The following is a 68,045-nucleotide window of genomic DNA, read 5'->3' on the forward strand; positions in this document are numbered from 1 at the left end:
AAGGGGGAAGGGATAAGCCGAGCCGAGCCGAGCACGAGCAAGCGACGGATTTGGAATCGGTTGCCGCTTCGTGTTTGCTTTGCTCTGCCTTGCCTTGCGGGAGATTACGATATGGGCGATTGGGTAAAGCCGTGAAGGAAGGAAGCTGCTTGCCCAGGCGAGGCGGGTGCCAGTCGTTGGCTTGGCTGGGGAGATAACCAAACCAAGGCAAGCCAGCGAAGCCAAGCGTTGTTGCCTCGCCCGCTACGATTGCTGTTCCGGTCGGGGGTACACTGCCGTGTGGCCCTCGCGTCGGCTTGCTGCCGTCTTTGAATTCGCGAACTAATTTTTAATTCGGATCGGATGTTTATACTAATTAGAAGAGTTTTTTTTTATTTTTCCATCTTTTCATTCTGAATTCAGTTAACGACGAGATTTAGGAAAGACTAAATGTGAATTAATTATAAACTAATTGCATAAGTCGTGGCTAATTCGCAAGATAAATTTATTAAACTTAATTAATTCATGATTAGCACATATTTATTGTAGCATCACATGGCCAAATCATGAACTAATTACGCTTAATAAATTCGTATAGCGGATTAATCTTCATTTATACAATTAATTTTATAATTAATTTATATTTAATACTCCTAATTAGTACAAACATTCGATGTGACAGGCACGATCTCCAAACGGGGCTACCATGGACTGTGGGGTGTCAGAGCTGCACCGGATCTGGCGCCGGATCTCGACGGCTCGACCGGACTTTTATGGCCTCCCCGTACATGCCCCGTTTGGAGCGCGGGGACGGGAGCACGGATGCGGAAAGTGTCGTGGCAGGGGGAGGTGTCTTGGTTTCCAAGGCACCGGTGGGGAGAAAATTTTGGTTCGTGGAGGGTAAGAAAAGTCCAAAGTAGGAGGAAGGCTTTGATAAGCACAGGCTGGCAGGGAGGTTGGGTACCCCATGGTGATTTATCCCTAGCATCCAGCAACAGGAATATTTCGATTGCATATGCGATGCGACCGGGCGACGGGGTGGAGGAATATGCTTGTGCGGAACACTCAAGGGCCCGTGTTTAGCGTGGGAATCGCACAGGGCAGTGCTGAAACAAGCGACCTCTGCTAAACAAAAAGTTTTCCGCCACCGTCCGTTAAGCATGTGTGGGCTTTTCGATCCATTGCGTTTGTTTTTCTTTTCTTCCATCTTCCATTGCTAGCTAAAAGGGCCAGGTCCAGCTTAGTCGATATATGGGCCGACTCCGTGCGGGCCCGAACAGACAGTAGCCAGAGGGTCATCTACCTCAGCAGTGGGCCAGTGGCGTTCACTAATAAAAGAAGCCTAATGCATGCGCAGACCTTTTTCCTTCGGCGGCCGGGCCCATCAGAGAGTTGGAGCCGGAAAAGGCCATTGGGCCGTTGGGCTGCGGGCTGCCTCTGCCCTGTCTTTGTTCAGAAAAACCTATGCAGTAGATTTTTTCTCTTTGGCCTTCCAAACATTGAGATTAGTAAAGCTTCCCTCGAGCGTTCGATTCGCTGGGCTTAGGCCTCCAGACTTTTTTTTCTAAGTTGGTCTCGAGTTTTCCGTTCCATTCCAATTCGACTCCCGGCTCTCTCCGCTCGGGTCGTCGAGGGTGGTTGCTACAGCGATATGTCCGGATTATTTTGCTCGGGTCAGTGGGGGAGGCGACTATGTGGTTCCGTTGCCGGTGATTTGTCCGGCAGGTTGTCGCCGTATTTCTTCACTTGGGTTGTCGAGGACTACGGGCGCCGTCGCGAAAGGGCGCATCCATTGCAGCTAGGTGCGGTACTTTCGCCGCTGGCGGATCTGCGTCATCCTCGACTCCGAGCACGGGGGCGAGCTCTATGACACCGGCGTCAGCGAGTGCCTCGACATGGCTACCACCATCATCGTCATCCACACCGACCTCAACTTGGTCGCCACTGTGGGCAAGGAGGCCGGCTTCCTCATCCACGCCAACAACATCCCCTACACCAATGTGCGTCGTGCTTCTCCTCCGCCCAAGGAGATGGTGCCAGAGGCCGATGAGGCGATGGAGCGAGCAGAGGGCCTACACGATGCAGTGGGGCAGAACGTGAGGGGATTAGTAGGCGCCAGTTAGGAGGCTGGGACAGAGCAACAGGACGAGCGGGAGCACCTGGGACTCCCATGCGCTCAACCTCGTCCGTGTGTTGTGCCTCCACTGCTATTCCATCTAGCTGAGCTCTCCCATCTCAACAACCATGCTGGAGGAGGGCATCCAAGAGCACGCAGGTAAGGTGCTTGAGGAAATGCTGACCGAGGAAGGCATGAAGGTTACTGCTACGTGATAAAAGATTTGGTAGCAAAACTCTATGGTTTTAACACTGATATGCTGGTTTGCTCCTTTGACTCACTCTGAGCACCAGGTTTGCACCCTGATCCTAACCTTAACCTTACTCGTTGTCGTCTCCAACGCATCCATCAACCAATGTAGAATCAGAATAGAATCGAGGGGATGAGCTTCTCCGACAACATCAATCAACCATTAGTGTTGATTTGTTAGTTAATTTTTAGTACCGTTGAATTGTTGACTATTTTGGTGGACTGGTAGGAAAATTTAGTGTATTTTGCTGAATTATTGGTCATATTTTGACATCTCGATGATGTACTGGCAAATATATTTAGTGTATCTCCCTCAATTACTAGTGGCAACAATTTTTAATTTTGAACAAATCACCAACATTTTCTTGATAGTGACCAACAATTTCTTGAAATACGTCAACATTTTTTTACACAATCACCAACTTTTTTACACAAACTACGTTTAGAATGATTAACATTTTCGCACGTACACTAATTCTTTTACTTAACTTATTTTAGGACATTGGCAAACATTCTATTGATGTTGACCAACTTTTTTGGCGAATTCATAAACGTTTTCCCTCAGAGTGATCAACATTTCATCACATACACCAACATTTGCATATGATTTATTTTTTTAACAAATCAACATTTTATCAATGCTTGCTAACATTTTTTTACACTCAACAAAATTTTTCTTTAGAGTGATCAACATTTTATCACATACACCAACATTTTTCTTTAACTTAGTTTTGAGACACTCACCAACATTTTATTGATGTTGATCAACTTTTTTGGTGAATACATAACCATTTTTCATCATAGTGATCAACATTTTATCACATACACCAACATTTATGTATAACTTATTTTTGGACAAATCAACATTTTATCAATGATTGCTAACATTTTTTTCTGCACTGATCAACATTTTCCTTCAAAGTCATCAATATTTTATCACATACACCAACATTTTTCTTTAACTTAGTTGTAAGACACTCACCATATTTTCTTGATCTTGACCAACATTGTTTTGAATAGACAAACATTTTTATTCAAAGTGATCAACATTTTATCACATACATTGGACATACAACAACTTTTTTATAACTTATTTTGTACACTCACCAGTAATTGTTGATGGTATCCAACATTTTTCTACACTCAATGTTTTATGCCAGGTTTGTTACAAATTTTCTCTCTATGTTTTATTTCAAGTTATCATTAGTTCTCCCTAGTTCAACATTTCTATCTAACCACTTCAACATTGTTGAGAATAATTTCTAGTTTCCAACATTTTACTTACCATTATATGACTAGTAAATGTTTTTATCATTTCTAACTGCATGTTCAGCTTTTATGATGAATTTTTCAACATTTCTAGTTTCCAACATTTTAGTTAGTTACCACAATGATATGAATGTGCAGCAATTTTACATCATTAGGTTCAACTATTTTGAATTAAACCTCATACTATTCAACAATTTTTCACCATTAGGTTCATAATTTTGGAATTTAACCTCTTACTATTCAATAATTATCTTGTCAAAGTCAATATGATATTCAACATTTCTAACTATTTCTTTTCCATGTCTCAACATTTCTAAAACTTACTATTATCCTATGTTTATTATTAACAGGTACTCGAGTACTTCACGAGGAGATGATTCATTTTACGGTGGTTGATGTTTCTTAGTTGAGGATCGAATAGTCCATGAGTTACTTAGTTCATTATTACTGCTTTTTCTAAAATTTGTGTAATAACAAATTCGTTCTCACTCGTGTTTTTGGTTGGACGTATCATGCCGATGGTACATAAAAATTATATATTAGTATACAGACCACTGTATATTAATATTATGTATCATGTTTTGTTACTTCAAACTTTAACTTGCAAGTCCCTGCTTGTTAGTATCCCATTTCAAACCACATGCCCAGCAAAAAATATTAAAGTTCTCACTTATCTACAGTGCGTGAAAAAAGTCAAAGGCGCGCAACAGTTAGCTGAGAATCAGAAGCGCGCACGAAAAAAAAGACAAAGGCGCCAGCAGTGAATTGGAGGTGCATGCCGAAAAAAGTCTAACTGGCGTGAAAAAAACAAAGGCGCGCTAAAAAGTCATAGGCGCGTGCGGGGAACTGGCTAGAACGGAATATAGGTCATACGCTTAAATATTTTTCGGTAGACATATAGGATGCCCCGTCTTTATTTGCGCAGTTCATTCAGCAGAACAGAACCAGAGCAAATTGTTCAAACTTCGAAAGTCTGCTAAAAAAATATTTGAGGGAAATAAAAGGAACATCAGCTGCCATATTTACCTGGTCAATGGTCATCGTGTGAACGAGCAATAAAACAAGTCTCCACACACCTCAGCAAACAGTGTGAAGAACAAAAACAGCTGACTTTTTTACATCCTAAGTACAATTAATTTCTTTTTCGGCGGCAAGAATAATGCATAGTTCCGCATCATGGCGACGTCAATTCTCTAACCACCCCAACCCCAACGAATAGGATACCGCAAGTGCATCCTGGTTGGTTGGCTCCCATGCTGCCGTCGCCACGTGACGATGCATCCACCACTTGCACGTCGTCGCAGGACCAGCTCACGGCCCACCAACCAACCAATCGCTAGCCTAGCCTCCTCTACCTTGGCTTCGCTTCGCTTCGCTTCTAGTCAACGTACGAGGTGCAGGTCTTCCTGATCTCTCCGTTATCGCCCGTGAGCACCTCGAGCCTGCCCATGTTGGTCATGGCGACCGCGTAGTCGTCGAAGAACTCGTCGGGCGACGCCGCGGCGGCCATCCGCTCCACGTACGTCCTGGTCCACCGGTCGTCCATGAGCGCCTTGTCGGAGAGGAACAGGCTCGTGTTGCTGAGCACGTCGCGGTAGTAGCCCAGGTCGAAGTCGTAGGGGGTGGTGGAGTCCATGTACACCGGGGTGGTGTCGTTCTCGCGCCCGGCCTCGCACGCCTCCCGCAGCCCCGCCGCGAACGTCTTGTTCAGCGACGGGTCCTGCACCCCTCTCCCGCTGTAGTTGTAGAGGCGGTCCGACGCGAACGACGAGCACTGCGCACTCCCGATCGTGTGGCTCCCTGCGGGTTGATGACGATCGGGAAGGATTATTGGGCAATCGGTTGTTGGTTGGAAGCTTTGCTTGCACTTCCAAATTCCAATGGAAGCTAGCTAGTTCATTGATTTTTTGTGGGTAGTATAATTTATGCTACCTGATAGGACGACGAGGTCCTTCCAGCCCAAGCCCTTGACGCTGAAGTATGTCTTGAGGTCGACGATGTTGGAGAAGGGCGGCGGGAGGTCGTTGTCGGCGTCGGACTTGGCCGACACCTTGCCGTCCCGGCGCCCGGTCTCCACGGCGTAGCGCGGCCCGTTGCTCTGCAGAAATGGGGAACAGCCGCCGCTTGTCAACGTGGATCAGAGGAAAGCGATGAACACCACGATGATCGAGCATTCGAGCTCGCTCACGAATGCATTTGACCAATGGATGGCGCTTACCAGGTACACGGCGTCCCGGGCCGCCAAGGCGATGATGTCCGCGCACGACACGGTGAGCGGGCACGCCTCCTCCACCTTGGCCTTGATCCGTTCGACCTCCTCGTAGCCGCGGAGGCCGTAGCTCGGGACGGCGTCCTGCTCCCCCTTCTTGCTCCGCGACTCGAGCATGATCGACGCGTCGCAACCCTGAAGGCAAAATCATCCAGGAAAGCCGCGTCACCAACCGCCACGGCGACGCACCAATCACTCGTGTTTCTCATTTCGTGCACGCGACGGGACACGCACACGCAGAACACGGACACGAGGAGCACGGAGCACGAGCGGATGAACCTTTTTTTTTTTTTTGAAACGTAACGAGCGGATGAACTGAAGCTAGAGAAATTGAAGAAGCGCAACGAACGCACCCTGACGAGGCAGTCGTGGAACATGAACCGCAGCAGCGCGGGGCCGAGGGTCCTGTCCTTGGCGACGATGGCGCGCATCTCGGCGAGGACCAGATCCTCCACCTCCGGGCACGACGCGTTGTAGAACCCGACGGCGAGCCCGGCGACCGGGAGCCCCGGCAGCGCGCTCACCGCGGCGGGGGCGGGGTCCGCGAGGCCCGCCCGGGAGCTCGCGGCGACGACCACCACCACCAGCAGCAGCGGCAGCCCCAATGCCATCGGCAACGGAAGCCGCCGAGCCACCGGGATTACTGAATTATCAAGTCGTCGCCGGCGCGGCGTTGCTTAGGACTCACGAAAGCAGCTCGGCAAGCGTTGAAACCATCTCGATCGCGCGATCGGTGGAGAAGGCGAAGACGAATTGGGCGCCGAGCTGGGTAGAACTGGACGACACAAGTAGTAGTAGTAATATAAAATTGCCGGGATCCGCCAGCTCCCGCAAATAAAACCCCGGGCGCGGGGCATAAAGAATTGATGACAAGTCTCCGCTGAAAGCGAGGCGGCGAGCCAGTAGTGGTAGGTGGGTCGGCCCTCGCTTTCGGGGATCTCAGAATACGCGAGTTGGTTAAAATTCGATCGAGCCGGAGCGATGGAAGTCATGGTGGAACGCGGAGAGGGAAGTGGAAAAGCGCGGCAGCCATTTCACACGGGATCGGCAGGAGGGGGGCAGGCGGCGGCGACGGGCCCGGCCTGGCCGTCGTGGCTTTCTGTGGCTGCCAACGGATTCCTTTAGCCGACTAGCAGAGCCTTGTCTGCGTTTACATTATAAATAGTTTGTCCTGGCTGTCTGTCCATCAGAGGCCGGAACACTCGATACGAAGGCTGGACTAGTGGAATGTACCTGATGATAAGCACCAAAGACTTGGGGCAGGGGCGGATCCAGAACGGGACTGCGTCCCGGGCTGAGCTGTTGAATCACATCTAAAATAGTCTAATTTTGTCTCCTAAGTTTCATTTTGTTAGGCTAAACAACACATAGGTTAAAGGGACTCCATGATCTCGCCCCGGGCTGCAGCCCGGGCAGCCCGGGCCCTGGATCCGCCCCTGACTTGGGGTACTTCTCGCTAAAAAATAGTATTTTCCTCTGACAATAAATCAGCCGTTTCGACTTTTCAGCCGGCTTATAAGCTGAAGCGAACAGGCCAAGTAACCGCGAGGGGAGGAGCAGCGCAGCCTTGAGCCCATCTTGGTTTGGCCGCGGAGCTGAGTGCTCTGCTGACCAAGAAATGGTTAACGCACGAGCCCTGCCTACACCGGAACAGAGGAGACCAAGAAACGTTTCTTGGTGAGCTAGCCTACCAGCCGGAGGATCTCTGGCTACGCATACCGTGCCTATTCAAGGTCAAAGTATTTGCGCTTGACAGGATGGAATTGTAAAACTGGACAGATCACAGATGTGCCAAGTGCAGACTCCTAAACTAAAGCATGTCGTCGACTAAATCATACTCTTACCGATTGTCATTGGAATCGTATATTCCGTGTCATGTGTCCAACCACCCCTGTTTGGCTTTAAAAAAAAATACCCACCCATGTTTGTCGCCGGCTGACCGCCTACCGTGCAAGCCGAGAAGGAACACGGGATGACGATGCTACTACTGCTAAGTGATAGGCCTGCGCGCCTGATGATGGGTCGAGCAAGGGACCCAGATGAGCTGCACCGCCTCAGTACAAAGTAGAAACGGAGTAAGGATGCATCTTCATTGTTCACCCAAGTTTATCACTTCTGCACACGATTTTAGTCCAGTTGACTATTTGTCGTTATCTTAGTAGTTGCTAATTGGCCAACAAAACTAACCTCACTATAACTCTCCGAACATATAAACTATCACGTTGGTTAGAGAAAAGTAAAAAGGCAAAATGGCCCTATACACATCAATAAATTAGCCACGAAAAATTAACCAAGTATATAAATATATTTATTTCTCCGTTACCTACCATGCCATTTTTCTATTATTATCCAACTCTAATATAATAGTTGCATGATTTGATATCTTATTAATTTCTTTCAAGGGATGGAAATAGTTGCATAAATACAGATATCGCATCACTTTTGGTCTCAAATATTTGGATCTGGATGTCCTTCCGTTTATTTACGGGCCGATAAATGTTACTCTCGACTGATTTACGGGCCCCTCCCTTCAAAACTGGAGCCATCATCCACTAGACCCTCGAAATCGGTTCCGCACATGATGGGCCTACTAGGCCGTCACCCAGCCCGTTTGGTTATCTCAACCATTGGGCTTCGAAGTAGAGGCACAAGACTTTCTTTGCGCGAAATTGGATCGACGACAGAGGCCGGACTTCTTTTATAGGTTCGAGAGGTTTCAGAATTCCATTTGCCTTTCCTTCTCTTTTACTCTTTTATTTTGCTACTAGCAAAGAAAAAAAATGCGATGTAGACGTAGTAGAGAGATTACTGAATAAAAAAAATACGTGGGAAAATTATTGCTCAATAAAAAAAATCCGAACCAGCAGTCTATAACTGCCAGAAAAAGCCCAATTTTGCGGAGAACACTCCAGATATCAACACTACCCGCCAGAAAAATACCGTTTATAATCACAACAATTCTGTTCAAACATTTTAGAGCTGGCAATTTTGATTGATGGATGGATAAAGAGTGCACGAACCCTTTCCTGACCGGCGCCTTTGCTTAAACCAAAAGCGACAGCTCACATGTTTATCCCTTTTCCCAGACGTGAGTTGTATTTTTCGGCGTCTTTTTTAATTTCTGCAACAGAGACCTGATTTTTCCTTCCCCGCCCGCCCGCCCGCCACGACGTGTCTCCCGCGCCGCGCCCCTTTCCGGTGAGCGGCCGCCCTCCGCTTTCCCTCCCTCCAGTAGTCCAGCCTCCACCCCCCCTGCGCGGTTGTTCGGTCGCCATTAACTCGCACGCTGCCAAAAGCCACGGAGCCTTCATCCCTCGGCTGCGGCCTGCGGCTCCTCCCCCCTTCTCTCCCGCGTCAGCGAGGCTCCGCCGCAGCCATCTATCTCGTCCCCGGCGTGCGGCGGTTACAGTGTCCCGTTCTCGCCCCTGCCCTCCGTGCTCGCGGAAGACCAAGCAGCACGGGTCAAGAGCCGCGACCGGTTCAAGTCAAGGCGGCGACTCGGACTCGACTCCTCCACGCGGTGCCTGCTGCCTTCCGGCGTCCGCCACCGGTGATGTTCCTCGCTGCGTTATCTGGTTGCTACTGAGACTCGCCGAGCAGAGGGGGAACTAGCATCCATGGACCTCGCCCGACGGGAGGCCGACCGGGGCGCCGCTCCGGAGTTCGTGGCGCTCGACATCCGCGGCGAGGCGGAGTCGCCGGGGTCGGAGCCGGACCTGGTACGCCTCGTTTGGATAGAATTTACTTCGCTTATTACAATCGCTTCGTGTTGTCGCCGTTTCTGATTTCGCTGTTGCGGATGATTCTGGTTTTGGGGAAGATGATGGAGCCCTCATTCGCCGCTAAGGGGTTCGAGCGGGAGCGGAGCGGAGACGCCAATTCTTCTTCCACCGGTCAGCGCGTTCATCCTCCCTGCTTGCTCTGCCATCTGCTCTGAATCCTGTGACCACTTCTAATCTCGAGCTCTTTAAAAAGGAAATTCCGCAAGTTGTTTGCCCGTTTAAGTTTGGTAGTATTAGATACTTTATGCATCAATAATACTGTTTGGGTATCTAAATTCGCGGATTGCATCACGCGATGTAGATTGTAGATGAGGAGTCCACGCACGGGTTTGGCAGGACCAGGACTTCTCATCAAATGCCGGCCGCCCGGCCCTAATTAGTGTGTCATGTCAGATGCCTTGCGTGGGATAGCTGCATTCTCATCAATCCTTGCTCCTTGGAAATGGACGTTAGTGTTACCCGCCGCCTACCCTGTTTGAATACTAGCGGTTAAACTTTAGCCCCTGTCACATCGGATGTTTGATACTACTTAAGAGTATTAAATATAAGCTAATTATAAAACTAATTGCACAGATGGAGGCTAATTTGCGAGACGAATCTATTAAGCCTAATTAGTCCATACAGTAACCATTTGCTAACGATGGATTAAATAGGCTTAATAGATTCGTCTCGCGAATTAGCCTAGGACTTTTGCAATTAATTTTATAATTAGCTCATATTTAATCTTTTTAATTAGCATCCGAACATTCGATGCGATAAGGACTAAACTTTAGCCTGATGATCCGCCCTCAATGGATCATGAAACGTGGCAGACCCGACGGGCCATGCTCCGTCCAATCGGTCATATCCTTTTGCTACAGTCTGCACGGAAATCTATTAGGGCACCAGCAATGTATAGGTGCACCCCTGGTTCTAAGGTGGGACCCAGTAATTATTTGATGTCACATGTTGTATTAGCTCCAATGTATAGAATCAGGTTGAATCTATGAATATGGGACCCGTAGCCCTCCATCTCCCTCTTCTCTCTCCTATTTTCCCTATATTATATTGCATGGGACCTGGTTCTATGTATGGAACCTGGTTCCATATAGAATCAGCTTCACAGTGTATAGGACCTAGTTCCATAAGAGAGAAAAAATATAGGACCAGCTAAGAACCACACATTGGAGAGGGCCTTACCACTATTATGAGTTGTGCCTCAAGATCCATTGCTCAAGATTGCGCCTCTTATGAGTTGTTTCCCCCCAAATAAAGTTCCGTGTGAGTTTTGGAGACAAGACATAACGTGTTTCCAGGTAGGTGTAGATAGTGAATTAAGTGTGGCTGGTCTTTGAAAACTTTGATCTCTGATATTTGGAAGAATGTTTGGACTTGATGTACAGAAGTGTGAATAAATAATTATAAAATAAAAAGAAATTCTTTCTCATTATTTTGTTTTATATTTGTTGCAAAAATGGTAATAGCTAGTGTGCATGGGAAATCAAGCCGTACAACAGGAAGGGAGGGCGCACTAAGGGGGTGTTTGGGAACACCCTGTTAAAGTTTAACACATGTCACATCGGATATTTGATGCTAATTAGGAATATTAAACATAGGCTAATTACAAAACTAATTGCACGGATGGAGTATAATTCGCGAGACGAATCTATTAAGCCTAATTAGTTCATGATTTGACAATGTGGTGCTACAGTAACCATTTGCTAATGATGGATTAATTAGGCTTAATAGATTCGTCTCGCGAATTAGCACAGGGTTCTGCAATTAGTTTTATAATTAGCTTATGTTTAGTCCTCCTAATTAGTATCCGAACATCCGATGTGACACTGTTAAAGTTTAGCACCTCGTATCCAAACACCCCCTAAGTTCATCAAAGCTTTTTCTATGCACAGGTGTGGCGGGTGTGCATGAGAAGCAGGCGGTGCCGGTGCACGTAGATGGCAGCCCGAGGGACCAGTACCTCCCCTCAACACCAAAGCGCCGCCGTGCGAGCCGGCGTGTTCCTGGATGGCGTGATCCCAGGAAAATCCTCTTCGCCTTCGCAGCATTGTAAGTAACCAGCAACCCCTCCTCCATTCCTCTGTCTCTGTGGTCCGGTTCCATACATGCCATACGTTTTCTTTCATCGCCAGGCTTAATTCTTCCAGTCATCTGCAAGCAACATGATTAAGGTACCAAAAGGGTCCCTTTCAGTGTCAATTAGGTGCATTGCATTCTGTTGCCTTGTGTGTGTCACGACCAGCAGTTAGGAACCTTGTTGCTGTCTTCTTTTCCTTTGATGAAAAGCTCTCAATAGATTGCTGTTTAATATAGCCCCATCAATTAGAATATGGTTGTTCCATCTGGCTATATGTGCAGGATGGATTTTGTCGGTGTAAACTGTACACATTTAAGGAATTTTGTCCAACTTTCATTCCTTAGATTTGTCAGTTTTCAATTTGTACCGGACGGCTGGTCGCAACCGAAAATTCTAGATGCAACTCTGATCTGGACACAATTATATAGGAGCTGTCTGCTAGTAAGTACAACATAATTCACATAAATTCAGTACAACGAACCGTTTTTTCCTTTTTGCAAAAACGCTAATGTAAGAATTAGTCCCCAACTGTACCATTGCATTGCCTGTTGTTTTATGAATGCTGTATGTCCAGTTTCTGTTAAGTTTCAGGTTAATGTACTGCGACTTTGTCAAGTGAATTCTAGTTGCAATTGTCCAGCCTCAAAAGTCATTGAATGAAACCAGAAATGCTTTGCTACAGTAGGCCCATCAGGCCTTATTCTGGTTAGATGAAGGTGTTTGGATCCCGGAGTTAAAATTTAGTCCATGTCACATCGAATATTCGGAGGCTAATTTGAAGGACTAAATATGAGTTAATTATAAAACTAATTACACAGATGGAGGCTAAACGGTGAGACGAATCTATTAAGTCTAATTAATCTATCATTAGCAAATGGTTACTGTATCAACACATTGTCAAATCATAGACTAATTAGGTTTAATAGATTCGTCTCACCGTTTAGTCTCCATCTGTGCAATGGATTTTGTAAATAGTATATGTTTAATACTCCTAATTAGTATCTAAACATTCGATGTGACAGGGATTAAAGTTTAACTCGGGATCCAAACACCCCCGAAGAACGGTGGGTCTGAAACTCTGAATCTGTCCTTTTCTTATTTTTTTTAGGCTTGCAGAGTTGTGCAGCCATAACTCTTTGTTGTGGTCGCCAACTTGGCATTCTCATTGGAGAGTGGCAGGGCGAACATTCAGTACACAGTGCCATAAATTGACTGCAACTAAAGGATTTCTGAAAGTCTGGAACAATGATTAATCAGGGTGTAATAAAGAAAACTCAAATGATGCTAACAACCAAATATTTGAAGATAATCAAGAGTTGTACAACCATATCTATAGGTATTGTTTATTTTTATGAGCTTATTGAGTTATCTCCACGCAGTTGCTGTTTGTGACTACTCTATGGAGCATACTGTACCATTTACTCGTTTGGGCATATTAGTTACGCCGTAGAGATATGTGAAACCTTGACTTATTGTTGATAGTGCCTAGTTTACAGAGGTACCAAACTGTTTCCTGCGTTGCCATATTTACTTTTAGTGGCATGTACTTTTAATTTACAGGTCCAGCGTGGGCACGTTGATACTGCTCTACTTTACGCTCTCCATGGGGAAGATGACAGGAGGTCAAGCTGACGACCAGTGAGGCAGCGATAAACTGATACCATTGCTTTTGCCTTGCTTGCCATCGCATTACTAATGTTTGTACAGAAGAAATTGAGAAATGGGTGGATGCTAATGTAGAAAGCCATACATCAGTGTGGATACCAGCATGATTTGAGACGTTTGTACATAGGGACAGGAAAGGTTTTACAGATAAAGTTTTTAAGGGAAGAGCCTTTTTTTTCTTTGAGCGTTGAACAGCTCTTACTTGAATGTTTGGATCCCCAGACTAAATTTTAGCCCCTGTTTGAACACTAATTAGGAGTATTAAACATAGACTAATTACAAAACTAATTTCACAACCCCTACGCTAAATCGCGAGACGAATCCATTAAGCCTAATTAGTCTATGATTTGATAATATGGTGCTACAGTAAACATTCGCTAATGATGGATTAATTAGGTTTAATAGATTCGTCTCGCGATTTAGCCTAGGGGTTCTGCAATTAGTTTTGTAATTAGCTCATGTTTAGTTCTCCTAATTAGCATCCGAATATCCGATGTGACACGGACTAAATTTTAGCTCCAGGATCCAAACACCCCCTAAATATGTCGTTTTGAGATGCCCAGCTGCCAGCTGAATGCCTGAATCAATGCCTGTTTGTTCTCGGTATACAGTATTGAAGTGCGGCAGGGGTGATTGTTTTTTTATGAAAGCAAGCTGCATTATGCATAAACATGGCCAATGAGTTTTCTTTTTCCCTTTTCTTTTGAGGGCATCTGTGTCAATTAGTTTTCTGCGCGGTACACATGGAACCAGCAATTTGGCTGTCTCTGGACTAGCTTTGGACCTGTGGCAACAAAAGATGAAGTGCGCTGTTTGATCTTCGAAGATGCTAGTAGCCGCACCCGTAGCATTTCCATCTGTCATATTCAAACTAGAACTAGGCAATTTGTGTAGGTGCATCAGTGCATGTACCTCGTGGGTATTTTTTTTCTAGAAGCGTCTGGAATCCGGATGCATGGCACGTCAGGTGGCAGAAAATTTCCAAGGCGAGGTGGCAACTGACAAGGGCCTTTCCTGGGCAAGATCATTTGATCTCGCAGAAACCTTTTGTGTCAAGAATATTTCTGATGTAACATTTGATCTTTAACCTAATCCTCTGTACTGTAGTGGGGAACATGTACGAGCTCTGAACCTTACCGGTTGCAGTTCAGTTTCAGTGCCTGGCTGGAGGGTGGAGGGCCGAGTTGTTTATGCGACGCGCGCTCAACGCGTCCTATTTTTATGGGCGACATCATGCATGCCAACCCTACGGAACAGAGTGCAGTACACCATCCGTTGACACCCTAATTTAATTTCCTGTTTCTAAATCATCTGTCAGGCGTGTGACCATCATCAGATCACCACCGGAAGCTGACGATGTGGCCTACTGGCCTCAGCCCCTGAGAAATCCGGTTGGTACCAGCGGTGCTGCGTGCGAGACTGCAAGAGCCCGTCGCGATCACACCGGCGACTAGGAGCCAAACCCCCGGTTGGTCCGCCCGTCGTGTTCTCATCTCCGTTTGGATGCAGGCGAGCGTAATTGTCACCGTTTTCCGCGTCGCCATTTCTGCAGCGAAACAACAACGACGTCTGGATATTGGTTTTGTCAGGTTCACATCGCACGCACTGTACGCCGCTCGATCAGCATTTTCGCTGGAAGGAAATAAACCATCAAAAAGAAAAAAATGAATTATGTTTTTTTATCTAAGCTATAGGTGAAGCTCCTACCTAATTTTTTATAATTTTTTTCCAGACCTGTTTTTAATTCGTTTCCATGCGAAGTCAAACCCGAATTTGCTAAGTGCTACTCAAGTGTTCTAAGCACTAGGTTAGAAACGCTTTCAACAAATGAATTATGTTGATAGCAACATCGTAACCCGTACTCGCGTATTTCAATAGTGTACCACGCCCAGCACGCGATCTCAGTCGGCATCAACCCGATTTAGCATGCCAGTTCTGCAGATCTTCTCTAACGACCTTTTTAAAGAGTAACGCGATCACATTTACAGTTTTCTTTTGTCGTCTCTTCTCATGCCTCCAAAGTTGACTCGATGGATTTGCTTTACACAAACTTATCCTCTCTCTTTTTTTTAAAAAAAATATAGATAATAGTAAGTTTATGCTCTATATCAAGGATACCCGGTAAGAGATCCAAAGCAACCAGACGTAAAAAGTCAAAGCCCAACCGCAAGAAGCGTACTGGAGGCGGTCCAGATGATGCCGCGGTCCACCTCCCGACCTCCCCTTGATCGGGGAACCAAGGGCCATAACCTCTCGATCCGGCTAGATCGGGGGTAGGGCTCGCAAGGGCCCACAGTGCCCTACCTTAGTACTGTATCGGTGGCATTAGATGTTGGGCGTGGCCTCCCTGATCGCCCCGCGCTAGGGGTGTGACCTGGTGGAGGGAGCCGACCTTTAATCAGGGGGTCCGAGGGTGAGGCTACACCCTTCAGACCGTCCAGGACGGCCTGTAAGACGAGGCCACACACGGTCGTACGCGCCCCGACGTCATCATCGCCTTCGCCGCCAGGGTGACCCATCAAGGTCAAGGCCATGCCACCGCACCAGGCCCGGTACGGTCCCGCAGGCAAGGCGGGACCCAGCGACAGACGTTACGGCGAGAAGCGGTCGTGAGCACATAAAAGAGGTCGGGGAAAGCCAGGGTGAGCGACATGCCCCGTCCAGGCCACTAACCAAGAACTGCCCACTCATCAACCATATGGACGTCAGCAACGGCTCCCGTCCCGTTCACTGCCACGGGGTTGGCGAACAGGATGGGAGTGCGCCATGGAACAAGCTAGGCCGTGCGTAAGCGGCCCACGTCACACAGGAGCCACCGTACAGGACGTGCGAAGCCCATGACCGACCAAGAGGACAGGATAAGGAAGCACCTTGACGCAAGAAAGACCCAACCACGCCACAACCTCCAACCTCTGAGGTCGAGGACCCTCTCCATTTCTAGACATTGTCATCCAATCCCTAGCCTATATAAAGGGAACCGGGTCTCCTTTCACTCTCTCTATCATTCATTCACACTCGCACACACCTTCGTATTGCACGAACGCTTGCTTGCAAGTACCCCGTTGTAAGCCCAATACACTTGATCCAAGGAACACGACTTCTGCGAAACTGGATGTAGGGATCTTCCCGAACCAGTATAATCCCTTATCTCTTATGTGCTAGCCATCGAAAGTGAGAAGAGCGCAACGTACAATCACTAGTCGGCGGTACAAAACACCGACACTAATTAACAAGGTTTTTTTTTCCTGAAATACAAACACAGTGCTCACATGCATGCACGCACGCACGCACACATCCCTTTGAATACACACATCCGCGGTCACGTCACCTATCACTTAAAAGATAACGCCGATTAAATCTTAAAATAAATTTAGAAAAATTCCGGCAGGCCATACATAAGGGTAACAGGTTATAAAAAGAAATTCTTATCAACTGAGCGTCGTTCGCCCTAATTAACAAGATTTCTAAGCGTCTTTGATGTGATTAGCTCAGTTCGTTTGCGACTTGAACTCGGCATCACTAGGTGCCAGTTCAGAGCGGGCGTGGCATGTCGAGCTGCACTAGCTAGCACGCGCACGGAAAAAAGTTCTCTGCGACGGTGTCGCACCGCGCCTGGCGCGGTGCCGCCCAGGATGTTGACGCGTGTCCTACTAGCTCCATTAGGAGCAGGCCCATCCTCTCGAGCTAAGGCGTCGTTCCTCCACCAAGCCGATTCATCGATCGAAGCCTGAGCTGCCTGCTCCTTCCGCTGTTGCGCAAAGCCGAGGCCTGAGAGATTAGCGAACAAGCCGGACGCATTGCGCAGATTGAATAGCACTCCGTCAAAAACGGACCGAGCCATTCAATTCCACATCGATGCCCTAACTTTCCATTGTATCTACAGCGACATACTACCACCAGGCCATCGTATGTAGATTCTGGGAACACGATTCATACCCTTCTGTCGTCATTGCCCATAGCCGAGTCAATTATGCAGGGGAGGCATGGTGTCAAATGTCAATTTGAATCAGTAGGAGAATCCTACATGGATTAAAGCTGTGGGCACAATGGAAAATGAGGATACATCCAATTGACCGATGACAGAATTCTCCACAAGACAACGTGGAGGGGCTAGATCCTATTTTGATGGAGTTGCCTTCAATCTGCAGAACGGTGGAAGAAGCGTCGGCTTGATTTTGCCCAGGGCTCGACTCTCCTCGCGCAGAGTGCGGTGAGTTCTACAGTCTGGGGCGGTTCGAGTGGATGGGCTACTCTCGATAGGACTAACAGGACACGCGTCGATATCCTGCACGGTGACGCAGGGGTGCGGTGCGACACCGCTGCAAAGAATTTTTTTTCCCACGTGCACGGACGGGGCACGGCTATATAAGGTCATCGTTTCCAAGGCTTTTCTCTGCGCCGAGACGTGGCTGCAGCCGCACAAGAGGTGATCGAGCACGAGCAGTAACTCGAGCCCGCACGCACCTTCTCTCCATGGGGTGCATCAAGCACATCGTGCTCGTCCACGGCGCGTGCCTAGGCGGCTGGTCCTGGTTCAAGGTGGCCACCGCGCTCCGCGCGGCCGGGTACCGCGTGGACACACCGGACCTGGCGGCCTCGGGCGTGGACCCGCGGCTGCTGCGGGAGGCGGCGCCCACGTTCCGGGACTACACGGCGCCGCTGCTGGACCTCCTCGCGGCGCTCCCGGCCGGGGACCGCGTGGTGCTCGTTGGTCACAGCCTCGGCGGCATCAACGTCGCCCTCGCCGCCGAGCTGTTCCCGGAAAAGGTCGCCGCTGCCGTCTTCCTCTGCGCCTTCATGCCCGACTTCGCCGCGCGGCCGTCGCACGTGCTCGAGAAGGTGAGGCGACCCAACGCACAGCCTGCCAAATAACGCTAGCGCTCGGATTCTCCGATCCGATCCTCCTATCGTGCGTGTCCTTGTCATGTTATTTTCCTCGAAAACGATGTCATTCTCTGGTACTGTTGGTTGGTAGAAAGTAAAACATTGTAGGCCTTGATGACCACTTGCCCTCTCCTTGTCCTAACTGAATTGCACATCTTTAGCATGGAACTTTTCCTCGAATGGTTCACTGGATCGGACTAACCATCGTGTTTCACCTTTTGTGTATTGCTGAAACAAAATGAAGTTCGTGGAGGGGAAGTGGCTGGACTGGATGGACACAGAGATGAAGCCGCAGGATGCCGAGGGCAAGCTCCCCACCTCCATGATGTTCGGTCCCGGGATCCTGCGCGAGAAGTTCGTCCAGCTCTGCTCGCCCGAGGTACGCACGCACACGCTCCGATCCTGTGCACGGATCTGACCTGTTTCACACCTTCCATGCGCCTCCTTTGTTCCGATTTAAAGTTAGCTTGGACAAAAGGTTAACCAACTGGGACTAAAGCTCGATCACTGGTAGGGGCTCACCAACCGGGACTTTTTATCCCAGTTGCAAAGGCTAGTGAAAAAAATGACCCTGAGAGGTCTTTTATCTTGATTTGAAACAGTAACTGGGATAAAAAGATCCCTCCTTCTACCCCACACCAACCAGGATAAAAGGATCGAGGGTCTTTTATCCCGGTTTGTAATACCAACCCGAATAAAAGAGGGGACTGAAAGAGGAGTAAATCCCTCGAACCCTCTTATCCCGATTTATAATACCAACCGGGATAAAAGGAGGTCTTTTATCCCAGTTGGTGTTTCCAACCGAGATAAAAGAGTCCCCACGAGTTAATACAAAAGGATTGCATCCCCTGTATAGTCAAATGTGCTGTGTAGGTGGAATGGCAAGGAAGCTACGTGCGAGGTTGGAGGTCGTGGGTTCGAATGCCATGCACCACGCACGTGCATATTTTGCGTGAAAAAATCACGTGACTTGTGACTCGTGGATACCTCGGGATCTTTAGTCCCGGTTGAGTGACTCGGGACAAAAGACTTCTCCATAAACGTGAGTTTTCTACCTGTGTTTGTGGGCTTTCGCCTAGCTAGTTCATCAGAGAAAGAACGATGTCCATTGGACACCCAGTCACGTCTCACGTCAGCGGCTCGATCAGCGTCCTCGGCTGAAAAGGACGGCTACTCTTATTTGCAAAGAGCCAAACACAACGAATCATGTACGGGCTTCCAATTTTGATGAACAGCATGTGCCCACGCCGGGCATATATGGAAGAGAGACGTTTTCGGTAACAGAATTATATATCTTCAAAATCAATTGTTCTCTTATTTAAAAAAAGCTGAAATCATTTGTTTTGTTTGGATGGCTTTATACATAATTCATAATTTCAAGATCCTGTCCGGGTGTCCCACTCATGATACAACCTTGTGCCTCGATACTTGACAGTAACATAAAAGCGTAAAAAGTTGGAGAACCCAAGAGCCATTTCTGCCCACGCGAACCTTTGCACGAATTATCAGTGCTGTGTAGTATTAGATCAGTGCCAAGCACGAGCAAGCATGCTGACGTGCGTGTGTCATCTGATCCGCAGGACGTCACCCTCGTTTCGTCTCTGATGAGGGTGAGCTCGATGTTCGTGGAGGACCTGGCCGTCCAGCAGCCGTTCACCAAGGGCGGGTACGGCTCGGTGCGCAGGGTGTACGTGGTGTGCACGGAGGACCACGCCATCGCGGAGGGGTTCCAGCGCCTGATGGTGGAGAACGACCCGGTTGACGAGGTGAAGGAGATCGCCGCCGACCACATGGTGATGCTCTCCAGGCCCGACGAGCTGGTGCGGTGCCTCACTGACATCGTTGAGAAGTACACTTGATGCTATAGCGCGCGCCTACCTGGCAGAGCTTCGGGTTATGCTAAAATGGCTTCAGCTCTGACTCCACCGGTGAAATGGTATTTCTAGTGGCAAAATAAATTCTCCTGCACTTCTCGATGGCTGATGCTCTGCCGTCTGCATGTATGTTTGATGTTCTGTTTGCATGATTGCATCCACTTCATTTTCTTCCTTTCTTTTTTTTTAAAAAAAGCTTTCCACGCTGTTGTTGACTGTACTGTTCATGATTGCATGATGGCTGATGCTCTGGGCCTCTTGTTCTGAATCCGCGACGACGACGACTCAAAAGGTTTGTCGTTGTTGCGCTGTCAAGCGTCGGCCTGTGCGCTGCCCCTGTCCAGATCGGGCATCGTCGCAGAGCACCCAGCTGCTTGCTTGATCACGACTTGCACACAGCGATTGATCCCGAGGCTGTGGTGCATGGCTGGCCGCGCGTGTAAAATTTAAGCCTCTCAAAGGCTCGAGCGCACGGCCTGGACCGTGCACCTACTCGCTACTGCACACAACGCACATGTGTCCAAGGCCGCGGGAACTGTGGCGAAGGCTGCTTTCTGAGTGAGATGCGATTGAAAGTAAACTGGCCCAACCTTCTTTTTACCCCGCAGCCGATCACTGGCCCATCGGCCGTCCAGCCCTACTCCAGCCGACGGCACTCCTGAGCCGCCTTGCCTCCGCCGCCAGCCAACACACCACCATCGCCGAGCATCCGCGCCGCACTCGACCCCCTCCTCTTCTATGACTGTCGGCCATTGAAGCTCCCACCCAGCAATCTCGAATCCTAACCCTAACCCCGCCACCGGTCGGGGTGGTGGAGGCAGCAGCAACCTCTTCGCCGACCGCTCCCCTACCTCCCTAGCTCTCACCGGCGGTCGCGCGAGCGGCGACGCAGACGGATGTTGGCGGCGGTGCGGTGGAGATGAAGGAGATCGTGTGGTCCTCCGCAACTCCAAGAGTATCCCCAAAAAATTCTTCCCCAAAACTATGTATTAGGGGTTTTCCCAAAACAAATTTCCCCCAAAAATATATCAGTCCAAAGCAGATCGCTAATAAATAGTCCCCAATATTTCAAACACAGGTCACGTCATCGTATTGGGCCCATCGGAAGGGACGCGCGGGCGTACGGGAATCAGGATTGGAGGAGGAACGCCAACGCTAAAATATACGCGGTGGCACGCTGTTTTTTAGCATCGCTAAAAAATTGGGGAAGGTTTAGGTGGATTGTTGGAGTTCATTTTTTCTCTCTTTTTTCCTAAAAAAAGATATTAGAGGTAAGATTAGCCGCTTAAATTTTAAACACCGGAAGCCAAGTTGCTTCGGGTTTCTTGTTGCTGGACGGCCGGTGCTCAACCTGTCTGTAGCGTGGAGCCCTGGTGGCCGAGTAGCGTGGGCCCACAACACTCTACCGAGTTGGTCTGCGAGTACGAAGCAAATTGGCCGACGGGCCGTTCGAGGCTCTTGGCCAGTGGGCCGTGCAGCCTTGCACCACCACAACTGGCACAGAAAATCAGCGAGCCTCTTCGCCTGGACTTATAAGCCGGCTGAAAAGCTAAAACGGCTGATTTGTTGTGAAAGAAAAATATTGTTCGGTGGCTGATAAGCTGAAGCGAACAGGCTGAACAATAAAAATGCAGGGTCCCCGAACCGAGAAGAACTGATATCGAGCGCCGCCGCCGCCCCCTCACGATCTCGCTCATCCATCTCGCATGCTACCGCCCGCTCCCTCACGCCGGCGGCCACCCACGACATCCAATCCCCAGGCGACATGGTGTTGATTGGGGACAGGTGCGCGCGCATAGCGTGCCTGAGGCTACCGATGCTCCTCCGCTGCGACGCCTGCGGGGTGCATCTCGACAAGGGGCACCATGTTGTTCTCCTTCAAGGACGACCTCACCGATGGCCAGAGGTACATCGGCGCCGTCAAGATCTTCCGCTTCTACTTCAAGTGCGCCTGATGCCGCGCCGGGATCACCTTCAAGACCGACCCCAAGAACAACGACTACACGGCCGAGGCCGGCGCCACCCGCGAATTGGACTCAGTTTTAGGCTTGGTTTGCCCTTACTTATCTTGATTAAACTCCCCTTTAGTCAGGACTAAAGTTTAGTCTCCCCTGTTTGGTGGTTTCAGTGACTAAATAAAGGACATTAAATGAGTTGAACAATGACTAACTTGCCCCTAATCATTACTGCCCCTGCCTTTTTCCTTTTCTGCCTCCCCACGCAGGCACGCACAACACACGCGCAAGCAACGACGCGGGGGTACGGAGGCGGCGTAGTGGCAGGTGGTAGCCCGACGGGCTGGGGGCGGCGGGGGCCGGCGGCAGGGCGGGTGCTGGGGAGGGCGGGAGCGGCTGGTGGGCTAGGACCAGCGGCGGGGCAGGTGGGCGGGGGGCGACGACGTGGTTGCCGCGGCGGGCGGGTGGCTGGGGGCAGAGGGGGCTGGCGGCGGGACAGGTGGGGTGGGGGGGGGGGGAGGTGGTCACATACGGATATTAATGAGGGGTACAGGGTGTCCATGGTACCTTTTAGTCTCCCCATAAGCAATCTTTTGGGTATTAAAGGGCTAAATTTTAGGAAAGTTTAGTGACTTTTACCTATTTAGCATAAACTTTAGTCCTAAATACTAATATTTAGCAAAGGCACCCAACAGGGCCTCGACGTTCAGTCTTTTTCTCGGGATTCTTTTGTCTTATTCCGGATTAGATCACAGAGGTTAATTTCTAGAGCAGCAAGATGTACAATAATGTCGTTTGCCTTTATTTACCTGTACAAGATACACCGACTCGGGCCCTCGTCGGCTTAGGAGGCCTAGCGTGCGTGGGCCATGGAGGATCACGAAAACCAAGTCCATAACACCCTGCCAAGATTTTTTTTTGTGTTTTGCACTTCGGGGCCTTCGTTCTTCCTCCAGGTGCGCGCAGCCCGTGTAAGAAGATAGGCTGCCTAGAAGAGAGATAGAGAGGGCGGCGGGCGGCGGCAAGACTAAGGCCTCCTTTAGTAGGGCTTCGGCTGCGGCTTCTCCACCGGTAGAATCTGAAGTCCTACCAAATGATCTTCATCAAAACAGCTTCGGGGAAGAAGCCCCTCCGAACCCGCTCTCTTGAGCCATTTGACGGAGAAGAAGCCTAAAAAACCGGCTCCCCGCGGCTTCTTCCCGTCGTTCTCACCCTTGCCCTCGGGGAGCCCGCGGGTGGAGGTGAAGGGTGCGGTGGAGGCAGTCTGGCGGCACGGTGGAGTCGGAGCAGCGAGGTGGAGGCGGAACGGCGTGGTGGAGGTGGCCTGGCGGCACGGCATGGCACTGGAGGCGGAGCAGCGTGGGGACGGAGGCGTGGCGCGGTGGAGGGCAGAGACGGTGGCGCTAGGGGCGGGCGGCGAAGCGCAGGCGCTGGGGCGGGCGGCGGTGGAGCGGAGGCGCTGGGGCGGGCGGCGGTGGAGCGCGGCAGGCGTTGCGAGCGGATAAGGCAGGCGGAGGCGTTGCGAGCGGATAAGGCTGGCGGAGGCGGATAAGAATTAAAGGAAAGAGAAAAAAAAGAAGGGAGAAAAAAGAAAAAGGAAAGAAAAAAATAAGGAAGGGTATTATGGACATTTCATATTTTTATCCATGTTACTTATCTAGGAGAAGCTATTTTGCCAAACATTTTTCCATCCAAACTAGGTGAAGCCAAAAAAAGCTGTTGCATCGAAAAAGTCACAGCCATAATCGTTTTAGCCACAGCCGCAGCCTTGCCAAACGAGCCCTAAACGACTACTGGTGCAGCCCATTTGTCTCGGTCGGCGAAAGCGGCGACGGATCCTGCCGTGCCGGTCACGAGAGGACGACGTCGGATCGCCTTGCCGTCGTCGCCGAAAGCGGCCTCCATCTTTCGGTTTTGCGTCGTGCGGTGGCCGTGGGCAAAACTTCAGCTCATGCTCTGCCATGCCCATGTGCCCGACATGTTCTATTTCCCAGCTCGTCGAACGAGCCTCTCCTTCCCTCGTCTTCGTGGAAGGTGGCCTGGTAATGTACCACTACCACCTGGTGTGCCCGTGCAGTTCCTGTTTCACGCTACTTGGGCCGTCACCCGCGTGGATTCCTTGCGTGCATCTTCCGAAGGCGGTTACTAGGGATCTGTACCTTCCTTGAGCAACCAACATGCAGAACACATAGATGCATCATGCATATATCCATCCATATAATGATATAACGAACGTTGGAAATGATCCTACGAGGTTCAGCTATATACCGGGCATCCTATACGAATGATTGAGGAAACAGACAGACTATTCATATGGGGATGGACCAGTTCATATCAGAAGAAGAGAAGCAGAAAAATGCACGAATCAATCTTTTTGGGCAAGGAATATTGTTCCCGCCGCTTTTCTCTTTGTTCCTTGCCTTTTCCTTCCATTTGAAAGACCTGATGAGGAAGCCGCTCTGCTTTTCCACCTCCCCCGTGTTCATGTCATGTGGCTCCACGCACGCGAGCTGGGCGTGCGACCTACGCCAATATGGAAAAGAGCAAAAGCTAGCGAGCTCCACCTCCATTCGACTATACAAACGGATTACCCCATACCATACTGCAGCAAGCTAACAGAGCAACGCGCACCGCCGCGGCCGCGCGCCTACAAATACCGGCGCGAGGTTCTCCTACTCCTTCCGCAGTTGCCGCGAGCCCGTGAGCATCCGGAGCACGAGCGCACCACCACCGCCAGGCACCAGCGCCGCGTCGAGGATCGACGCCGCCGTACTTGTGCAATGGACGGGCAGCCGGGCAACGGTGGAGGAGCGGGGGGGAGCGACGCGGTGGCGAGGGCGTTCGTGGAGTACTACTACAACACGTTCGACGCCAGCCGCGGCGCGCTCGCCGCGCTCTACGGCCACACCTCGATGCTCTCCTTCGAGGGCCACGCCGTGGCGGGCGCCGAGGCGATTGGCCGGAAGCTGGCGCAGCTGCCGTTCGACCAATGCCGGCACTCCATCTGCACCGTCGACTGCCAGCCCTCGCCGTCGTTCCCCGGGAGCATACTCGTCTTCGTCAGCGGCAACCTCCAGCTCGCCGGCGAGGAGCACCAGCTCAGGTTCAGCCAGGTTCGTGCGCAACAACGATCTCGGCAGTAGCCTTTCCTCTCGAACTGTTTTTTGAGTTGGAGTTTTTGTGTCAACTGTTGGATCTTGGATTTGCAGATGTTTCAGCTGGTGCCCAACGAGCAGGGAAGCTTCTTCGTGCAGAACGACATATTCCGGCTCAACTACGGGTGAGGCGCGGTAGCGTGCGGTTGCCGAAAGGAAGTGGATGCTCGTCGGGTGCTTTGGTGCCGCATGGACACGCCGGGCGCGCGATCCTTTGTTTTCTTTTTCCCTCTTTCGCTTTCAGTCTTCCCAGATGTTCGTTTAGGATGTAGCACCCCCAAACGTTTGCGTTCACAAAATGTAGCGTCCTAAATAAAGTCTCGTCATGCATGATGCATGTATGCGCTGTCAAATTCGATCAGTCGCTACCAAAGATCGTGTTCCGAGCGAATTGTCGCGTTAAAGCTCACCATGTTATCATCACTGGCAGTGAAAAGAGATGCCATTTCGAGCATGCCCTCTGCTGGCTTATTTTGTTTTGTGACAAAGTGTTCTTACAGTTGGGCAGTTGGCCCATCTTAACCCCACAACCCTAATCATAACCCCAAACCAATGTTGACTGAGATAGTAGCTAGTGGAATGGGTCGTGATAGAGAGAACTGGTCCATCAAATGGAACAGGTGTGGATGAAAGATTTTAAAAATCGTTTTAGATATTTTCGTTAAGAACCAATTAGCGGCATTCATCGGCTGTTTCTCTTAACACTGTTCAGAGGGAACGTGTCAGAGATCGAAATCCGTGGACGGGATAACGTATTCGAGGTCAACTAAGACACAAGGCTATTGAACAATCAACTTGCATCGTTGCATGTTGTGTGAGCCACATTTCCTCGTTTTATATAGCTGGACTGGAAGCGACCTGCCTTTATTTCCATCAGTTCAAAATTTCAATGAGCGTGTACCATTTGAAAACAACGTGTCGCTTCTATCCAGCTAGCCGTGACCCCGTGACCATGATCCCCTTTGAACGCTACTTTTCATGGTATTATTTGGAATTAACGGATTCAAACACTGGTTCTGCCATGTAAATCTCCTTCTCAGCCTCTACATATAGAAGTAAACTCATGAGGAAACAATCTCAGAGGTTCGCTACTTCACAGATCAAGTGACTACTCATCTCGTGCTCGCAGCAGTCACATGGGAGTATAGCTGGTCAGATAAACCGCTCGGAAATAGCCCGACTAGGTCCGGCATTATTAGGCCCGATAGTTTTTTCGTACCGGGCCGGGCTAGCACTGCGTGCCGAACTGCTAGCCCAGGCCCGACACGATGGCCTTTTTATCGTGCCGGGCCGGCCTGCTAGCATGACTATCACTACCGTGCTAGTATCGGGCCAGGCAATAGCAGCGGTGGCCGTGGCCCCCCGACAAAGGCGGTCGCGCGCTTCCTTGCCGGCGCGGGGGAGGAGGGGATCAAGAAGGGGCGGCGCCTGGGGAGGAGTGAGGGGTGGCTGGGGCCCGACGCTGCGGTGCTAGGGTGAGCAGCGGTGGCCCCGACGGCGTAGCGGCGGCCCTGGCGGTGGCTTCCAGTGGCGTTCCCCGATGCGGTGCGCCGATAGCGGCAGCCCCGACGGCAGCTCCTGGCCGCGCCCCCACGGTAGCTGCGGCCGGCGCGCCTCCCAGCGGCGGGTGCAGCGATCGGCCACCGGTGTGGCGCGCGGCAGGGGAGGCGGCGACCGGCCGTGGGGGCGGCGATCAGCAGGGGAGGGAGGGGCGGCGTGCGTGAGGAGGGGAAGGAGGGGCGGCACGTGTGAGCAGCGGAGAGAGGTGGGAGGGGCGAGTGGTAGGTGGGGGTTGGGGAGAAATGCAAGGGTTGCTAGTAGGTAGGTCAGGCCGCATCGAGCTAGCCCAAAAATCGTGCCGTGCCTGAGCTGGCACTACGTACTGGGATGGCAGCCCAGACACGGCCTGGCCAGGCTGGTCCGGGCACTATTCGTCTCGTGCGGTCCGTGTTAGTGTTGGATTTTTGAGTGCCGGGCCTCGGATCACCCAGTGGGCCTGGCCCATTTGGCTATCTTTACGTGGGAGCAACGAGCCTTTCCTCTCCTCTCGGAAAAAAATTCTATGGGACGGTACCCAAAGTCCCTCCTGTGCGGACCTACCGTGAATTGTTGCCGCGCATCCCAACAATCCGACGCTCACGACGGACTCGGCTCCAGACGCTTTAATGGACGCGGCTCCACCAGAGGATCGACGCGGCTCACTCGGCTCCACGCGACGGTGATGGTGCCCCGTGGCTCGGCTCCCAGCGCAGATGAGGCCATGAGGCTGTATCGAATTTGTGCCTCTGCACGGTGACGCGGATCTCTCCTCGGTGGTCATGTCGCCGCCGCCACCTTCACTGCCTCCCTCATCTGTTGCTGCCACACGCTTTATTCAGAATAGAGGTTCAATGCATAAGTTCTCGTAATGTCAACAATGCCTGCCTGTACACATGAATACATGATGCTCCTGCTAGCAATTCTGCAAAATGCTACAAGATTGGAGCTTTTTTTTTATCGAAGGAAGGAATTCTGCAAAATGCTACAAGATTGGAGCCCTTTGATTTTGTGATCAACGAATGAACTATTATGCTGTTGGCATATAGTAGCGTTGCGTACATTCATCAACTTTTGAAATGAGTTCATACTTGAATGTTCAGAAATCTGTATTCAGAGTTGAGAGCACGATGATTGTTATGCAGAATTGTAGATACATGAAGCCCATGAAATCAAGAATTTCGGAGTTAGAAGATGCTTTTGGAATCCGTCTAAATGTTACTGCTAAATCCAGTTTGAACTAGTAGCACTATGTCAGTTAATCTAGAATATGAAGGTATTTATTTGAAAACAATTTTACTGAACCACTTCTCTTCTTCACGTGAACCTGTTAACTTTTGTCCATCAAATGATATAAACCTGTCATTTTCTTACACATATAGATACCACTTGCAGATTTTATTTGCTAAGAAACTTTTAACATATCCATCAAATTGCAGATTTCAAAGAATCCAAATCTGTAAAAAATACAGTGCGCACTGATCTCTCCACGTGGACACTTTGTCATTACAAAATCTTTGTACATGCATGTGCAGATACACATCATACGTGGACAATTGATCATACCAATGCAAAATTTGTAGATGACTTCCAATTTGAGTAGTGCAGAACTGCAGATCCTACAGAACATTGTTTGACATCACTAGCAGTAGCAGATCATTGAAGATAAGACCTATGGCAAAAGGTGCTCTCTTAGCTCTCGGTAATTCAACGACCAACCGAAAGAACATTACTTCCTCCGTTCTAAATTGTAGGTTATTTTTTATTTTTTATGTTCATAAAAATTATTGTGCATCTAGACATACATTATATCTAAATGCATAACAAAAACTATGCATCTAGAAAAGCCAAAACAACCTACAATTCGGAACGGAGGGAATAGAAGTTAGCATTTTGTCTAACCACAAACAATCAACAATGACTTGGTCACTTGGAGGAACAGTTCATTACCATCTGCTTCATAGTAGCGATATCTTTCTTCAATTTAGAGATCACCGTTCCATAAGAAAAAGATATCACCGTGCTTTTAACAACTTCCTGCGCTCGGCGATTCTGCACAGGCGAACTAATACTGTAACTGCAGGAAGTAGACCGTGCGGGAGAGCGCTTCGGTGCTTGACAGCGTCCTTGAATTCCTGACACTCATGGGGCTCGCCTCGTTCTAGAACTGGTGCCATTCCATCACGGAGGCCGCCGAAGCGCGACGGTGGACCAGCCTGGGCGAGACAATACACCGAGCTAACAATAACAAGCAATGCACATAAGTATATTATATAACATACATATAATATTAGGAAACCATGATAAATTCAAATTAAGATATTAAAATGATTTTTCAGTACACAATTTCAAGACTTAGATAATGAAGCACAAAAGATAAATCTAAATGCTATTTGGTAACTACGGCTACACACGAGCAGGGTTACGAGGCAGCTGCATCTTGCGACTCTTCAAGTTTTGAAACCGCCGAAGAATAGTAGCTTCATCAAGTGAATTGAATAGTTCTCGCTCAATATAGCACACCATCAAGTTGTTGAACCATCATCAGCAATCTTATTGCGGGCTTTAGACTTGATAGTCTTCATAGCTGAGAAAGCTCTTTCAACAGTTGTTGTTGACACCGGTACCAACAATGCCAATTCAATGAGCTTGTAGACCAGTGGAAAAAGCAAATGTTTTTCAATTTCAACTATTTTCTGGGACAAACTTGCATTGCAATATCTTTGCAATTAGCCAAGGCAGCATGCCTCCTTACATGAAGAATATAGATCTCCAATTGTCCTCTTATGACTTCACGATCATGATTTGAGAAATCCTCATCATAAATTCCAGCAAGTATACTTGGCCTTTTGCTCTATACTTAGCCTTTGGGCCTAATGCACAAGTAGCCGGGGAGCTCGGGCAACGGCCAGGGTGGCTCTGGGCCGGGCCTTGGCCGCCAGTGCGGTGGACCAAGGTACAGCAGCTGCAAGATCTAGCGACGGGCGGCACGCTTGGGTAGGAGACAACTTTAGGAGTCGAATTGCCTAGGCGCATGCTCCAGATGAGCATAGCCGCCTACATTACGCTGGGGAGCCGAGCCGCTGCCGCGTTGGACTGATGGTGGAGCCAATCTAAAAGTAGTTGCCATGGGATCGCTGGGATGCGTACGCGGCAACGATCCACGGTAGGTCCGCATGGGAGGGACTAGGAACCGTAGAATTTTTTTCCCTCCTCTCCCTCCGCCAAGAAACGCCTCCGCCGCTCTAGGCAAGCCGCTCTTGCTGCTGATCACACTCATCTCGGGCACTGCTCTGCGCCGTTGCCTTCCTCCTCCTCGGCATCGCCACTCCGGACCTCTGCGCCGGCTCCCCGGATCCGGCCTCGTGCAACGCCATCGTTGCGGACGCCGTGCTAGCGTCGTCTCCCCGCGGCGCCCGTTATTTTTCTTGCCGCCGCCCGGCGGCGCAGATCCTCCGCGCGGTGGTCGCCAGGTCCCTCGCTCAGCATGACGCGGCCGCCGCGGCGGTCGCCGGCATGCACCGGCGCGCCAGTAGTAGCGATAGCGACCCGAGGCAGCGCGCGGCGCTCGCTGATGGACCTCGCGCGGGACCGCCTCGCCGACTCCTCGGCCGCGGACGACGACGACGCGCGCACGTGGATCAGCGCCGCGCTCACATTCTACGCGACGTGCGCGGACGGCGTCGGCGAGGGCTCGCTGCGCTACGCCGTGGTGGCGCGGCTGCGGCTCAAGTCCCTCGCGAGCGCGTCGCTCGCCGTGCTCAACGCCGTCGGCGGCGGCGGCTCGGGTTCCCGCGGGGACGACGTGCTCGCGGAGGACGTCGTGGACGCGTTCCCCTCGTGGATGACGGCGCGGGACCCGGCGCTCATGGAACAGGGCGCCGGCGTCGACATCAAGGCGGACGTCGTGGTGGCCCAGGACGGGAGCGGCAAGTACAGGACGGTGAAGGAGGCGGTGGACGCGGCGCCCGACGGCGGGAAGATCCGGTACGTGATCTACGTGAAGAAAGGGGTGTACAAGGAGAACGTGGAGGTGGGGAAGAAGAAGAAGAAGAAGCTGATGATCGTCGGCGACGGCGTGGACGCGACGGTGATCACCGGCAGCCGCAACGTGGTCGACGGCGCCACGACCTTCAACTCGGCCACCCTAGCTAGGTGATGATGCACCCCGGCACCGTCCCGTCTCTCTTTACCTTTTCCATATTCGCACTCATTTCCCTCTACGTCTAGGACATTGCATGAGTCGGCTCTTTAGGCCGCCCACATTCGTCTTTGATTAGATTTTTCTTTACTTTCCATCATGAAGGCATCATGTGGTTTCCATTTGTGCTAAGCGAAACAGAGAAAGGAAGAACGCTATTCCAGTTGTTGGGTGAACACGCCTCGTCTGGAGAATGTTCACCAACTAATGGCTTTTCATGCCTCCGTGTGGCTACACTACACAGGTCCTTGCATCTTAAGCCTATTCGTCGTTAGGTTTGGTAGCAAAGATGGGCTTAGAGATTGAGCGGAGTAAATGTGCACTCCAGATTCCCCGTCACCGTCACTGTGCTCTCGCAGCTGTTGTCCATGTTGACAAACATAAAACCCAGATCGACCAAATCCGGAGCGGAAAACAACCGGCACGAAAACGTGAAAAAATTACACCTTTTCTCGCCGCTGACGGTGACTTCCCGACTGTGATTGCGCGCAGCGGTAGCGGGCGACGGAATCATCCTGCAGGACCTGCGGGTGGAGAACACGGCGGGCCCCGCGAAGCACCAGGCGGTGGCGCTTCGCGTGAGCGCCGACCACGCCGTCGCCCACCGCTGCCGCGTCGACGGGCACCAGGACACCCTGTACGCGCACGCGCTCCGCCACTTTCTACCGCGAGTGCTCCGTCTCCGGCACGGTCGACTTCGTCTTCGGCAACGCGGCCGCCGTACTCCAGGGCTGCGCGCTGGCGGCGCGCCTGCCGCTGCGGGGCCAGCAGAACGCCGTCACGGCGCAGGGCCGGGAGGACCCCAACCAGAACAAGGGCACGTCCGTGCACCGGTGCCGGCGCCGGACCTGGCGCCCGTGGCCGGGGCGGAGGTCAAGACGTTCCTGGGCCGGCCGTGGAAGGCCTACTCGCGGACGGTGTACATGCGGTCCTACGTGGGCGCGCACGTGGATCCCAGGGGGTGGCTGGAGTGGAACGGGAACTTCGCGCTCAAGACGCTCTTCTACGGGGAGTACGAGAACGAGGGGCCCGGGGCCGGCACGGCGGCGCGCGTCCGGTGGCCCGGGTACCACGTCATCACCGACCGGAGCGTCGCCGTGCAGTTCACCGTCGGGCAGTTCATCCAGGGCGGCAGCTGGCTCAAAAGCACCGGCGTGGCCTACATCAATGGACTCTGATTCATGGATTCCTGACCCCGGAGGCCCTGACGATGGTCAATTGGTCATGTTGGTTTCTGCCGATGCGTGCAGACTGCAGCGAACCAGTCATATTTGTGCTGTGTGGTATTTATTGGGTTGTGGGCGTGTGGGTGTATTATCAAACACTGTTGAGCTGCAATTCGAACCATGTTTTCATTTACTAGAGTGCACGTGCGTGCCGCACGTGTTTTAAAACTTGAACCTTTTCTCCACTTAAAGCTTTAATACAATATAAAAAAACTATGGCTAAACTAGTAGTATGATATATTCTCTTAAGACATTAATAGTATTTCTTGCAATATATATGTTTCTATATTCTCTTAAATTTTTTTTGCAAATCCTTAGAAATGTTCTCTGTAAATTCATTCGATCTGTATTTCGGCATCTCAATCAAAAACCACTTTCCGAGCACTTAAAACATCAAGAAGCAAACAAGTCCTTCACATCCTTCACGTTAGCAATTGACGTGGGGGTAAAAAGATATGCGGTGAGGGGAAAAAAGGGTTGGGAGAGAGCTATACACTTGAGTTGATATAATGTGTAGCATTTATAATTGTACATCTGCAGCAATTGCGAACACATATAACACCATTAAGAAGGTGTTTGGATACACCTTGCTAAAGTTTAGCACTTGTCAAATCGAATGTTTGGATGCTAATTAGAACTATTAATTATAGGCTAGTTACAAAACTACGGAGTCTAATTCGCGAGATGAATCTATTAAGCCTAATTAGTCCATGATTTGACAATGTGGTGCTACAATAACCATTTGCTAATGATAGATTAATTAGGTTTAATAGATTCATCTCGCGAATTAGCACATGATTCTACAATTAGTTTTATAATTAACTTATGTTTAGTCCTTCTAATTAGCATCCGAACATCCGATGTGATGCTGTTAAAGTTTAGCACCTAGTATTAAACACCCACTAAGACTTGCAAGTAAATAGCCGAATGATGAGATTGCATCACCATGGCAGGGTGGTTCACGCTTCATAGAACCACCAATTATCTGTCAGATTCAGGGAGGTACATTCTATGCGTATTCACTTCAGCTTATAAGCCGGCTGAAAAGCTGAAACAGCTGATTTATTTTGAGAGAAAAATACTATTTGGTGGCTGATAAGCCGGCTGAATAAGCTGAAACGAACAGGAAGTAGAGCGGATCTACCGGCGGCTACGGAGTCGGAGGGAGGCCGCATGTGCTGTCCTTGCACAGCGGCTCCGTAGGCGCGCACTATCTCATCCCCGTCGTGTGGGCTCCTGCCGCTCTTGTAGCTCTGCTTGCCTGCAGATATCCATGATCGGCTCAGCCTTGCCGGCAGCGGCTCGCCGGGTCTGCGACCTGGGATAGATGTAGGCGCGTGTGGCGGGTTGGGTACGCCGGCCAGCGGTCGGGCTCATCCTGCGCGGGGAGTGCGGGGCGCAACACAGGCGGTGGCTCGGGCTGGGTGGCGCTCGGCCATGGCCGCGAGGTGAGGGAGGCAGGCGGCGCGCAGGCCAGGCGTATGCAGCCGGGGTCGGGCGCGGCGGCGGATCCGCAGGGCTCGCGCCAAGGGGTCGGGACGCGCACAGGGGTGGGGCCTTGGGGAGAAGCGGCGAGTAGCAGGAGGTCCCCGGGCGCGGCAGTGGACCGGTGAATTTTTTTTTCAAAAGAAAAGACGGGAGCGGTGAAATTTGGGCATGGTGTGCAAAGCCGGCGGGTAAAGAAGCGCTCGGTGAGAAAATAATTAGTTTTTTGGCATAAATATTTTCTATCTCGCAGTTTTCATGGGTCTGCATCTCCTCCCACCTTATGACATGTAGGTCCAACGTGAGGGATACGGTGTCCCCAATATGATCACTCCAAAGACGTGTTCAAAAACTTGAGATTTCAATAAGAATAACCAATTCAATGCAAAAAGATCTAGCCCAGAACACCAACAGTGCTACAATATTTACTTGAGAAGATCATTCCAACATACAGAGTAAAAAAAGAAATATAACAGTACTTTTTATAATATACAATATGATATTATTAGAAAAGGCAAGCTTACCCATCCAATTGTTTTCACAATTCATTATACCCATGCCAGGGCATTTGAAATCATCAGTCACTAACTAAAAAGCCTCTGGAGCAACAGTGACAGATAAGAAAGAAGATGGGAAATAATAATAATTACAAAACAAGAGAACGATCTCGAATTGAGGAAACCCTCACTCTGAATCTAGTCATTTATCCTAAAAATAGGTCTACATCTTAATTAAAGATATATTAGTCTACTTGTTTCTAACCAGAACCACTACAACTGTGAATAATTGAGCCATTGAGGAATCAAGTGCTGTAGAAAATAATGCATGATAAATAAACATATGTATCTAACCCTTTATGATGAGAAACTGAGTCTACAAAACAGAGAGACACAATACAAACCCTTTACTGCATTAGACGTTATAATTTTAGGCTTGTACGTCAAAGAGTGAATTGCCAGATTGAAGGAGCATACTCGGATCTCAAGGGCAGATGATCAACTCGGCGACTGCGGCAAACAGACAGCACCTGCATTAAAGATGAACTTGGTGGTGGCACACTGAAAATCGAACTATCCTGAAATGAGCTCCACTCTGAATAACCATTACAGTTCTATACGCACTCGCCATTCAATACCTGTAGCAATTTACGGTTAGAGACTTAGAGTTGATGGACATCCAAACGCGATGATGAGGGAAGGGCAAGGCAATGCAATGGCGTGGCCGCCTGACACAACGGCTCTGGCGCCGTGCCGACGAGTGAGCATTCGCAGGGCGATGGGCCACTGTGTGGAACGTGGCGGCACCGTGTAGATGGAGATGGGCGGCGATCGTACCTGAGGGAGCAGACGGTGGCGCGCGCCCTCCACAGCCGCTGCCCGCGGGACTCCGCAGCAGATCACGAGACTGCTGCAGCTTCTCATCGCGCCGAGTGTCGTCTCCACTGGGGCATGACAGCAGTCGAGCTGCACGCCGTATCCACCGTCTGGCCGCTGGACTACGTGGTGGAGCCTAGCGCAGGGTGTGGAGGCAGCGTTCGGGATTTGGGAGGCGACGCAGATAGGGATTCGGGAGGCGGCGTGCGGTGCGGGGGGAAAGAAGAGGTGGGAGAGAAGGAAAATGAAGATTTTCTGGCGGAGGACGCGCGCGGGACGGACGGGCGGGATTGGGGTGGGTAGGCGGGCGGGTGAGGCGAGCGCTGGGTGAAAAAATTGGCGATTTTGGCATAATCATTTTCCTTCGATTGATTTTTTTCATCTCCCCCGCTCCTGTCACACCTTATCCTATCAAGTTTACCTATCAAACCTTGATAGGTAAGAGTAACTCCAAAAGAATCTGTATCCTACCCCTAATACCTGTGAAAAAAAGAAAAAAAGAACTCTATCCTACCCCTATTACATGAGAAAAACTTCCCTAAGCTATTCCCGACGCAAAAAATAGAGCCGGTCGCCGCGCATATTTTCGGGAGCAGCCTCCTCCCCCAATCGGCCCCTTCCCACGTGCGCGGCGGCGGTGGGGCGAGGTGCGCCTGGGCCGCCGCTCGTCGGAACTCCGCACCGGAGCTCCCCCGGCTTGCGCGCCACCGCCGCCGCCCCCACCTCTAGTGCGCGCGGCAGGGTGCGCGTCTCCACCACAATGCTGCCGTGCGCCGGCACTGCAGAGCGGGCTGACGGCGATTGGAGGCAGGGTGGACCGGGGTGTTGTGTCTCTGGCGGCTTCGCCGGCGGACAAGGCGGAGAGGTGGGTGCGCAGGTGAGAGGGGCTTACCAGAGGGTGGTTTGAGAGGATATACGAAGTCGGGGATGGCCGAAGATGCTCGTCGACGGTGAGCGGAGCTTCAGGCGGCGGGTCACACGGGCGGCCGCAGGAACTAAGATTCCCGACGGTCTAGTCGCCGGAGCTCGTCAAAGATGGGTCAGGGGCGAAGCCGGGAAGGTGGACGAGCTTCGGGTGTGAGCGATATGTAAATGATGGAGGGGCAGCGTCGAATTTTTGACCGACGATAGGCGGAGCTTGGAGCTGGCGGACAAGATTGGAGGGATGCAGAGCTTGGGGCTGGTGAGGGATTGGAGGGAGGCGGCTGAACAACATGGCTGACTGCTGGCCGCCGCTCGCCTCCGCTCCAGTCACCACGCGACCCTCATCGCAAGAACAGGAGAGCGTAGGGCCTTGGCCTCACCAAATTGTTCTGCTCCTCTTTCGAATGTTCATGCGTGAGGGGCAGGTGAGCAGCCGGCCTAATTACGATGATACGGACTGTTTTGAAATATTGAGGGTTAATTATTATCGATCTGTTGTGGGTTAGTTTTTTTGAAATTTTTTTGAAAAAGTTGGGGAAGAACTTTTAGGAATCCTCTATGTAATTGTAGCGGGCCATATACGATAAAATAAAGGTCCATCCAGGCAGGCCCAGCCCAAAAAACCGACCCCTTTTCGTTCGCCTCTTTGTGGCTGAACTTGTTCGAATAGACCAACGAACCTTATCTGTGCAGTTTGGGACTCTGGCGGCCCGTCATTTTTGCTGTGTGCTTTTAGAAAAAGAAAAATACCCGACTATGTGCCTTTTTTTTTTTGCTATATACTGAGAGCCTAGTTTTGTCCTACTCTGGACTTTCACTGTCAGGCTCGGTTATTTGACAGCACTCGTCCAGAGAGAGGCTATCACTATCCTGAATTTCTGACCCAGTCAAATGAGTAAAAACAATGGCCTCCTTTTACTCAACTGGTTTCTCCGAGAAGGCAGAAACAGAGAAATGATGACATCTATAAGTCATACTGTTTTGAAATGCTCAGTAGTTACATTCGCTAGTTTCCTGCGGCCATACATGAGACATAAGTGCAGAACATGGGCTGTGCAAAAAACTAGAATCACCCAACTTGCATTTTCAGACAAGATGAACAACACAGCCCTGAAATCCTGAACTACACAAATGATCAGATAAGCAAGATTACACTCACTGCAGACTAGCAATCTCTAAATTCAGGCAATCTTTTGTATGAATGGGGAATGACCAATCTCTAAAAGAACAGAACCTCTAGTAACCAGAACTGAATTTAGTGCAATGGGCGGAACAGGTCCTCATATGAAGCTCTGACTTCCTCATCATCCCACTCCAGTCCATCCCACCATTCCCTTGAGCATTGTATCACATTAAGCCCTCCAGCAGAAAGTTTCAGCTTCTTCAGATTCGGGCACTCGATAATCTTCAGGCTCTCCAGCGCCGGGAAGTGCAGCGTACATGTATTGCTGCTCAGCCTCCTGAACTTTGCCAGGCCATGGAGATACAGTTCTCTGAGGTTAGGGAAGGGTGTGATAACTCTAGATGCTCCCGAAGCTTGTTCTCCGTCACCTGCCGCAATGTCTTGCTCTTCACCGACAGTAATAAGCTCTTCCAGGCCATGGCAATACCAGATGAACAATGATGATAGATTCTGTATGCATCCGCCTTTGTAGATGATCTTTACCTTATGGAGTCCCTGAAGGATGATATCATGCAGGGTTGGAAGGATGGGCTGCTCTTCATCTACAAGTTCAGCCCGAACTTGCAAGATGGCACGGGGTAGTGCATTGCTGCCAACAGTTTCTTTGGTGACATCAATTATTACCTCCGCTAAGTTGCTGCAGCTCACAATCCACACTCTCTTCAGATTAGTCATGTTCTTCCAGAGGTGGCTCATAGGAAGCTCTATCTTTGTCATGCTAGAACAGGTCTTTATCAGTAGATTTCTTGTGGAACCAGCAAGACGAAATGACCGAGACAGCCGCTCCAGGGCCTCAGGTGATTGTATTGTGATGTCTAGTGCCCTGAGCCTACGCAGGTTCTCGAGCTCCTGAAAATCAACACCATTTCCACTTGTGCCAACCTTCCAATCTCCATAGCTGAGATCCATGTACAAGACTTGTAACATTGTGAGGCTGCATATAACACCACTCGGGATCATCTCCAGTGGCATATGCGAGAGAAGCAAGAACCGCAGAGTTGCTAGAGATCCCAGCTCCCTTGGCAGGGACCTGATGTTTGTGTTATACAAATCCAGGTACTGCAACTGAACCAATGAACTGATCCCTGAAGGTAATTCGCTGATAGAAGTATGGGACAAATCTAACACTCTGAGAGATGGCATGAACTGGAAGAAGCCATCGCATATCTTGTCCAACCCAGGGTTGCCTTGTAGCATCAAAGTCTTCAGTAAAGGGCAATTAGGCTTCTCATACAGCTCAAGAATGTTGTTCCGCATGAAAGAAATCCGCTCAGCGTCGCTCCACTTCTCTGCGCCTGGCGCCTCCTTCAGCCCAACTCCAGCACGGACAAGCCATTTGGTCTCCTTCGTGCCAAAATCCGATGCTATCCATAGAGCCATGGCACGGACCATGGGATGCATTTTGATATGATCCTCATCTTCACCTTTCTCCAGGAGAGAGGCAATCTTGAGATCACCAAGAAGGTCATGTCCCTTGTTGTATATTTCATCCATCTCAGTGTACAAGTCATCTATGAAACCTTCACCAATGCAGTAGCCTATGATCCAATCCTTCGAAATTGAGAACTCCTCAGGGAACAGTGAGCAATAGAGTAGGCAGAGCCTTAGCTTGTCACTGGGCAAGTTATCATAACTCTTCTTGAGAGGCTGAAGAACATCAAACTCCATGCCAAGAAGCTGCCATGGGGCAATCTTAAGAACAGTGATGGCGTGCTTCCACTCTTTTGCAGTGCGCTTGCTGGCCATCGCCCGACCAACAGTGATGAGTGCAAGGGGCAGCCCACCGCACTTTGTGGCCAGTGCCTGCGCTTGTTGCCGGATCTCTGGGCTAGCACTCATCAGGTGGTCGCCGACCTTCTCACGGAAGAGCTCCCACGCAGGTGCCCAGGGCAGACACTCCATCTTGAGCTTGCGGCGAACATCCATGCGGTCGCACACGTCCTCAATCCTCGTCGTCAAGACGATCTTGCTCTTAGAGTTGTGCTTGGGCACCGGGATGCCGAGCATCCGGAAATTGAGTGGCTCCCAGACATCGTCCAATAGCAGCACGAAATTCATCTTGCTGAGCACCCTGTACAGCACCGCGGCGCGCTCCTTGGGCGTCCGGTTCTCCCACGACACGCCGAGCCGGTCGCCGATGATCCTCTGGAAGTCGTCAAGATTGTAGTCCTTGCCGAGCTCCATGTAGATGGCGACATGGATGTCAGGGGAGTTGATGAGGAATTCGTTGTTGAACTTGTTGAGCAGCGCGGTCTTGCCGACTCCGGCAATGCCGTAGATGCCGACGATGCCCACGTCGCCGTCCCGGACGCAGGCCTCGAGCTCCTGGAGCAGCGCGTCCCTGCCGAGGACGGGAGCGCTGGGCATCTCCTCGAAGCGCAGCTGCACGAGCTCGTCGGCGACCTTGTGGAAGTCGGCCTTCTCCTTGAGGGCGGCGGCCTCGGCGCGCGTCTCGTCGGCCTTCTTGCTGAGGATGTAGGTGGCCTTGATGCCGGGGGCCTGTTCCGGCGGGAGCTCCAGGCGCTCCTGGAAGTCGAGGATGATCTCGTCGGCGAGGCCCTCGAGGGAGGAGACGCGCTCGAGCCACCACGTGACCTGGCTGGTGGCCTCCATGCCCTGGCGCTCGGCGGCGTCGACCATGCGCTGGACGTCGTCGCGCTTGCTCTTGAGCTCGCTCATCTCATCGACCAGCAGGTCGATGTAGTCGCCGCAGGACATAGCGTAGCCGACGGTCCGCATGACATAGTCCTTGAGCGGCCGGAACACCGTGTCGATGATGGACGCCAGGAACTCCATCTCCGCTAGCCCAAAGCCGGGATCTTCACCAAGAAAGCGCTAATCTCTGGCTCCCCTCGGAGTCAAGAACTCAAAATCGGCGCGGACCGGAGGATCCTGCCGGTGGCGGGGGAGGAGCCGAAGCCGAGGAAGGGCTAATCCCCGGAGGTGGAGTGGATGCGCACAGGATCTGCGGGCCGGAGGAATCCACCAAGATGCAATCGGTGGGCGGCATCGACTGGGGATTCTGGGGAACTCACAAGGTACTGACGAATCAGTTGGAAATTTTGGGGGAGGCCACGAGAAATGGACAAATTGGTAGGACTCCGAGCTCAGGGATCAGAGCGGCGGACAAGTGGTAGGTGTTGGTGGCAAACTCTGAACTCTTTAGCAACGAAGATACACAGGGAGAGAAGAAACCGAGAAAACCCAGGCCTGCAGGCGGCAGCAGCGTGGAAGACGGCCGCTGCTGCCACAAGCGGCGACTAGACTCGCGCGGTGTGCGGTTTATGCGAGGAAGGTGGGGAGTGTGAGAGACGACTTGACTTGGGCCCGGGCAAGATGACACTGACACGATTCCGATGGCGTCCCGGCGACTTGCTCTGGCGGAAGAAGAGAAGAATAAAAGGAACAACGGAATAAAAAGTACTTACGCCGGACTGGCAAAACGTGATAGTGATACGATCTGATCTTTGGGAGCATGGATGAGCACGTTTGCAAGGTGTAAATTGCAAAATCAGTAAAAAAAATGGTGCTAGTAGCAGAAGCGTCCGGATTTTTCAATCCAAGAAACCAGTGGTCCAGGAAATCCTTACCTGTTCGCCATCTAACAGGTGGGATCTGTTTGGACTATAGTCGCAGATGCACATGATGAGGAGATGAACTGATGAAGTAGTAGGCGGCTGCCTGAACTGGTGGATCATCTGCTGAAAACCTTGTATTTTAAGATCCACACGGTTAATTTCAAACAAAAAAAAGGATCCACACGGCCACACCTGAAATGGGCCATACTAATAACCATCTGCATGCTGAAGCGACTATCAGATATCCACTGCTACAACCACTGTCGCTCTTATGATGCTGAACGACCTGAAGTACTGTGTAAATAAAAATATTGCTGAAGAGCAGTGCTATAAACCTGCCAAAAAATGAGCCATCAGGAAAATCTGCGACATAAAGAAAAAAACAGAGACTAGGAGTTGCAATTTGCAAAGACCAATCGAATCAGGCATGAAAAGAAAAATACTCTAGGTTCGCCGTACCCTTCCTCAACAACAGAGACCTGGCTAACTATCTTCCCAAGGCACTTCTACGGCTTCCTCTTTACAGTTACAGTGGCACCCTCGTGTGCTGCAGATAGCCGCAAACTTTGACTCCAGGTGCAGCGCGTGGTCGTCCTGCACTCCTGCACGGCAATGCCGCAACCGCAACAACCGCCGCCGCCGCCGCTCCTCCTACCGGACCGGCGGGTTGGCTCCTCGGCCGTCGCGCGCGGTCGGTCTCCCGAACCCCAAGCCACTCAGGACCGACTAATTGGACTGAGCCTTCTTTAACGGGTCAATCGCCACTTCATGATCCAAATTGGGCTGAAAGTTATTCGTGCAATATATATTGTAGGCCCATCAATGTTGAGGCCTGCTGAGAGAAATGTGTGTATGGTCGGTCGGTCACGCGGCGCGCAGATTACATTGGCCCAGCCCGGTCGAGTGATCCAATCCAAATCGGAGTCCTTGCAATTCCCTCCCATCAGAAATAATGTATAGCCCATTAGGATTTTGATACGGATACGGTCGGTCTTCAAATATGATGCTTTGACTAGTAATTGTATAAAAATATATTACTTATTTATCTTAAATAAAAAAATAATTATATATTACAGAAGCATCTCTCAAAATGTACCTAGCAATGACAACCCTATGTTGTCAATCTATATGAATTTTAGATGTTTATATTGAAAGCTAAAAAATTGACTTATGAGGTATATATTTAGGTTTGTAATACTGCTGATTTTGTTTAGGCTGACATCCAAATATGGAGCGAGATTCATTGACGGTTGCTAAGACGTGGACCCTATGTGTAGAGAACTCGACGTCATGGTGACATGCATCACAAAAACTGCATTCTCCAAATCCTTAGACTTTAGCTCGGATCGAGTGGATCTTGAGTGCACTTGTTTTTTCCTTTTTATCACTACCATCCTTCATAGTTAGATACTTAGATCATCTGCAATCCATACCAGATTGGCTCGTCTAGCATTAACACGCGGTGGGATTATTTAGCTACAATGTTTCCCTCTTTTAATTGGCGACGTTGGCTTATTTATTACTCCCTCCATTATAAGTCGCTTTGACTTTTTGGGTATATCCACTTTGCTATGCATCTAGACATATTGTTATATCTATATACATAGCAAAGTGAATGTATCAAAAAAGTCAAAGCGACTTATAATTTAGGATGGAGGGAGTACTCTGTACGCATTAGTCCTCCCTATCTGCCTATCGTCCTTCATTTCCATCCCCTCCCTAGCAAACCTTTTTACACTAAAGTATGTCCTTGGCTCGACTATTCCTTTTTTATCCATCATAAACATTAACCGTTAAAGTGGCTTGTTGTTGATAAGTTCGATATCGCCAAGGATTAGCTATTACAGACTCCCAGTAGCATATGTTGATGTAGGTAGCATGTTTTGGGTTCATCCTTATCCTACAAAAGGCTTTTAAATCGCCACTGGAGTTGGCTTGGTTCATTTTTGTCGTTTGACACTAACGTCCTCTAGCGATATTAGTCCATGCATACATTAACCCTTATATGCCTTAGTCCTCCATATCCGCCTATCATTTATCTTCATACCCTCCCTGCTACACATTTTATTATAATGAAGCTCCAGCCCTGCCCATTTAGATGTTCATGGAGTTTAATGCATGGTTGCATCCATCTCTATAGTTTTGTGCAGAGAAGTTTAATACCGCCCAATATTAGCTATCATGAACTCCCAATGTCTTATGTTGATGTAAATAACCTTCTTTGGTTTATCATCGTCCTTGCTCATCCTAGAGGCTTTTCATGTTGCTACCATACAGGATTTCGTAATCAGGCTCTTAGTTGGCAGTGTTGTTTGTTGGGGTTCAAAGTTTGCAATTGAATTCGGAGAGAGATGAGAGCTCTTTGCATTCCATGTGAGGATCTTTCTAAACTGAATTTGCAATGGTCGCCATGAATTCGTAACCAGACTCTTAGTTTGCAATCGAATTCGGAGAAAGATGAGAGCTCTTTGCATTCCATGTGAGATCTTTCTAAATTGAATTGGCGATGGTCGCCACGAAGGCGATGCTAGGTACAAAGTTCAGGCATAATTTGAATCAACCAAGTCCCAAAACTACAAATCTATACACAATCCATCTTTTGGCCTATTTTGCTAATCCGACCCTTTTTTTTTCAACCGGTTGGTTTATGTTGAAGGCCCACCTGATAGATACTTGAAATATATGAACTCCCTGTGTATGTGTAGCACCCAAGGTACGCATATTCCTCGGCATTGTGCAAAAGCAAAGCACAGCTTCCAAAAGCTCTCATGCCAGCAGACACACGTATGACAAATACCGAACACCACGCCATGCAGGACGGCACCGCGTACACACACGGAGCATAAAGCGCGGAACAAAAATATGCCTCCTCGCAGCGCTCACGTTCCCTGGCTTTTACGAAAAGAACCGTGCCGCGACGCGACCGCTTTGGACGCGTTTATAACCGTGCCGCCCCTGATCGATCCATCCAGCCATCCAGCGCCAGTCTTCCGCTTCGCACAAGCCAAACGCTCGATCGATCGCTAGTTTTTTTTTTTTTTGGTTCTCTACGCGCGCTCCCACAGCAGGTTTTTGTCGCAGCGCAGCGTAGGCACCCGACCGAGTACGTCGATGGCGGCGCACGGGCGGGCGATGAGGTGCGTGCTCCTGGCGTGCCTGGTGGCGGCCTCGGCGTCGTCCACCGCGTCCGCGTTCGTGTTCAAGGCGGGCGGCACGGGCGAGTGGCGCGTCCCCGCGCAGCCCGCCGGCGCCAACGCCTCCAACGCCTACAACGCCTGGGCGCAGCGCAACCGCTTCCGCGTCGGGGACGCCATCGGTGAGTCACGTACCAGTCAACTCTTGCATTGCATGCCTGCCTGCGGGCTGCGGCTCCCCTGCAGACCATCGCATTGAATGGGTGGTGTGGTGGGCCGTGGGCACCATCCAGTTCGTCGCATCGCGGAGGCTAGGATACGCGCCGATCAATCCTTGAATGCATTTGAAATCTGAGCCGGATACGAAATTTATTTGATTTTGCACACGGGCCACCTGTCTCTCCACACAGTCCACTTGTCGTTGTGGGGGCGGCAGGGGATGCAGGCTGGCCTGCGGGCTCTGTCCACCTGTGAAGGTTCTCAAGTCTGACCTCTATTCTAGGACGGACGCAGGCATCCTCCGTGAGTGCATTTTCAAATGCTGCACACGCCACAAGATATTAAGATTCTTGTAACGCACTATCTCTATATCTCTAATCTCAACTCTCTATCTCTCTATCTCCCAACCGCACCGCTGTCGAGGATATCCTCCGTAATTTACAGTGTCCTTGCCGTGACGCAATCGGCGCTAATTGCAGCGCTAATGATGGCAGTAACTGAGTAATGGCACGGTTTCACCGTGCGGTAGAAAGTAAAACACGCGCTGTTAAAAACTTGCATTAGTTTTTCTAATTTTGATTACCGTCACTGGTTACCGTGGCTCAGCTGTTTTTGACCGCGCTCCCGCGCATGCATGCAGCTTTCACGTACCAGCCCGGCAACGACTCGGTGCTCCTCGTCGACAGGAAAGCCTACGACGCCTGCGACACGGGCGCGCCGATGGACACCTTCACCGACGGCAACACCGTCTTCACCTTCACCCACTCCGGGCCCTTCTACTTCATCAGCGGCAACAAGGACAACTGCAACCGCGACGAGAAGCTCATCGTCGTCGTCATGGGCGAGCGCGCGGCCGTCGCCAACGCCACCCAGCCGGGCGCGGGGCTGGCGCCGTCGCCCAACAGCGGACCATACTCGGCCTACTCCCCGCCGCCGCCTTTCGGCATCGAGATCTCGCCGGCGGCGTACCCGCCACCGAGCGCCGCGGCCCCGAAGGTGGCGGGAATTGCCGGCACTGCCGCGCTTGCCATTGGAGCGCTGTTCTACGCTCTTGTTTGACATGTCTGTTTTTGTTTAAAAATGCGCGCGCAGTGGATGGAGAGGATCATACGGCTGCTTCGCTAGCTTACCCACGTTGTATGTATCGAGATATGCCGATTGATTTGAGTGAACTTGTTTTTAATGTTTAATAATGTTATCAAATGTTGATGTAATGTATGTATTGTTGATGAAATTCAATGCTGTTGGAAATTAATGTGATTTTTAGTCCAAGCTCATGTTTCTACGGTGACAAGCAATATGGTCTTGTATGAACAGTAAATCAATCACAATTCCCCTCTAGTAGGCTTATATTTACGTAAGTCAAGAAACTTCAAATGCACCAATCTACATAAAAACATCTATGGAAACTAAAAGTTGTTAGTTGGACATATATTGATAGTGTCAGCCCATACAAATTCATATTGTACATATGATCTAGTAAAAGGATGTGAAAATTAATGAGTTTGGCACAGGAAAATATTTGTACGTTTCTTATAAAAAGAACCTCAACTTAGATGGAACATCAGACAACTCGCCTTTTATGTCCTCGTAATGGCGAGCTTATTATCCAATAGATTTTGGAAAGGCCGCGACAATTTTTCTTTAAGGACGTAGTCCAACTACGGGCGGATCCGGGGAGGGGCTAGGGGGGCTGCAGCCCCCCGAGAACCTGATTTTACCTGTAAAATACTGTAGATAAAGCCTCGAATCACCATTAATTTCTAGCTCTAGCCCTTAATCTCTACTTATTTAGCCCTCCCGAGGTGTTCATCCTGATTCCGCCCCTGACTATAATAGTCCTCCAAATGGACGGCCCAAATACGACAATGCATATATGCCATTCAATAAAACTTGTAAAGATCATTGTGCTTCCTTCAGCGGCCTAGCCCAGACTGTTCGAAATCATACACCTTTAGCGGCCCAACAAAGCAACCAACGATCATATCCGAGCGGCCCAACATGCGTACAGGTTAGATTATTCACACAACATTTCAATGTTAGGTTTCATATATACTCTACGCCGACTTGGTAATTAGTAGAACTTGTATGCGTGAGGGAGTTTTCATTAGTTGATGGAACTTGCAGGTTTCTTAGTTTCAATCAAGTCTGTTTTCTTTTATTAATCTCCACGATCCTAGCACTCGAAATTGTGAAACAAAACTACATGTAGATAATATACGCACAACTTTTTACATCTCCCAACATAACTTATGTCTCTAATCCTATGTAATTGTGTGCAATTTTTTTCTCCAAGGAATTCTACGCATTCACCTAGGATGTAAATGTGTGTAATCTCTAGTATTTCCAAAGAATCCATTACAATTCAATTATGTTGATTTTGGTCACATTCTAGAAATTCTAAACTCGCTTTAAAACATTTCAAGTTGCCTATTGTAATCCCTAAGATATGCAAAGCATTTGATAAGAAATCTAAAATATTTTCTATTTCTAACATTAAGTGAGATATCAAGTGTGATTTCCTTGATTTTATTTTTTATTCTATTATTCACTTTTACCCTCCACCTTCAAACTGCTAATTTTTCATCTTTCTATTATTTATTGCTGTACTGTAATATGTTAGCTGGCTATAAGACAACTAGTATGAGATAATTACAGCACACCTACAACTTTATTCAAGATGTCACCACCTAATATAAATTTTCCTATTTTGCTCACACCTCTAATCTTTATCAGTACATTTGTACTTTGGTGATGCACGGGTAAATGAAGCTATAATTAATTGCTTCCTTTTACTATACCTTTTATGCATGGATGCTTATAAATTGATGAAAATAAACATGAGAACAAAATATAGTAGAGATATCTCCCAACTACTTACCTTGTTTCTCTCTCCTCTGGCGAGCGTTACTATATTATTATTTTATTTGCACAATCAACCAAGTTATACCAGTGTGAGGACCATAAATTGTAACAGTTTACATCCAAGGTGGTGCCTATAAATAGAGGGGAGGGCAAGGGAAAGGCGAGTCCAATGTTAGGAAAGACTAGTTGAAGCAAACACTTCAACAAATTGTAGGTAGTTGAATATGAAGATGAGAATAAGTGGACCTTCAGGAGGCAATCCATCTCTGATGAGGTCTACAAGCGGTATCACGGACCCATCTTTGATGGGTTCTATTGGTGGTATCAGCGACCCATCTTTGATGGGACCTCCTAGTACCAGCGTTGGCTTTTCATCAAAAAAGGTATTTTCTTACTCCATCTCTAGTATACATATATTGTTGGATTTTCTTTCTTGTTATTGAGAACGATTTTTTTACATCTTTACCCCCCTGAAATAAAGGTTTTGACAAGACACAGAACTATAGAAACATATTTTTTTTCTATATTAAGTTTGTTCAATATCACCTTATCATACAAGATATTGTAGTATATCTCTTGGATTTTCCTAGTTTGATACTTTTATTCCTTTTGATTTCTTTTTAACTCACTTCATCTTGTTTTTGTCAAAGTTCATTACATGATTGTTGCTTTTGTCGAGAAGGATAAAGATAATCAGTTCTCCTAATTAATTTGGATTTATCATTTGAAATAACTTCTCAATAATCTATTGTTCTATGATGATCTTCAATCAATCTTTGCTTTTAACATACGGTGGAGTGCTAAATCTACAATTCTTTTATTGTAGTATTTTTTTGGTTGACATTAAGGTAGTCAGCAACTTTGTTTCAGAGCAGAATATAGTACCACATTTATTTACATTTTTGTTGGGGGTCCATAGACCCTTAAATATTTCAAAAAGGCCATGTTTTCAGATATGTAATTGTTGAAGAATAGTTGTGTGGTAGCTTTAATGAATACATATACAACATTAAATGAGCCATACATAGATAAATATCTAAAGAAGAGAAAAGTACAAAAAATAGGATAAATGCCATTAGATCCATCACGGTCCTGTTTGTGAAATATTTCCCTTTTTGTTCCTTTTTTGTGCTCTATGTTGAGCCATGTAGTACGTGAAGTTTTGCAAAGGTAGTAATTCAGCGTGATTCAGAAAAATGTTTATTACATGAATATCCAAATTAGTAGAGATGGCCTGCCCACGTGTTTTTTCTATTCTGTATAGGTTTAAGTTAATGGTTAGTGTCTCGGTATAGATGTTTGGAAATATGTAACATGTACAACAGTAGATGTTGAAAGTTCAAGGATCCGAATAACGATGTGGAATACTTTCCCTGCAGTGCCTTCTATTGTATGTTTCTTAAACGCTCGTTGGTACTATGTTTTCAGTTGACCTTTTGGACTATAAATTTTGGAATGGACAAGTTTAGCGCTGAAAATATTGTTGCTTTACCAGAATGATGAAAAGAACCTAAGCAATCATTCTCAAGAACTACATGCAAAAAATGGTCATGGAGAGAGCCATGGTGCTGGTGCCTCTAGAATCAATGAGGTTGACTCGAGCATCTTGATCGGCAACAAGAAAGCTCGTGAAGAGAGCCTTGGTGGTGGTCGGGATGGTCCACAACCAAAGAAAAGGTCCCTACACAGGCTCACCAGCCAGCAGTTAGAGATACTTGAGGGGTATGGTTCCTAGTAAATACATCATTCACTCGATGTTAACAGTGCATCAACAAATTTATTTTTATTTGTTCAGAAATCCCTTTATATTTCTTTTTTCCCCACCAAAGTGCGTGATGTTGGCGCCATCTTTGATCGTTGTATTATTTATTTATCCAGTGCAAAATTGTGACATTATTTTGATATAAATCTGCTAGATATTTCTTTAAAGAAAATTAATTAGTTTATCTGATATTAAAACTTTAGAAGTTGACTCCACTCATTTAGATTAAAATAAACAGAGTAATAAATACTTTATTGAAAGTGCAAGTGAACCTAATAGCCGTATCCTTGAGTTATTTCTAAGACTTCACAAATATTTTCCTTTCCATCAATACCTGCACTTTGAAATATTATTTATCATCTGTCTTGTCTTTATTGTTGTTGAACAAGCAGTTTCTTTAGCGTCTGCGCACACCCTGATGAGAATCAAAGGAGGCAGCTAGCTATTGCGACTGGCCTTGCTTTGCATCAGGTGAAGTTTTGGTTCCAGAACAAGAGAACCCAAGTAAAGGTCTGTTCTACACCATTGCAAGTTTCCATGATAATGACTAGCAATCGCATCATAAAACCTGCTAAGTGCTACTTCTTCTACTTCTGTTCCAAAGTGTAGGTTGTTTTAGTTTTTTTCTGTCATTTTTTGAAAACTTTGATCAAGTTTATAGATTTTTTTTAGAATCTACAATACCAATTAAATGCACTAACAAGATATATTTTATGATGAACTTAATGAAAAATAATTTCATGTTGTAGATGTTAGATAAAACTAACACACCCTAAATTTTATAACGAAGAGAACCCACCCATGTTCGTACTTTCTTTCTTCCTTGTTTGTTTGTAACCTTTTTGTTTCCTTAATATATAATTAACCCCTCCTGTTCATTCAAAAAGAACTGCTAACGACCTGGCTGTACCACTAGTTCGAAGCCAGGATGATTAATGCTAGGACCAATCAATAACACTGGTCATACAACTCAGTCATACGATCCGGTTGTATGTATATTTCCATAATATTCTAGTACCTAATCTAACACCTCGAGTTTCCTGACATATATTTTCGTAATCATACTTAGAGCTATTTCACCACTTGGAATCTCTAACCATTCTCCATTCTGTTACATGACACAAATAGCATTTAAGTGGAAGAGAAGAGAACTACAGGTTGAAAGTGGAGAATGAAATGCTGAGGGAAGAAAACAACAGGTTTAAGCTGGCACATAGCAATGCCCTGTGTCCCAGATGCACTACTGATCCAGGGCAACTCCAGATTCTCAAAGAACTGGAACGGCTGAAAGTGCATAATCAGGTGCTGCAGCAAGAGTTGCAGGTACAGCATATAACTCATTGTCTCAAGTAAACTCTTCATTTCCACTCTTCATAACCGCACTGTAGCGGTGTCAGCTTGCAGCTTTGCATCATATACAGATTATAATTCTTCTCAGAGCGAAATATCATCACAGCTCAAGTTGCAAAATATTCTAAAGTCTGTATCTTGAGTTCCGCTGATGTAGTGATGTTGCATCTTTTCTTTGGCAGATACGTATCAACAATGAAACCTCTATGAGGACTTCACCTACCCGCTTATTCCATCTTGAGTCCTCGTCAGAAAATGTCTTTGTTGTGCAAGATGACGTACAAGCGCTTACTGAAGTAGCCAACAGTGCGACGCATGAGCTTCTCATTTTGGGCGACTCCGATTGCCCTCTGTGGATGGCTGTACCTGGTGGTTCATTCGAAGTACTGAACAAGATGGCCTACACCCAGACATTTCCTGGGCAAATCAGTGTCGGTGCCATTGGATTCAAGACAGAAGCTACCCGTGCCAACGCTGTGGTCATGCTGGGCTCCAAAAGTCTTGTGGAATATCTAATGGATGCTGTGAGTGGGTTGTTGATACTGAATACCGTTGTCGATTCAGAATCTGAATGCAAATCTGAACCCAGTTTGAAATGACTGCAGGAGAGATATGGCACCTTCTTCCTTGGACTCATGTCCGGTGCAACGACTACCAAGGTGTACAACTGGCCTAAGAATAGCGAGGAAGGCTACGAAGGAGCTATGCAGCTGGTAGTATGAATTGTTGCTTCATGAATTAAGCAGAGAGAAGCAGCTCACAGGCAAATAAGAACCGTCCTCTTAGGCTCTTAGCTGTTACTCACAGACTGTCTTGTTCTTTTGCATTGAAAACGACAGCTGACTGTCGAGCTGGTGTTCCCATCGCCCCTGGTGCCGGCTAGGAAATGCACCTTCTTGCGCTACTGCAAGAGGCTGGAACATGGAGCCATTGCTGTCGTCGACGTTTCTTTGGACGGCGGTGCCAAGTGCCGCAAGATGCCATCAGGAATACTGATTCAGCCCATGAGGCACAACAGCTGCAAGGTATGACAGCTAGGGAAAGGCTCGAAATTAAACTTTACCTCATTATGGCATTGTACCACAGCCATGCTTGATCTGTTCCCAAATCTTCTTTGTAGGTCACCGTCATCGAGCACGTTCGAGTAGATGGTGGTACTCATAACCTCTTCCAGCCAAGCCTGAGCGGTCTCCTCTTCGGCGCCAGGCGCTGGGTGATGAGCATGGCGCGACAGTGCGCTCGACTCAGGGACGTATTCCATGTCACCAACTGTGCCCTGAACGGTAATGGCAGCCTGAAAAAAAAACTGATTACTATCTGGCACTCTCACTACCAAACTTGAATCAGAGAAACAAACATACATCCTTGCGTTGTGGTGGGTTTCAGTTACTGCAAGGGGGAGGAAGGCCGTCATGAAGTTGGCAGACAATCTGCTCGCCGACTACACCAGCAGCATCTCCGGCCTCCCTGTGGATGCCTGGAGCGTCCAGTGCGGCGAAGGCACGGAGGAGGACGTCAGGATTGTGTACAGAAGGAACGACGACACCAGCAACACCGCGGTCGTGTGCGCGAGCGCGACGTTCCTGCTGGAGCTGCCCATGAGGAGGGTGTTCGACCTGCTTAAGAATAACTTGCTGCGTATCAAGGTATGTCAACGGACACAGTCTCTCACAGAGCACATGGCAACAAACAACACAGCCTCTGTCGGAACTCAAGTAACGTGTGGCCTACCGATGGGTGATGGCAGTGGGATGTCCTGGTGAATGGAGGCTGCGTGAAGGAGGAAGTTCGTGTCGCCAATGGCGTCGGAAGTGAAGATGCTGTCTCCATCCTGCATGTCAAGGTAACAGAACATCACCAGACACTGACACTGGATGCAGTTTCATTATCTCAGACTTGTGATTTTATATCTCACTCGAGTATTTGCAATTGGTCAGCATGGCAGCGGCACAAACAAGGAAATCATGATGATCCTCCAGAACAGCTGCTACGACGCATCTGGGTCATTCATGGTCTACTCCTCTCTGGACAAAAACGTGATGGAGATGATCACGAGCCCGGGAGGCGAACATGCGATAAACAACATTTCCCTCTTTCCCGCCGGCTTCTCCCTTGTTCCCCTCCCTGACCCTGCGAACTTAGGCGCCCCAATGGGAGAGGCTGGAAGAACTATGATGACTGCAGGGTTCCAGATTCTGATGAAGCTGGCCCGTGGGACTGGCCTGTGCCCTCGGTCAGTGTCGTCAGCGATCAAGATCATGTCAGAAAACATTGCGACTATCAAAGATACGCTGTTGAACAGCCACCCTGTTTTCTACAAGAGGTTCCCGTCTACCAACTAGATAGTAATAAGGTACTCCTCTTCATTGATGTTTATTGTCATGTCAAACTTGACTAATGGCGGAGCCACCTCTTCTATAGGAGGATACTAAATTTGCAGTCACCTCTTGCTGTTTTCCGTAGGGAGAAAAGGGAGGTCCAATGCTTGTAGAGGCTGCTGTTTAAATCAAGAAATTTGAAAGGGAATCCACCAGCTTAGATCACCTGCATTTCTCCCGGCAATACCATTTACTATATTATTAACTTAGTCCTCGTTCCTCCTATTATGAAGCGGAACTGCTCTTGTATCAAGAGCCTGTAATAATGTTTGATGACCAAAACTTGTGTTATGTGGACCCGTCATGTATGCTATGTTAGAACCTTAAATTACTTTGGTTTGGTATATGCATGCTATGTTAGAACCTTAAGTTACTTTGATTTGGTATGCATGCTATATTGGAACCTTAAGTTACTTTGATTTGATATGCATGCTATGTTAGAACCTTAAGTTACTTTGATTTGGTATTGTGTGATAACTTTCTGCTCATCTGGTAGAACACTTGTAATACTGGCAGTTGACCAATTTTGAGTCGTTGGTTTATATGCGGGAGGTCCATAGCAGCAGAGCAATGTTAGAATCTTTACACTAGTAATACTAGAACGCATGGAGCTGGAGCGCTGGATCATTGCAGGGGAAGAATCTTTACACTAGTAAATAGTAATACTAAGAAATGCAATACATGCAAATTATTTCAAGAGAAACTCGTTATTGAGACATTTCAGTAATACATGGTCTGGAGTCAGAACTGGACAGGCCAGTATAAATCTATGAAGTACGAAGTAAACATATATTCCTATAAATACCACAGAGAACACAAGCGCACCAATTTATCTAACCTTGTTACAAGCTTATCACAGCCAAACAGTTGCCTTACTTAGCCATCTCTAAAGATCCACAGTGTTTGCTACAGCTTCCTGAAGATGATGAATTCAGCCATAACACATGATAGGTTGATAACTGAGGTTGCGGTGTTATGTATTGAGACCAGCCCAATTTTTGAAAGCTACCAGGGCTTCCATTTTCCTGAAGTTTCGCTTTCTTAGCTTTGCCACTTTCAGTTTCTTGTGGGTTTCCATGAATGCTTGCTTGTACCTCCATTTATCAATAAATATTTTGAACTCTTGCGCCTTGTCAATCACCTGCATTGCCATATCAAAGAATCCTCCTTTCACCAAAGCATATAGAAAGGCATCAATCAACTCGTGGTTGAACTCAGCCCCCTTCCTCCTCACTTCTGTCCATAGTATGAGCACATTAAAATACTTCTCAGCTGAGACATACCCATTGATAAGTGAAAGGTATGTCTGATTATTTGGTTCAAATCTAAGGAACACCATCCTTCGGTATGTCCTTTTAGCGTCCTCTAACCTCCCTACCTTGCAGAAAGCATGTATTATAGAGTTCCAATCATGTGTAGCAATCTCTATTCTTGGGTCATCAACCACTGAGTCCAAGAATGAAGCCATGAGGCCAGGCCGGTTGTTCTCTGTCAAGCCTGTCATTATAGTGAGGTAACTCGACCTAAGTTCTGGTAGTCTTGCCTCCCTCATGTCCTTGAAAAGAGCAAATGCAGACTGGAAATCATGGGCTGTCATGGAAGCGTCGATAAGAGCATCATAACTACTAGCATCAAGTTGAAGCCCTGCTGCACTAATCTCTGCCACAAGCTGTGCAGCCTCTGCAGTCTTCTGCTCCTTGCAATATGCTTTCAAGATCGAGGAGTACACACCAAGCCCTACAGAAGCTCCTTGAGCAGTCATTTCATCGAGTATGCTATGAGCTTTGTTCAATAGGCCAAGTTCAACACAAGCGTTGACAATCCCAAACCCAACAGAATCCTCAACGGACATAGGTTGTTGAGTGAGCTCAATCTCCTGTGCTTGGATGATCAACTGACCTAGTTCTCTAATCCTCGCATGATCAACAAAGCACTGAGCAACCTCACTATAGGTTTCCGGATCGAATCCATTTCCATCCGCAACTCTGAGCTCCTTCACTGCACGGAGAATGAGTGATGAAACCAACTCGAAGCTTTTGGATTTTAGGTATCCACTGACCAGATTCTTGAAAAATCCTTTCTTGCTGAATCCCAAAGCGTCAAGCAATGTATCAAGCTCATCAACCCGGCTGGGAACACCTCTCCAAGCATACAAGAAGGCGAGGGACCCAAAGCTCTCTACGTCTGGCGAGACCCCAATGGCTGACATAGTCTCCAGGACCCTCTCAGCATCTGCCACCGAACCAATCCTGCGGCAGCAACCAGCAAGGACAGCATTACAGGCACCAAGGTCAGGGCGCATCGCCGCCGCCTCAGCAGGAGCCTTCTCCCCCACCACGAGCTTGCAGGCTTCGTCGAACACCTTCAGGAACGCCGCGAAGGCGCCCGCGTCATCGCGGGTGAGCTCGATCAGAGGGTGGCCCCAGACGGAGAACGCCGGGAGGCGGCGCCCGCAGCGCAGCATCGCGCGCGCGAGCGCCAGCGCCGGCGCGTTGGAACCCGCGGCGGCTAGCGCGGAGAAGAGCGCCCCGAGGGCGGGCTCCGGGACGGGCGCGGCGTGGGGGCTCTTCTCCAGCAGGAAGACCGCCGCGGCGAAGGCGCGCTTGAGGCCGAGCCGGTGGTGCGCGGCCGCGGCGCCGGCGAGGTGGGAGACGAGCGCGGCGGCGGCGCTGGGCGAGGGCGGGCGGGAGGACGCGGCCAGGGACTTGAACGCGAGCCACGCGTCGTCCGAGCGGTCCTCTGCGACGGCGGCGAGGAGGTCGGACTCGAGCGCGGCGGCGTCCGCGACGGCGATAGTCTTTCTGGGGACGGCTTCATGGGCCGGGGGTGGGGGCGGCGGCTGCGGTTGGGGCCTGGGGCGCGGCGCGAAGACGGAGGGCTGGAGGAAGGAGTAGATGGTGGGGATCTCGTGGGGCTCGGAAGAGGAGGAGGAGAGGGGCCGGGCGGTGAGGGGCAGTGGTAGCCGGCGCCGGAGGCGGAGTAGAGCGCGCATTAGCGGAGGGTTTTGCCGTTGAGGTGTTCGACCGTTTGCCTAGGAAGCGAAAAGCCGAGGAACAGGATGGGACTAGAGTGAACGGATCGAATGAGGCATCAACACGGGAACCGTCCGATTCGAATTTAGGCGGCCTGGATCGAGAGGAAGGGATCGCCTCGGCCCTTGAGGCTGGAAACCGCCGTGATGAGTTGAGGATGCAAATGCAACGGCGGCGGCGCTGCCGTGACGAGGGAAAGATCAAAGATGGAACGCCGGCGCCTCGAAATGCGTTCTTGCCGCCACGCGGCAGTTCTCATTTCTATGAACAAAGCGACAGGTCAAGCTGATCACATTTGCTACTACAGTTCTTTGAAAGGTTGTTCTTTCCACTTACGAGGTTCCGCTTCATGTTCTGGTGAAATTGAATGGTATCGCTGTTCCCGTATGTTTTCTTCCCCATTATTAGGCATTGGAGATCAGAAGCAACAAATCAACAAACCTAAACTCTAGAATCACGTTTGCGTTTAAGATTTGTTACAATGAATAATTATATGTAAAACAAACAGTCACTCAACAAGACCTTGAATGCAGCATTTTTGCATGACGCAGCAAAACTTGACAAACGGCACATCACAACATGGTAACAAGACTAACAGTCAATGCAGCTTTTCATCCATGTAACACGCAGTAACAAAGCTCCAGTGTTTCAGCAACAGATCAACAAGCGCAACAGTAGACAAGGCATGTATCAAATCTCTTGGCACAATATAGTTTGCTCTCCAGAAGGATACAATAAATAGGCCCAGCCCCCAGCACACAAATCAGCTACTATGACAACATATTATGCGATCAAAACTGCAACCATATTGGGTGCAAGCAAAACCCATTTAACTCAACACCTTTCCGCCAACCTAGCAGACACAGCCCTTAGCTTAGAATACACTTTGCCAGCAGGAGAACCCAAGATGAGGCTGCAAAGTGAATCCCGGGCAACCTTGATGTTAACAAAGGATCCAAGTATATGGATCTTTGTATCAGCGATAACAATGCGGGTCCTGGTAGAGTTCTCGATGGCGTACTTGGTCTTGCCTCCTTTCCCTGATAGGCGGCCAATAGCACGTGACAGATGCTCCCCTCGAAGGGTTTTCACATCCTTGATCTCAAAGGAATCCACATACAGGTCATCAAGACGCAGCAGGGCGACAGCATCGGCAATGTCAAATCCAAGCATAAAAGCATGCACAAAGTCCGCGCATTTCTGAAGGTTGCTCACATCTGGTGTGTCTTTCCTTGTTTTCAGCTCCACCCTTCTTGCCTGGAACAGTTAACAATTTAATGAGTTTGCCAGATAGGAACTTAAAGCATTCAGTGTATGGAAAAAACAACCGAATCATGAACACAATGGAAATAGGCACAGCCCTATGTTTTTAGAGAGGGGTAATATATCAACCATGATGCCGCAGTCCCAATTTTGTTACTGCAAACAGTTTCGGAAGCTTTAAAACATTGTAATAGCAACACAAACAGAACATCCTTCAGTCAATTACAACTCAGTTTAGCACAGAACCCATGTGCTATTCTTGTGATTTGGAATTGCTCAGGTGACAGATAGAAGCATTGTTAAATCAATTATCGTGTTAAACTATTACTTCTAGCAAGGCCACAGTTCTGAACTGAACTAAAGGCTTAATCAAGCAAAACAGGGGAAGTAATCAAGCATTAGATTTCGAATTGCTTGCTTCAATAACCAAACTCTGTAGTATCTTTGTATAAATGATTAGATGTTCGCGAAGCTTGGGTTAATGAAAAATTCTAAATTACAGAGATCTTTCAACAGTCCCAGCTATTCATTCAACCGATTAGACCATAGGCAAAATTCTGCTTCCAAACATGCAGCAGATCACGATGCATGGGAACCTATAACGTGTATAACTAACTCAGAATTTAACCGAGGATGCAAGCTAGGCTTTTGTGCTCAAATATAACACGGAGTGAGGAATATGAGGCTGGCTGATCCCTTACCTTGATGTTCATGCGGATGTCGACCTTCATGTGCTCGTAGACGGGCGTGTAGATCTCCATCCAGCAGCGCTTCAGCGGCGAGAAGCGGTGCGGCGGCACGGGCACCTTCCGGAACTGGGGCCTCCCGCCGCTCATCTCGCTCGGCATCAGAGCATCGAACCGCGGCTTCTCCACGGCGCCCGACCCCGCCGCATGGTCCACCGCCATCTCCGCGGAGGAACCCCCCGCCGCGGCGGCGGTCGTGGACCTTTCGACCTCCATCCTTTCGCTGTGGCGGCGGAGGCGGGAAGGGGGCAGAGGTCTCAAGGGAGGCTAGGGTTCGGGGGTCGGGAAGCAGTCGGAAGGGGAGAGAGGAGAGGCGCGAGAAGAGGCGACGAAGGATGTGCGAGCGCGGGCCGCCGGGAGAACTAGCGGCGCGACGCGACTCGCGAGCGTGCGAATCGGGGGGAGGGGGAAGGGATTTAGGCTAGGGTTTGGGGGAGGTCGTCGTCTTATATACTGGACTAATTGGGCCGGCTAGTTGGGCTGTTGTATTGGAGTTATGGGCTGAATTGCTTGGTGGACCGGGTTTAAGAAACCCATGGGTTTACGGGTTCCGGTTCCATGGTCCCAGACCCACGCCCGCGAACCCAATGGATCTGACTTTTTACCCATTAACAGATCCATGGGTTTAGAAATTAACCCACGTCCATACTCTAATGGAGAAAAACCCATCGGGTGTCGGATTTTGGGCACTTGTTGCCATCTCTAGTCACGCCCTCAACCCCTCGCCAGTCGTTACCGCCACCTCGCAGTCACAACTCGCCGCTCGCAGCCACCGCGAATCCTAGCATGGTGTTGCAATCCGACTCCAATGAAGATAGCCGGTAAACTTCCTCCTCCTCTCCATTAACCATTCTTGCAGCTTGTGTTACAAAACCCGCAGCCGGTGACCCTTTCCGAAAGGGCTCATCCGACGCTGACCAAGCATCGTTGGAAGTGAAAGAGAAAGGGAAGGATGACCACGGCCCTCTCCTCAAGCTGGTGCTTTAGTTCTTGCACCGCCGCCTCTTCCTGTCCAAGCTCGAGGCTCTCCTCCATCGCCTACCCGTGGTGGATTCCCTTCAGATTTGCTTAGTTAACCATGATTTAGCCGCATGAAACGCGACGCTCATGCCTAACCGAGTAAAACCGAAGTGCCGTCGGATTTCATCCGATTTAACCACTGAACAGGACCGAATAGCAAACCCACACGAAGGTGAGCGGTTCCAGAGAATACAACAAGTCCACCGAGTTAACAAATTAACCATTTAGTTTTACCGTAAAAACAACATCAGAGTTTTACAAGGTTCAGTGGAAAACAACAACAAAAAGGGTAAAGCGACTAGCGGAAGCGAACTCGTCGGGGTCGGACATCCCTGGTGAGGCCAACCGGGACGTCAAAGATCCCTCTCCTCGCCGTCCGAGGAGGGATCCCACTCAACCGTCCAACCCGGAGGGAGTTGGGGCGGCTAAGTGCCAGCAGAAGGAGGCTCGGAGGCAGCAACTTCACCTGAAAAGAAAGAGCCACAACAAGGCTGAGCTACTAAGCTCAACAAGACTTAACCGACAGGGAGCGCTCCAAACTACTTCTTCTAGACATGCAAGGCTTTTTGGCTGAGGGGTTTGTTTGCCAAAAGCGCTAGATGTATCCCTTCTTTCAAGTTTTAGCTCCGGTTCTAAGTTCATTATCCGGTCTAAGTTTGCAACCTATTATAAGCAAACATAGAACCAACCAAAAGGTATATACATCATCAACAAAACCATGTCATCATCAGATTCCTTATTTACTCAGGGTGACATAGCGATCAAGCAGTCTCAACTGTGAGAGGCAGACGAATCGATTCGGGTTTCTTAACCATGCATGGCGAATCTAATCTCACGACATCCGCGCACCACTAGGGCCGCTTCCTATGTCGGCCGTCCCCATCAATTCCCAGGCGCGTGTCAGGTCCAAACTTCCCTTGGCATGCAATGCTCCACAGTCCCGGCCTCTGCCGTACTGTGACCGCACTTGCACCCACATGATGCACCATGGGAACCTCGTTCCAGGGACAGCAGGGGTATAAGCCACGCCCTAGTTCAATCAGGTACTAGGCTTCCCCATCCCATACTAGGTATGAGATTAGTACTTTCAAACACTTGATCACGAACACCACCACTGTCGGGCCTTAGCAAGTTGCATAGACAGACGGGGCGATCAACCGACCACCAAAGAGTTACCTCAAACCCTGCCCCGTCCATCGTCCTTATAGTTGTAACAGAAGGGTAAACATCCAACTCCTACAACTCGCGAGTGACAGGGAATCACTCGGCTTTTACCGTTTCCTATTTAAGCAAAGCATCTACTCGGTCCAACAGCTAGTGTTCAGATCAAGGGAGCTAAGTTATGCATCTAGGGTTCCAAACAACTCCTATACGTAAATGCACAAGCATGTTAAAGAAGGCATGCGCAAGTTTGGTAAAACACAGGGGATTCATGCATCCGGGGCTTGCCTTCGAGCAAGGAGGAAGGGAACTGCTCGGCTTCTGGGGGCAGGAACTCAGCTACACCGTCGTCTTCTGGCACCGGGTGCAGCTCGTAGTAGCCGTCGGTGAGACGCAGCTCTACACGAATGCAATGCATTAGTTAGCATAGACGGTTATTTCAGCAGCAACACTTGAGCCCAAAAACTTGCGACAAGTTACAGGAGGGTGGGGAGGTTCAATGGAGTTGATGGAGATCAAGAGGTAAGGGTCGGAGGGAAGGAACTTATGATCTGACCCTTAATCTAGAGGAATAGATGTGCTAGGGGTCCTCAGACTTAACGCTGAGAAGTCCCCAAGTTTTACACATACACCCTCGGTTCAAGAAAAAGATACAGCCGAGCCCTCGGGCGAGGCGGAGAAGGGTCGGCGGAACAGACAGGGTCGGGCGAGACGGAACCGGGGTCGGGCGGATGGGAGGGGTCGGACGAAGCGAACAGGGGTCGGCAGCCTACCTTCGTCTTACAGAGAAGGCTTGGGGCGGAAAGGACTAAGGGCTTGGGACGGCAGCGAGAAGGTCCGGCGGTATTCCGGCGGCGGCGGTGCTTCTTGTGGATCACAAGCAAGCTCTTGGGCAGCACTGAAAGCAGTGGCTGGCGGATCGGGGAAAGCGGTGTTTGCGCGGAGAGGGGAGTTCCTCAGACTTAGGTGGTGGCGCTGTGAGTTCGAACAGGGAGCAAGAGAGATGGCAGCTAGGGCAAGGGGAACTCCGGCGGGACTTCTGCATTCCCTTTTATAGCGGCGCGGAAGCGAGAAGGAAGAGCGGCGCGAAGGCCAGGGAAGAAGCGATGGAGTGCTCTGCCCTGGCGGCGATTGAGCGACGAGGGCGGTGGAGCAGGACTTCGGGGATGACGCCGGCGGTCATTGGGTACTGACATCAGGGCGGCGCAGGCGTGGGTTTGCCGGTGGTTGATATTTGGCGGAGGCGGGCTTCGTCGTGCGGTGGATCTGATGGAAGTGACGGGGAAAACGACGCTAGGATCGAGGGCGCTCAGGTGAGAAGACAGGCGGCTGCGGGCGCGCGGGCGAGCGCGGAGCAACAGGTTGTCGGGGCGGCTTCTGACAGGGCGGGAAAAGGAGCTGTCGCTGCTGCGGTCTGGGTTGGCGGAGGAGGAATCGTCGCGTAGCGAAGACCGGGGCGGCGCGACTGTGGCGAGGTGACGGAAAAGACGGGCGGCATCGGGCTCTACGGCCGGGATCTGGCGATGTGATGATGGGCGCGGGCAGCGAGGTGCTGCAGAAAGGGTAGCAGGGGAGCTTCCGCGGCGATTGGGGAGGGGGCGCGAGAATCCATCCGGTCATGGGCCGAAGACGAGGCGGAGCGGCGGGCGTCGGAGGAGTTGAGCCACTCGTCGGGGGAAAACTGAAGCGGGCATGCAACTCAAGTGCGCCTGTCGCGGGAGATCTGGGGAAAAGATCTCGTGGGCCCACTGGTTAGTCTCGGTGGTCCACTGCTCGAACTGAAGGGCGATGCTGCGGGAGGGCTTAGAAAGATCCGACGGTTGGGTGGGGGTCGGCGGGGTCGGAACTGGGGACCACGGCGAGGGGTCGGATCGAAGGGGTCGGAAGATCTGGAGGTTGAACACTTAGGCTTTGGAAAAACTGAGACGGTGATTAGGGACTCGGATCAAGATTGACGCGAAGGATTATCATCCGAGGCCGTTACAGCCTACCTCCCTTAAAAAGAATCTCGTCCCGAGATTCGGATGTAGAAGTAACCGATGGGGGTGGGTAGCCTTTACCTCCTTGGCTGGAGAGAAAACCGGGGAAATGCTTGTTCAAGTACTATTCTGTTTCCCACGTTGCTTCATCCTCCGTGTGGTTCCTCCAGAGGATCTTGTACATTTTGACCACTTGGCGCCGGGTATGCCTTTCCTTCTGGTCAAGGACCTTGGCCGGATACTCTGCATAGGTCAGGTCAGGCTCGATTTGAAGCTGTCCTTGCTCTAAGATCTCGGCTAGGACTTGGACACATTTCTTCAGTTGAGACACATGGAAAACGTCATGTATGGTTGATAGCTGTTCTGGGAGTTGGATCCGATAAGCCACGGGTCCACAAATTTCCACAACTTCATATGGGCCAATATAACGGGGAGCCAATTTTCCTTTTACTCCAAACCGTTGCACTCCTTTGGTTGGGGAAACTCGAAGATACACATGATCACCAATATCAAACTGTAGGAGCCTTCTTCGCCTGTCAAAATAACTCTTCTGTCGAGATTGGGCAGCCTTGAGATTTGCTTGAATCACCTTCACTTGTTCTTCGGCTTCTACCACTAAGTCAGGGCCATAAACTTTTCTCTCTCCCGCTTGGGACCAGTTTAATGGTGTCCGGCATCTCCGTCCGTACAATGCTTCAAAGGGCGCCATCTTCAAACTGGCTTGGTAGCTATTGTTATAGGAGAACTCCGCCAATGGCAAGCACTTATCCCAATTCCTGTCATAGTGGATGACACAAGCTCTTAACATGTCTTCAAGGATTTGATTGACTCTTTCTGTTTGACCGTCGGTTTGAGGATGATAGGTTGAGCTACGGATGAGTTTGGTGCCCATGGATGCTTGTAGCTGTTCCCAAAAGCGTGCTACAAACTGAATTCCTCGATCAGAGATGATGGTCTTAGGCACACCGTGTAGGGAGACTATACGGTCAAGGTACAGCTCTGCATACTGCTTGACTGTGTGGGTGGTGTGGACAGGAAGGAAGTGGGCGTTCTTGGTCAGACGGTCCACTATAACCCAAATGGAATCATGTCGCTATGATGAAAGAGGCAGTCCGACAATGAAATCCATGCTGACATCTTCCCATTTCCAAGAGGGAATAGGTAGGGGTTGTAAAGTACCTGCTACCTTTAGATGACTGACCTTGACACGTTGGCAAGTGTCGCACTCTGAAACATATCGGGCAATTTCCTGTTTCATTCCGCTCCACCAGAAAGTTTGACGTAGATCATGGTACATCTTATTGCTGCATGGGTGGATTGAGAATTTGGAGAGGTGAGCTTCATCTAGGATCTGCTTCCTCAAGTTGGGGTCGGCCGGTACAACCAGTCGGTTTCCATAATATACGCTTCCAGTTTCGTCCTGTCGAAACTGCTTATATCCTTCATCTTTTAAGGAGATCTTCCTGATGATTCGCTTTACTTCCTCATCCTCCACTTGTGCTGACCTTATTTGGTCCTCTAAAACAGAGTTAAGAGTGATATGGCCGAGGGTTCCATGAGAAACAATTTCCAATCTGAGTTTTCCCATCTCATGACACAAGGTTTCGGTGAAGGTTGTTGCCAACAAGCAGTTACAACAGGGCTTGCGGCTAAGAGCAGCCACCACATTGGCCTTGCCGGGGTGATAGTGTACTTCCAAATCATAATCCTTTATCAACTCCAGCCATCTTCTTTGGCGCATGTTGAGGTTGGCTTGGGTGAAGATATACTTGAGGCTCTTGTGGTCGGTGTAGATGTTGCAGCGGGTGCCCATCAGATAATGTCTCCATATCTTTAAGGCATGAATCACTGCGGCCAACTCAAGATCATGGGTCGGGTAGTTCAGCTCATGAGGTCGTAGCGCTCGTGAGGCATAGGCAATGACTCGGTTGTCTTGCATAAGAACACACCCAAGTCCAGTGCCAGAGGCGTCACAATACACGTCAAACGACCTAGAGGGGTCGGGTTGAGCCAAAATGGGGATGTGGTCAGCAAGTGCTTCAGGGTCTTGAAGGCTTCTTCACACTTGTCGTTCCACACAAATCTGACCTCTTTCTTTAGCAACTGTGTCATCGGCTTAGCTACCTTGGAGAAATCCGGTATGAAACGCCGATAGTAGCCTGCCAGTCCAAGGAAACTTCGGATCTGGTGCACTGAGGCAGGAGGCTTCCAGTCTATGACTTCCTGTACCTTGCTGGGATCGACGGCTATGCCATTCTTAGAGATAGCATGTCCTAAGAACTTGACACTATCCAACCAGAACTCACACTTGGAGAATTTGGCATAGAGCCGATGGTCTCTCAGCCGTTGGAGAACTATGCGAAGATGGTTGGCATGTTCTTTTTCGCTCTTCGAGTATACCAAGATATCATCAATGAACACCACTACAAACTTGTCCAACTCGGGCATGAACACCGAGTTCATGAGGTACATGAAGTATGCGGGTGCATTGGTGAGTCCAAAAGACATGACCAGGTACTCGTAGAGTCCATATCTTGTGGAGAAGGCAGTCTTAGGGATGTCACATGATCGGATCTTGATTTGGTGATAACCTGAACGAAGATCAATTTTGGAGAACACTCTAGCTCCAGCTAACTGATCAAACAAGACATCAATGCGGGGGAGTGGGTACTTGTTTTTGATAGTGGGCCTGTTCGCTTCAGCTTATAAGCCGGCTGAAAAGCTGAAACGGCTGATTTGTTGTGAGAGGAAAACACTGTTTGGTGGCTGATAAGCCGGCTGAATAAGCTGAAGCGAACAGGCTGAGTCACCGCATTGAGAGGTCGGTAGTCTACACACATGCGTAGACTGCCATCCTTCTTCTTCACAAACAGGGCCGGGCAACCCCAGGGTGATGCACTGGGTCGGATGAAACCTTTCTCCAACAGATTATGCAACTAGGTCTTCAACTCGGCCAACTCAGCTGGTGGCATCCGATAGGGTCTTTTGGAGATGGGGGTGGTGCCGGGGATCAACTCTATGGTAAACTCCACATCTCGATCAGGTGGCATGCCGGGCAAATCCTCTGGGAACACATCAGGGTACTCAGAGACAACAGGGAGGCTCTCTAGTCGGGCTTGCGATAGAGGGTACACACAGGGGAGTACGGACTTAGGAGGATTCAAGAACAGGGTAGAACTGCCATAAAAGGGCGAGTTGATGTGGAGGGTTCGGGCGGCTGGGTCTAGAACCACTTGGTGTCGGGTCATCCAATCCATTCCAAGAATGATATCTATTCCTTCCAGGCCAAGGATGATCAGATTTTCCTTAAAAAGGTTTTGGCCCAGTTGAATAGGCACATTGACACTCATCCTTTCAGATGCGATCATTCCACCCGGGGTGGATATTCTAAAAGACCCACTGGTTTGGCATTCTTGTAACCCACACTTGTCACGGGTCTTTCTCCCGATAAAACTATGTGAAGCTCCCGAGTCAAACAAAACCAAAGCTGAAAAACTGTGAATCAGAAAGGTACCCGTCATTATCGGCGCACCTTCAGGAAGCTCTGCTATGTGGGTGAAGTTCAGTCGACCTTGGCGAACTTGCACCTTGGGCCTCTTTCCTTTGTTGGGCGTTGCATTGTTCTGCCCTGGGCGCGGGCTCTGATTTCTGGGGCAGTCCTTGGTGAAATGTCCCACATCGCCGCAGGCAAAACAGCGGTTACCCGTTGCAGGGCGTGGGGGTGGCGGCAGGGTTGGCCTGGGCGCCTGCGGTTGGAAACCAGGAAAACGGGGCGCTGCTGCCGGTGGGGGTCGGGCAATCCACCTTCCCGACTGCTGGGGTCGGCTGGGCGCCTGGGGTGGAACCACTCTGAAACGCTGCGCAGGTGGGCTGGGCGTTGGTAGTCGGGCTTTCCTCTTCCTCTCGGCTGCTAGAGCCTTCATGCAGTCCTCTTGGGAGATGGCCAGGTTGACTAACTCGTTGTACGTATCCACCCTTATCGGGTTTAACCTTTCTCTGAGCTCCAAGCTCAGCCCTCTGCGGAATCTGTCCTTCTTCTTCTCGTCGGTGTCCATGTGATATCCAGCATAACGACACAGGTCGTTGAAGACCTGAGCGTAATGTAACACGTCTCGGCTTCCTTGGTGAAGAGCCAGGAATTCATTGAGCTTGCGCTCCAGGAGACCCTTCGGAATGTGGTGCGCTCTGAACGCAGTCTTGAACTCATTCCAGCTGATGACATGGTCGGCTGGCAACATGGCGTGGTAGTGATCCCACCATAGCCGAGCGGAACCACGTAACTGCTGGGCTGCAAACCGGGCCTTGTTGTGATCGGGGCACTGGGCGGTGAGAAGCTCGAACTTGGATTCGATGGTGCGAACCCAGGCGTCTGCATCAAGCAGGTCTTGGGTCTTCTGGAACAATGGGGGCTGCATCCCCAAAAAGTCTTCATACCGAGCAACATGAGGTTGCTGCTGAGCCCTTCCGCCATGGGGCTGTTGTTGTTGTTGCCCTTGTACCAGATGTCTCAGCAGCTCGGTCTGAGCCGCTAAGATTGCCTCTAGTGGAGACGGGGGTGGGGGTGGGGGAAGATCCTATCTCTGCTCGCTGCTGCCGGGCACAGAACCAGATCTAGTGCGATGCGCCATCTGCAAGAGTTATCGTTCCATTAAATTCATAATCTTAGAAGTACTCCAACAGATGGGAACGCATAAGTTAAATTCTCCGATGCAACTCTTGCTGATAAAGCAACACACGTCCTCATAAGGGAGATACACTCTTCTTATGTCATGTTAGTTAGCATCTATCTTAGCTTTGTACTCGACTTGGGGCGAACCATACCCAGACTCCTGGAATTCTCTTATTTCTGAACTTAAGCCAAGGGGTCGGGCTAGGCGATCATCCCGAGAAAAGGGGTCGGCAACGATCCATACCAAAAAGGGGTCGGGCGAGGCGGAAAACTGCCTCGAAGGGTCGGGCGCATCCGATCTCGCGAACCGGGGCCGGCCAAACTGGAACAGACCCACAGAAAACAACGTGTGTGGTCACAGCACAACTCACTTAGTCTAACATTCCAACATTTTGTAAAGAGTCAAAGGTCAGACTCAGGATTTGATTTCATCGGGATCTTTTTACAGAGGTGTTCTAAAACACAAGGAGTACTCGACTCAAGGCTAACCTATTACAGGACTTTCCAAAAATTTAGGTTGCCGAGGAGTGCAACAAAAGAATGGGTTCCCTGCAACTCTCCATCTACAAAGGAACACTATGAGTAGGAGAAGGGGCGTCGTCCTCTTCAATGTCCATGCTGGACGCTTCCTCAACCTCCTCGGGATCCTCTTGAGCTTCCAGCTGCATCTGGAGGGCGTGCATATCATCGAGCTCGGCGTGATGCTCGTCCAGATGAGCATTGGCAACCGCTAGCTCCATTTCCACTTCCATCTTCTCCTCTGATAGCTCGATCATGCCGTCCAACAAGTCGGCTACTTCTCCCTCGAGCTCAGAGATTCTGTCCTGCATGTCATGGATCTGAACGCCTCGTTGGATGAGCTGATAGGTTTGGCCCACCAGGTCTCTTCTGGTGGCCTGGAGGTATCCTTGGGCATCCACGACGGTCCAAGCAAGGATAGTCATGGCTCGGCCTTGGAGCTCAATCAGCCGATAGAGGGCTGACATACACCGGATGTTGGTGGAGATGGTGACCATTGAGTAGGTGGTGGCCAGCACCTCGATATTGTTGACGCGGTCGAGCCACTCCGGGTCCAACCGGTTCCTGGAAGGGAACAGGCCGATGGGGTCTAGGGTGACCTCCAGTGGGTGCAGCTGACAGAACTGAGTAAGGAGCTGAAGAGCGGCTGACTCCCAGGTGTCTTCCGGGGCAAGGCCGTATGCTGATATTCCAAACGAGGGCCAGTCGGGCCGCACCGGAGGGGGAGGTACTACTGCTTGTACGTTGCACGTTTGGACGCCTCGCTCCAGGTACAACCGTCCCGCATACAACGGTGGGGACTGGTACCCGAACCATTTCAAGGTATCCCACAAGATCGCGGGAAAACCCTCGAACTGGAGACACGTCGAATGGAAGGTGCCATCCGCTACATACAGGACATGTTCGGGGGCGGCCATCTGGAACCAAGAACCAAAACAACGTGAGATGAACTCTAAAGGTCAGGGGTCGGACAGAAAAAGCATCCGGTTTTAACCGAGAACAAGCTGGAAGAAACTAGAAATCCTTAGAACCGAAGAAGAGCTTTTCCGAGCAAGGTTGCTTTTGAGGAGGGTGACTTTACAGATTTTAAGCTTATGCCGCATGCACGGCCTACCTCGTTGTTAACCAAAACAACTGCCAAAACTTGGTCTTACGCGGTTAGTGCCGGTGG

General features: G+C 49.6%; 10 protein-coding genes, 1 long non-coding RNA gene and 1 pseudogene across 12 annotated transcripts in view; 6 read left to right on the top strand and 6 right to left on the bottom strand.

Annotated features, from left to right (window-relative positions):
* LOC101771510 (autophagy-related protein 18f) overlaps positions 1–51 on the bottom strand; it is a 5,926-nt gene extending 5,875 nt beyond the window's left edge. The window contains exon 1 of the mRNA XM_004970158.4: positions 1–51. This exon is cut by the window's left edge and continues 830 nt beyond it. The gene's annotated coding sequence lies outside the window, so the exon portion shown is untranslated.
* A 4,554-nt stretch (positions 52–4,605) lies between these two features.
* LOC101771903 (peroxidase 1) lies at positions 4,606–6,705 on the bottom strand. Its single transcript, XM_004970159.4, has 4 exons — positions 6,236–6,705; positions 5,832–6,017; positions 5,546–5,711; positions 4,606–5,413 (listed from the first exon to the last, which is right to left on the bottom strand). Exons 1-4 carry the CDS (start codon positions 6,491–6,493, stop codon positions 4,992–4,994), a joined length of 1,032 nt encoding a protein of 343 aa, XP_004970216.1. The 5' UTR covers positions 6,494–6,705; the 3' UTR covers positions 4,606–4,991.
* Positions 6,706–9,039: 2,334 nt separating this feature from the next.
* On the top strand, positions 9,040–13,631 carry LOC101772312. Of its 2 annotated transcripts, XR_002677869.1 has the most exons (5): positions 9,040–9,601; positions 9,703–9,775; positions 11,554–11,710; positions 12,847–13,074; positions 13,299–13,631. XR_002677869.1 is itself a non-coding variant. In XM_004970160.3 (4 exons), the coding sequence occupies exons 1-4, from the start codon at positions 9,500–9,502 to the stop codon at positions 13,378–13,380; spliced, it is 414 nt and encodes a 137-aa protein (XP_004970217.1). In that variant the 5' UTR covers positions 9,040–9,499; the 3' UTR covers positions 13,381–13,631. The 2 variants fall into 2 exon arrangements, 1 of the variants encoding a protein (XP_004970217.1); XM_004970160.3 differs by lacking the exon at positions 12,847–13,074.
* A 4,179-nt stretch (positions 13,632–17,810) lies between these two features.
* Positions 17,811–20,403, top strand: LOC101772981 (salicylic acid-binding protein 2). The gene is made up of 3 exons (XM_004970162.4): positions 17,811–18,242; positions 18,532–18,666; positions 19,868–20,403. Exons 1-3 carry the CDS (start codon positions 17,877–17,879, stop codon positions 20,144–20,146), a joined length of 780 nt encoding a protein of 259 aa, XP_004970219.1. The 5' UTR covers positions 17,811–17,876; the 3' UTR covers positions 20,147–20,403.
* Positions 20,404–24,342: 3,939 nt separating this feature from the next.
* LOC101773391 (nuclear transport factor 2) lies at positions 24,343–25,742 on the top strand. Its single transcript, XM_004970163.4, has 2 exons — positions 24,343–25,229; positions 25,326–25,742. Exons 1-2 carry the CDS (start codon positions 24,606–24,608, stop codon positions 25,398–25,400), a joined length of 699 nt encoding a protein of 232 aa, XP_004970220.1. The 5' UTR covers positions 24,343–24,605; the 3' UTR covers positions 25,401–25,742.
* Positions 25,743–30,077: 4,335 nt separating this feature from the next.
* On the top strand, positions 30,078–32,310 carry LOC101754631 (annotated as a pseudogene).
* Positions 32,311–34,189: 1,879 nt separating this feature from the next.
* Positions 34,190–36,722, bottom strand: LOC111257302. Its single transcript, XR_002677733.1, has 2 exons — positions 35,054–36,722; positions 34,190–34,854 (listed from the first exon to the last, which is right to left on the bottom strand). It is a non-coding gene; the product is annotated as an uncharacterized LOC111257302 (long non-coding RNA).
* Positions 36,723–36,961: 239 nt separating this feature from the next.
* On the bottom strand, positions 36,962–40,551 carry LOC101773810 (disease resistance protein RPS2). The gene has a single exon (XM_004970164.3). The coding sequence runs from the start codon at positions 39,993–39,995 to the stop codon at positions 37,272–37,274; it is 2,724 nt and encodes a 907-aa protein (XP_004970221.1). The 5' UTR covers positions 39,996–40,551; the 3' UTR covers positions 36,962–37,271.
* Positions 40,552–43,736: 3,185 nt separating this feature from the next.
* On the top strand, positions 43,737–45,402 carry LOC101774214 (early nodulin-like protein 1). Its single transcript, XM_004970165.2, has 2 exons — positions 43,737–44,093; positions 44,771–45,402. The coding sequence occupies exons 1-2, from the start codon at positions 43,889–43,891 to the stop codon at positions 45,187–45,189; spliced, it is 624 nt and encodes a 207-aa protein (XP_004970222.1). The 5' UTR covers positions 43,737–43,888; the 3' UTR covers positions 45,190–45,402.
* Positions 45,403–48,352: 2,950 nt separating this feature from the next.
* LOC101755043 (homeobox-leucine zipper protein TF1) lies at positions 48,353–52,449 on the top strand. Its single transcript, XM_022826731.1, has 10 exons — positions 48,353–48,385; positions 48,491–48,717; positions 49,993–50,080; positions 50,290–50,631; positions 50,713–50,820; positions 50,947–51,132; positions 51,228–51,390; positions 51,494–51,753; positions 51,855–51,950; positions 52,045–52,449. The coding sequence occupies exons 1-10, from the start codon at positions 48,353–48,355 to the stop codon at positions 52,447–52,449; spliced, it is 1,908 nt and encodes a 635-aa protein (XP_022682466.1).
* Positions 52,450–53,173: 724 nt separating this feature from the next.
* Positions 53,174–55,921, bottom strand: LOC101774621 (pentatricopeptide repeat-containing protein At1g69290). Its single transcript, XM_004970166.3, has one exon. The coding sequence runs from the start codon at positions 55,475–55,477 to the stop codon at positions 53,459–53,461; it is 2,019 nt and encodes a 672-aa protein (XP_004970223.1). The 5' UTR covers positions 55,478–55,921; the 3' UTR covers positions 53,174–53,458.
* Positions 55,922–56,109: 188 nt separating this feature from the next.
* Positions 56,110–57,932, bottom strand: LOC101775012 (RNA-binding protein pno1). The gene is made up of 2 exons (XM_004970167.2): positions 57,482–57,932; positions 56,110–56,774 (listed from the first exon to the last, which is right to left on the bottom strand). Exons 1-2 carry the CDS (start codon positions 57,740–57,742, stop codon positions 56,352–56,354), a joined length of 684 nt encoding a protein of 227 aa, XP_004970224.1. The 5' UTR covers positions 57,743–57,932; the 3' UTR covers positions 56,110–56,351.
* Positions 57,933–68,045: the final 10,113 nt, after the last annotated feature.

Source organism: Setaria italica, chromosome V, assembly GCF_000263155.2.
Source record: "Setaria italica strain Yugu1 chromosome V, Setaria_italica_v2.0, whole genome shotgun sequence".
NCBI classification, from domain to species: domain Eukaryota; kingdom Viridiplantae; phylum Streptophyta; class Magnoliopsida; order Poales; family Poaceae; genus Setaria; species Setaria italica.

Coding starts and splice junctions, on each gene's coding strand:
- LOC101771903 (XM_004970159.4), bottom strand. CDS start 6,493: ATGGCATTGGGGCTGCCGCTGCTGCTGGTGGTGGTGGTCGTCGCCGCG. Junction 6,018..6,235: donor TCCACGACTGCCTCGTCAGG/GTGCGTTCGTTG, acceptor TTTTGCCTTCAG/GGTTGCGACGCGTCGATCAT. Junction 5,712..5,831: donor CCCGGGACGCCGTGTACCTG/GTAAGCGCCATC, acceptor CCATTTCTGCAG/AGCAACGGGCCGCGCTACGC.
- LOC101772312 (XM_004970160.3), top strand. CDS start 9,500: ATGGACCTCGCCCGACGGGAGGCCGACCGGGGCGCCGCTCCGGAGTTC. Junction 9,602..9,702: donor CGGGGTCGGAGCCGGACCTG/GTACGCCTCGTT, acceptor GTTTTGGGGAAG/ATGATGGAGCCCTCATTCGC. Junction 11,711..13,298: donor CTCTTCGCCTTCGCAGCATT/GTAAGTAACCAG, acceptor TTTAATTTACAG/GTCCAGCGTGGGCACGTTGA.
- LOC101772981 (XM_004970162.4), top strand. CDS start 17,877: ATGGGGTGCATCAAGCACATCGTGCTCGTCCACGGCGCGTGCCTAGGC. Junction 18,243..18,531: donor CGTCGCACGTGCTCGAGAAG/GTGAGGCGACCC, acceptor AACAAAATGAAG/TTCGTGGAGGGGAAGTGGCT. Junction 18,667..19,867: donor TCCAGCTCTGCTCGCCCGAG/GTACGCACGCAC, acceptor TCTGATCCGCAG/GACGTCACCCTCGTTTCGTC.
- LOC101773391 (XM_004970163.4), top strand. CDS start 24,606: ATGTGGCTCCACGCACGCGAGCTGGGCGTGCGACCTACGCCAATATGG. Junction 25,230..25,325: donor ACCAGCTCAGGTTCAGCCAG/GTTCGTGCGCAA, acceptor TTGGATTTGCAG/ATGTTTCAGCTGGTGCCCAA.
- LOC101773810 (XM_004970164.3), bottom strand. CDS start 39,995: ATGGAGTTCCTGGCGTCCATCATCGACACGGTGTTCCGGCCGCTCAAG.
- LOC101774214 (XM_004970165.2), top strand. CDS start 43,889: ATGGCGGCGCACGGGCGGGCGATGAGGTGCGTGCTCCTGGCGTGCCTG. Junction 44,094..44,770: donor CCGCGTCGGGGACGCCATCG/GTGAGTCACGTA, acceptor GCATGCATGCAG/CTTTCACGTACCAGCCCGGC.
- LOC101755043 (XM_022826731.1), top strand. CDS start 48,353: ATGTGGAATACTTTCCCTGCAGTGCCTTCTATT. Junction 50,081..50,289: donor TGCTGCAGCAAGAGTTGCAG/GTACAGCATATA, acceptor TTTCTTTGGCAG/ATACGTATCAACAATGAAAC. Junction 51,133..51,227: donor TGAGGCACAACAGCTGCAAG/GTATGACAGCTA, acceptor TCTTCTTTGTAG/GTCACCGTCATCGAGCACGT.
- LOC101774621 (XM_004970166.3), bottom strand. CDS start 55,477: ATGCGCGCTCTACTCCGCCTCCGGCGCCGGCTACCACTGCCCCTCACC.
- LOC101775012 (XM_004970167.2), bottom strand. CDS start 57,742: ATGGAGGTCGAAAGGTCCACGACCGCCGCCGCGGCGGGGGGTTCCTCC. Junction 56,775..57,481: donor ACATCCGCATGAACATCAAG/GTAAGGGATCAG, acceptor TAACTGTTCCAG/GCAAGAAGGGTGGAGCTGAA.